This window comes from Gopherus evgoodei, chromosome 2 (genome assembly GCF_007399415.2).
Source record: "Gopherus evgoodei ecotype Sinaloan lineage chromosome 2, rGopEvg1_v1.p, whole genome shotgun sequence".
Lineage (NCBI taxonomy): Eukaryota > Metazoa > Chordata > Testudines > Testudinidae > Gopherus > Gopherus evgoodei.
In genome coordinates this window covers 90,619,352-90,691,440 of record NC_044323.1, presented here as the reverse complement: position 1 = coordinate 90,691,440, position 72,089 = coordinate 90,619,352, and the positions used below count along the sequence as shown (strand labels likewise).

The 72,089-nt window shown below is 42.4% G+C and overlaps 1 protein-coding gene across 1 annotated transcript; it reads left to right on the top strand.

The window, feature by feature from the left end:
• Window positions 1–27,975: 27,975 nt before the first annotated feature.
• TBX20 (T-box transcription factor 20) lies at window positions 27,976–71,304 on the top strand. The gene is made up of 8 exons (XM_030549355.1): window positions 27,976–28,102; window positions 31,793–32,027; window positions 34,591–34,755; window positions 40,503–40,611; window positions 46,851–47,009; window positions 51,704–51,780; window positions 65,808–65,920; window positions 70,964–71,304. The coding sequence occupies exons 1-8, from the start codon at window positions 27,976–27,978 to the stop codon at window positions 71,302–71,304; spliced, it is 1,326 nt and encodes a 441-aa protein (XP_030405215.1).
• The last annotated feature ends 785 nt before the right edge of the window (window positions 71,305–72,089 follow it).

Genomic DNA, 72,089 nt, shown 5'->3' with positions numbered 1-72,089 from the left:
GAGTGGCAAAAGCCAGTGGTGAGCTGGAGCCGGTTCACACCGTTTTGCAAGAACCGGTTGCTAAATTTAGAAGCCAGTGTAGAACCGGTTCCTAAAGGGACGGGAGGCTGGGCGGGCAAACTCCAGTCCATGGGACTGTCCTGTGTGGTCCACCTGAGCTCTCAGCTAGGGAGGCTGAGGCTCCCCCGGGCCCTCCTTCACTCCCCCTGCCCTCGCAGAGCCGCTGGAGCCCTGGGGAAAGTGGCAGGGCTTCAGTGGCTATTTAAAGGAGCAGGGTGGCTGAAGCCCCGGCCCTTTAAATAGCCCCTGGAGCCCCCTGCTACCCCAGGGCTCTGGGAGCTATTTAATGAGCATGGGGCTCCACCCCCTGCTGCATTGATCACAGCAGCATTGATTCCCTGTAAGCGCAGACAGCACTCTCTGTCGCATTCCCTTTCTGTTAGGATCAGGCATTGCACAAAGTGAGCCTTGTGGGAAATAGCCATCATGCACTGCCTTCCTCACATCTCACCCACTGTCTGGGGCCAGGAACCTGGGCTGGGAGAGAAGGGAGGGAGTGGGCCATTCTTCTATCATAACATGCAGTGGCAGTGTGTTGCTTCTCTAATCCACACATGCATACAGTGCATGCCTTGGTGGTTTGATCTTGGTGCTCTTGCTACAGCTGACACGACCTCATAATGACTTGTTTGATCAATGGGCCATTTGTTCAAGATCAGCTGTACCTTCCCTCTCACTCTCTGCTTGCTATATTGGCCATGTGTAGATCTCTAACTATGACTTTTTGGGGGAGATAAAGAACAGCATCAGCCATTGGTCCCCAAAAGCCCTGACCCGTGCCCTGGAAGTAACAGTAAGTTAGGCATTGGTATGTTTGCATAGGCAATATTCAGTAATAAGGCTTCAGCCTATATACAAACATATTTTTTAGCCCTTAAAACTCTTGTCCAGGGTCTGTTGGGTTGTTTTTCACTAATCTCCTACGGAATACTTTGGCCACACTTGTGATGTTGCTTTTACTCTGACTCACACAAGGCTTTCTTGACACACCACAGTGATCATGAGGAAAGCTCTTCTCTGTCTCGGCCATGCTGCCGCTCAACCTGGCTCTTGTTACGTACCTCCCTATCACTGTGCTTTTGCATAGATGTGGTACCCACCCAGCCGGGGTCAAGTCTGTTGCTAACCATCTGCTGACATATTAGACAAGTTGCATGGATTTCATCACTGCTGTCAAGGGAAAAATATTCCCACACGTACAAGTTCAGTGTCCAGTTTTTTCCTCAGCTGTTGGTGGAGTTGGCTGACTATGAGAAGCATGACAGACTATACCCTGGGCAGCTCCATTACCTCTGCTGCTTCCTGTGATCTTATCCCACAAGTACTATGGGCCTCTTCTTTCTCTCCCGAGGCGTAGATCTGATTAATTTTGAGACAATGGGAAAGTAACATGTCGGCATCCTATTACAGACAGCTTCTTCACCGACTTTCAGGTGTGTTAAGGTTCCTTCCCCACTCTGAACTTTAGGGTACAAATGTGAGGATCTGCACGGACACTTCTAAGCTTAATTATTAGCTTAGATCTGGTAACTCTGCCACTATCCAGAAAGTTCAGTGTCTGGAGCACTTCTTATCCCCCCCTAAACTTTCCCCTCCCTGGGCAGCCTTGAGAGGCTTCACCAATTCCCTGGTGAACACAGATCCAAACCCCTTGGATCTTATAACAAGGAGAAATTAACCATCCCCCATCTTTTTCCCCCACCAATCCCTGGTGAGTCCAGATCCAATCTCCTTGGATCTTAAAACAAGAAAAATCAATCAGGTTCTTAAAAAGAAAGCTTTTAATTAAAGAAGAAAGGTAAAAATCATCTCTGTAAAATCAGGATGGAAAATACTTTACAGGCTAATCAAATTCGTATAGCCCAGAGGAACTCCCTCTAGCCTTAGGTTCAAAGTTACAGCAAACAGAGGTAAAATCCTCTCAGCAAAAAAGGACATTTATAAGTTGAGAAAACAAAAATAAAACTAGTCTGCCTTGCCTGGCTGTTACTTACAATTTTGAAACATGAGAGACTGGTTTAGAAAGATTTGGAGAGCCTGGATGGACGTCTGGTCCCTCTTAGTCCCAAGAGCGAACAACCCCCAAAACAAAGAGCACAAACACAGACTTCTCTCCACCAAGATTTGAAAGTATCTTGTCCCCCTATTGGACCTCTGCTCAGGTGTCAGCCAGGTTTATTGAGCTTCTTAACCCTTTACAGGTAAAGGAGACATTAACCCTTAACTATCTGTTTATGACATGCCCCCCAAATCTCAGTGTGGAACCACACTGGTAGTGATTTCTTCCTAGAACTTTAGAATAAACAGATTAATAAAACACATGCAACTTAACATATACTACTAGTTATATAATACTACAAGATTTTTCACATTTCAAGGACAACTTTTAACTAGTTGATTCTGGGAAACTTTCACAGGAGAGTGCATCAGCTACTTTTGTTCGAAGCTCCTGAAATGTGTCGATTTCGAAATCAAAATCTTGGAGACCTAAACTCCGTCGAAGAAGGTTTTTGTTGTTTCCCTTGGCAGTATGAAGCCACTTTAGCGCAGCATGGTCAATTTGTAGCTGGAAACACCGTCCCCAAACGTATGGGCGCAGCTTTTCCAGGGCATACGCAATGGCTTGGCATTCTTTTTCACTGATTGACCAGTGGCTTTCCCTCTCAGACAGTTTCTTGCTGAGAAACATGACAGGATGAAATTCTTGATCCGGTCCTTCCTGCATTAAAACTGCTCTTACACCACGCTCAGATGCATTTGTGGTTACTGGGAATGGTTTGTCAAAGTTGGGGGCCCTTAGCACAGGGTCAGACATGAGTGTTGCCTTAAGCTGGCTAATGGCCTTCTGACACTCATCAGGCCACTTAACTGCATTTGGCTGTCTTTTTCTGGTCAGGTTGGTTAGCGGGGCAGCGATGTGGCTGTAGTGTGGTACAAATCGCCTGTAATATCCGGCCAAGCCTAAGAAGGATTGGACCTGTTTCTTTGACTTTGGGACAGGCCACTTTTGGATAGCGTCCACTTTGGCCTGTAGGGGGGTTATCGTTCCTTGACCCACCTGGTGTCCAAGGTAAGTCACTCTGTTTTGGCCTATTTGACACTTTTTAGCCTTAACAGTTAGTCCTGCCTGCCTGATGCACTCGAAGACTTTTTCCAAGTGTTCCAGGTGTTCTGCCCATGAAACAGAAAAAATGGCCACATCATCGAGGTAGGCAACTGCGGATTCTCCCAATCTACTAGGAGACCATCTACAAGTCTTTGGAAGGTGGAGGGTGCATTTTGCAGCCCGAAAGGAAGCACATTAAATTCATACACCCCTGCATAGGAGATGAAGGCTGACTTTCTTTGGTGGGTTCATCTAGCAGTACTTGCCAGTACCCCTTGGTTAAGTTTAATGTAGAAATGAACTGGTCACGTCCCAACTTCTCCAATAGCTCATTGGTGCGTGGCATTGGATAGTTGTTGGGACGAGTTACAGCATTTAGCTTACGGTAGTCCGGGCAAAAGCGTATTTCCCCATCTGGTTTGGGAACTAGAACCACAGGAGATGCCCATGCACTGTTAGAGGGGCGGATTATACCCATCTGTAGCTTGCTTTGGATCTCCTGTTCTATAGCAGCTTGGGCATGAGGAGACACCCGGTAGGGTGGGGTTCTAATTGGGTGAGCATTACCTGTGTCAATGGAGTGGTATGCCCGTTCAGTCCGTTCTGGGGTAGCTGAAAACATTGGGGCGAAGCTAGTGCACAGCTCCTTGATCTGTTGCCACTGCAGACATTCCACGGTTGTGGAAAGGTTCACCTCTTCCACGCCACCGTCATCTTTTCCTTCGTAGTATACACCTTCAGGCCACTCAGCGTCATCTTCTCCCTGGGCTGTAAACTGACAAACTCTTAATTCTCTGGAATAAAAGGGCTTTAGAGAATTAACATGGTACACTTTAGGGGTGAGGTGGGGAATGCTATGAGATAGTTAACAGCTCCTAGGCGCTCTTGGACCGTGAATGGCCCTTCCCAAGACGCTTCCATCTTATGGGCCTGTTGCGCCTTCAAGACCATAACCTGGTCCCCTATTTTGAAGGAACGCTCCCTGGTATGTTTATCATACCAGGCCTTTTGCTCTTCCTGAGCATCCTTTAGGTTTTCTTTAGCAAGGGCTGAAGAGTGTCAGAGGGTGCTTTGTAGGTTGCTTACAAAGTCTAGAATGTTAGTTCCTGGAGAAGGCGTAAACCCCTCCCATTGCTGCTTCACCAACTGTAATGGCCCCTTAACCTCGTGGCCATACACAAGTTCAAACGATGAAAACCCTAAACTGGGATGTGGTACAGCCCTGTAGGCAAAAAGCAACTGCTGCAACACTAGGTTGAGTGTTCATTTACGAATTTACATATCATAGCCCCCAAAGTTCCATTAAATCTCTCCACCAGGCCATTGGTTTGATGGTGGTAAGGAGTAGCAACCAAGTGATTCACCCCATGAGCTTCCCACAGATTTTTCACGGTCCCTGCCAGGAAATTAGTTCCCGAATCTGTAAGGATGTTAGAAGGCCAATGTACCCTGGCAAAAATGTCTGTTAAGGCCTGGCACACAGTTTTAGCCCTGGTGTTGCTTAGAGCTACTGCTTCCGGCCATCAGGTAGCAAAGTCCATGAAAGTCAGTATATACTTCTTTCCTCTGGGGGTCTTTTTTTGGGAAAGGACCCAGAATATCCACAGCTACTCGCTGAAATGGGACCTCAATTATGGGGAGTGGCTGGAGAGGGGCTTTGACCTGGTCTTGGGGCTTTCCCACTCATTGGCACACCTCACAAGACTGGACATAATTAGCAACGTCCTTGCCCATTCCCTCCCAGTGGAAGGACTTCCCCAATTGGTCTTTGGTTCTATTCACCCCAGAATGGCCCCTGGGATGATCATGAGCTAAACTCAAGAGCTTTACCCGGTACTTAGTTGGAACTACCAACTGTCTTTGAGGACGCCAGTCTTCCTGGTTTCCACCAGAAAGAGTCTCCTTGTATAGAAGTCCTTGTTCTACAACAATCCGGGATTGGTTAGAAGAGCGGAGAGGCAGTTGGGTGCTCCGTGCCACCCCCCAAGCTTCCTGAAGGCTGTCATCTGCTTCCTGCTCAGTCTGGAACTGTTCCCTTGAGGTTGGAGACATCAGTTCCTCCTTAGACTGTGAACTTGGGCTTGGTCCCTCTGGAAGCAATATAGGTGATGGGGTTGTTTTCACTGATTGTGAACCGCTTTCCGCTGGTGCACTATGTGATATTTCAGGCTCTGGCTGAGCCCCTTGGGTAGGGTTGTCTGCTGCTTCTGCCAGTTCAGGCCTGCTGGTGCCCTCTGGCACTGAAGTTGTAGATGGGTTTGCAAGCGCTAGAGTCGGTGTTGACAACAGTTCTGGTGCTGGTTGCTTTTCCAGCTCCGGTTCTGGGACTTGATGCACTATGGCTGTTGCAGTCCTTGGCAGGGGATCCAGTTCCACCACCTCTGTCTAGGTCTCTGGTAACACAGACGGGGCCCTTGTGGATGGCTCAGGAACAGGGATGGGTGTGGAAGCTTGTTTGGCCTGGCTGCGTGTGACCATTCTCACCCTTTTGGCCAGCTTCACATGATTGGCCAAGTCTTCCCCCAGTAGCACGGGGATGGGATAATTGTCATAGACTGCAAAAGTCTACATTCCTGACCAGCCCTTGTACTGGACAGGCAACTCAGCTCTAGGCAAGTTTACAGATTTTGACATGAATGGGTGAATTGTCACTTGGGCCTCTAGGTTGATAAATTTGGGGTCCACTAAGGATTGGTGGATAGCTGACACTTATGGCCCAGTGTCCCTCCATGCAATAACCTTCTTTCCGCCCACTCTCAAATTTTCCCTTTGCTCCGAGTGTATTTGAGAGGCATCTGTGCCTGGGGATCTTTGATGTGATTGTGGTGTAATGAACTGTAATCAGTTGGGGTTCTTGGGGCAGTGGGCCTTTATATGTCCCAGTTCATTACATTTAAAACATCGCCCAGCTGATTGGTCACTAGGTCAAGGTGGGTTGCTGGAGACTGCTGAGGTGGGACAATAGGGTGTCTGGGGCTTTCCTTGGGTTGTAGGTGGGGTCGTGGGTTGCCCCCTCTGATATTCGCTCGCCTTGCTAGTAGTTTTTTTTCTTTTCTGCTGCTTCCACCCATCTGGCTCCAATCTCCCCTGCCTCGGTTACAGTTTTGGGCTTCCCATCTAGGATGTACCTTTCTATTTCCTCAGGAACACCCTCTAAGAACTGCTCCATTTGCCTTAGGAAGGACAGTTCTTCCAGAGAGTTAGCACTTGCTCCTGATATCCAGGCCTCCCAATTCTTTCCAATGTGGTAGGCACGTCGGGTAAATGACACATCTGGTTTCCACCGTAGGGCTCTGAACCACCGATGGGCATGCTCAGGTGTTAGCCCCATTCTGATTCTGGCCTTGGTTTGAAAAAGTTTATAATCGTTCATGTGTTCCTTAGGCATTTCAGCCACCACCTCTGCTAAGGGTCCACTGAGCTGTGACCTCAGCTCTATCATGTTCTGGTCTGCAGAGATGCTGTACCCAAGGCATCAAAATTTTCTAAGAAGGCCTCAGTATCATCACTTGCCTTGTAGGTGAGGAATTTTCTGGGATGGGAAACAGTACCTGGAGAAGGGTTGTTAAGGTTGGCTGGTACATCCAGCTTAGCCCTTGCTAATTCAGAGCCTGCTGGTAGGCCTCCCTCTGAATTTCCATAGCCCTCCGGTGTTCAGCCTCTTTGGCTTTTTCTTCCTTTTTCTTTCATCTCCATCTCTTTTTCTTTCATCTCCATGGCTCTTTTGTGGGCAGCCTCTTCTCTGGCTATTTCTAATTGTTTTAGTTCCATTTCTCTTATGTTAGTTGTCTTTCTCTGTTGCTTCTAGCCTAGCCAGCTCTGGTTTATTAGTTGCTCCACTGGTACTCATTTTCCTGCTTTCTTGTGCTGGCCACACTCAGCTCAGGGCTGCTTGGTTAACAGAGACTTTCTAACTAGCTATACCCGAGAGGTAGAAAGAGAGAAAACAATTCAGCTTGTAAATTCCTTTTGCTGGCTGTTTGCTCACAGCTTGAAGCCTCCTCTTAACAAAGACCCTTGTTAAAAAACTGAACACCTCTGCCTTCAGGCTGCTTTCCAAGCAGCTAGAAAGAAGAGGAAAAAAAATCCTCCTGGCTTTTGGTTCTTAAAAAATCCCAAACGGCTGCTCACCATGTCAAAGTTCCTTCCCCACTCCTAACTTTAGGGTACAAATGTGGGGACCTGCATGGACACTTCTAAGCTTAATTATTAGCTTAGATCTGGTAACTCTGCCACCATCTGGAAATTTCAGTGTCTGGAGCACTTCTTGTCCCCCCCAAACCTTCCCCTCCCTGGGTGGCCTAGAGGGACTTCACCAATTCCCTGGTGAACACAGATCCAAACCCCTTGGATCTTATAACAAGGAGAAATTAACCATCCCCCATCTTTTTTCCCCCACCAGTCCCTGGTGAGTCCAGATCCAATCTCCTTGGATCTTAAAACAAGAAAAATCAATCAGGTTCTTAAAAAGAAAGCTTTTAATTAAAGAAGAAAGGTAAAAATCATCTCTGTAAAATCAGGATGGAAAATACTTTACAGGCTAATCAAATTTGTATAGCCCAGAGGAACCCCCTCTAGCCTTAGGTGCAAAGTTACAGCAAACAGAGGTAAAATCCTCTCAGCAAAAAAGGACATTTACAAGTTGAGAAAACAAAAATGAAACTAAGCCACCTTGCCTGGCTGTTACTTACAATTTTGAAACATGAGAGACTGGTTTAGAAAGATTTGGAGAGCCTGGATGGATGTCTGGTCCCTCTTAGTCCCAAGAGTGAACAACCCCCAAAACAAAGAGCACAAACAAAGACTTCTCTCCACCAAGATTTGAAAGTATCTTGTCCCCCTATTGGTCCTCTGCTCAGGTACCAGCCAGGTTTACTGAGCTTCTTAACCCTTTACAGGTAAAGGAGACATTAACCCTTAACTATCTGTTTATGACTAGGTGCTCTATAGAGAATTCCTCATCTTTATCCTGGCCCTCAGGACTCAACCAGCATAGCACAGTGTCAGTTATCAACATCCTCATCAGCAACTTTCTCTCTTGGGAGAAGCCTGCCACAAGGAGTCATTGACAGGGGGATCTTCCTCTTCAACACTGAATGCCCCTGCTAACTGCAGGTGCTGTGGATGGACAAGAACCTGTAACCCAACCCCTTTATTTGTATCCCTCCCACAGCCCCTGACTTCCTGCTTTTTCCGGTCAGTTTATGGAAACATAGACTGCTGTGTCTTTGCTACACATAATGCAAAGCACTAGCAGAGCGCTTGGTGGTTGTGATATTGCCATGCTGGTGGTATCCATTGCTGGACTGCCCCTGTATTCTCCGGTGAGTTTGGTTTTTTGGCACACCACTCCCTCCCTCTACAGGTGCTCTGAGTAGACTGTATGCATATGTGGGTGTGCCAGCCAGCAATGGCAGTTACACATAAGAATGGCACATCGCTAACTAAGCACGCAGGGGGAAGACTTCTGATGATTGTTCCCTAAATCCCTAAAGTGAGTTTAGTTCCCCAACACAAAGATTGTTCCTGAGATCTGACCTGCCTTTCCTAGCTCTTGCTGGGCATGATTATGTGACTGTGATATTGGTGATAGGCTGTTTCAAAAAGTGGGTTACCGGTAAATTCAAGCGATGCCCTAGGGAAATAAATTAAATTGTGCTGTGTGGATTGTCCTATCATCCTACATTCAATGCACCAATCCTTTCGCTCTTCCTCCAGTCCCTGGCACTCAGACAATTAAATAGGCCAGATATTGGACTGGCCACAACCTTTCAAACAGGACCACATATGTGTATGTATGCACTGTTATTTGGTATCAGTGTGGCAGAGAAGTGAATGTAAAGTCTGCTAACCAGCCAATAAGCCTGGCTTCTGTCTTTCTCTCATCTTCAGTGAGAAGAGAACATAGCTATTTTTAAATCTGGGGTCCATATGCAGAGTCCACTATGATGTTTTTTCTTTTGTACAAAAAGGGACAGAAAAAGCTTTTCGATGTCCTAAAGTTTCTCTAGTGTCGTAATCTCTCTCTTCTTCCCTTCCCCCCACCCCAGATCATTAGTGGTTTGGTCGGGCATGCCTCCTCTTTACAAGGAACAGACACAATAATATATGGCTTACATAACCTCCTAAACATTAACAAACGTACTCTCGGATATGACAGTGAGAGGCATGTTACAAGAAACTAAAAAGACAGAATAACTAATAATCAAACACCCAATACAGGGATAATACCAAGAATGTCATTTGTTCTGCCGCATCATTCATTAAATTAGTGGCTAAAGAACACATTTGGGGAAATTGTGAATGTCTTGTGACTAGCTTGCAAGCAGAAAAAACTGAACTGAGTAAATGGCTGGTTGCATGTATTTCTCCCAGCTCTATCTCTAATTTTTATAAGAGATATTATTTTATGACAGTTGGAAGGTAATTCAGAAAAATATTGAGTCACTTTTTAAAAGTGACACTTTCTTTGGTGCTGGATCCTACCTGTCCAAGCAACGTTCCATTGGAGAGCTCAGTTGAGAAGTTAAATTATCCATTAAAAATGTAATCTTAATTAGAAAACCTCTAACACAACCATCAGTTCAGTTGGTCCCACAACAGGGCAAATGTTGCAAAATGAGAGCTGTGTGAGTGCCACCGTCTCCACAACTGCTCTGGATCTGTGCTTGAAAGGGATCACGATTCAGCTGTATCTAAATGCCTATGTGGTTTGGGAGACACTGGTGCTTTTAAAAAGCAGACGTCAGCTTTTAGTTAGCAATGCAAAGTGAGTTACAGATGTTGAGGGCTGCAGCCCTGGAAGTGGCTGTGCTGCTGCAGCAACCCTCATGTGAGACCAAAAGTACTTGACTGAAAGAAAGGTCTTCTCAGTTTAAAAACATGCTTCTTGGAATGATCAGTCCTCCCCTTCTCTGGCCTTGCTTCTCTGCTACATTTTATTTATGCTTAATCTATAGCCACAAGCTTGTTCGTCTCACCCACTAATCCAGCTTCTAGCCCCTTCCTTAAGCCACTGTGCCTGGTCCACCAGCCTCTAGTGACTGCACAACCTGATATTAAGAACATATACTACAATCAACAAAGAGGTATGCCCAATTAGGACAAGCTGCAGGAATTTGCACTGACACTTCCACTACACATACACACAACCCCTCGGGTACAGGGTTTACTTCACATCTTTAAGGAATTCTAATGGATTCTCTTTTAAACTCAGATTTGGCCTACCCATCCTTGAGATTCTGCATCCCTGCCCACAGCTTTCTTCATGAGGAGTGACCAGGCCTCTGAGCAGAGACTGCTATAGCCACATCTTTAGGGATTCATCCTGCACCATTAAATCGAATAGTAGTTAGGCCATTATCTTCAGTGGGAACAGACTCAAGCCCTCAATTAGAAGGGGGCATGCTGCTGAGTAATGCATAGACCACTCCCATGATCCCATCCTCCCCAGCACTGAGCATGTCACTCTCATAGTGGACTTACTCCTGCTGGCCAACAAAGCAAGTAAACTAATCTGGGTCTAAGCCTAGTAGTAAAGGGACCGTTCTGTGATACATTTGATACTGTCTTCTCATGTCGTTCATGAGAAAGATCAGCAAAAGCAAGAACCAGTACTGTTGGTCTCACTGTTTTGATTTTAGCAGTCTGCATCCCTTCAATCCTCCAGTGTTTGGGTCAGACATTAGAGAGGAATAAGTCCCTAAAGTTTAATCTATGTGACCTAAGTTAATGGCAGCAGCACTAAAGAAATTCTCTCTCTCCTGCAGCAGTCAGTGGCTGTTCTAAATCCATTTCCAAATTCAATTGTTGCTTAGTTAATTCTCATTCTCTCGTGGCATACTGCAGTACCGGACTGCTGCCTCAGATGGTCTTAGAATCCTGTCGTGAAGAGGTCAGAAAAACTTTTTCAGTCTTCAGCAGAAATCTACTGAAAACATCAATTTGTAGAAAGCTGATGGCAAGTTGTTTGACAGATGCTAAGTAGTGAGCCATATTATACTACTGGGAATAGTTATTTGTTGGCATAATCTATATTGACAAATTGAAGAAAAGGATGCCATGGAGTTAGCAAATAAGTGACAGATTTCAGATGGCCTTGATTATTGTTGGAACTACCATGGGTATTCTTCTCTGGTGTACACGCAGCCTTACCGCTCACTCCTTAGAAACAACTGACAGTAAAGGGCTCAGGCCACTTTACAAACAGAGTTTAAGAAAAGGCTGACGGGGGGGCTGGGAGGTTTGATTAGACATATTTAAAAATTGGGTTAATCTTTTAAATTAGGCATAAATGAATGAGTTGGACTCTTCAGCCCTTAATGAATGGCAACAGCAGATTTAAGAATAGAAGTGTGGCTGTTTTGTTTACCATAAATCAGACAAAGTCTACAGCTTCAAATATTTTCTAAACTTCCAGTTTTGCAAGTCATCATAATAATAAATGCCTGGCTCTTATCATCAATAGATCTCAAAGTGCTTTACAAAGGAGGTCAATATCATTAGTTCCATTTTACAGACAGGAAATCTGAGGCACTGGAGAGTGAAATGTTTTGCCCAAGGTCACCCAGAGGCAGGAATAGAATCCAGCTTTCCTGAGTCCCAGTCTAGTGTTCTATTCACTACACCCTACTGACTCAAAGCAAATGTGGGGTACCTAGAGAAGGAATGACAATTCTGTAATTACAGTTATAATTTTTCATTTCACTGAAACTACTTTGCCCCGCTAACATGCAGTCCTATTGCTGAGATGTAGCATCAAATCCTGCTGGCTTTCTTACAATCCCTTTGTCTTCAGTGTTCAGCTTTTGTTCTCAATTTTCTTTCCAGTATTGGGGAAAGTGTCAAATATGCCTGTTTCTGTGGTCAAAAATAACCGTGTGTTTCTGTTTTTGCTATAAAATAGCTGCTGTAAAATGCTCGCTAATTGAGTCCATGCCTCCCCATCTTAAAGCCTGGTTAAAACTGTTATCTTTCTTTTAAAGTGCTAGCCTCACTTTTACTATGTCCTTAGTAAATCCACATAATTTATTCTAGTATGGCTAAACGGATTTTTATTTTCAATTCTCATTTACTCTGGGCCTTTTTAAGTTAGTGGTGCTAATAATGGGGAACATTTAGTATTTGGTGAAATATACAGACTAATGTCACTTCCCATAGGACTATTTATGCCCACCCACAATATTTTAGAGTAAAGGGTTATTTTGGAAAGCACTAGTACTATAGCATTAATTATAGTCTATAGAAAACTTCAGTATTAGAAAAATATCCCAGATATACATCAGTTGGCTTTAAAAAAAAAAGATGTGGGGTAAAAATTTGCTTTCTGTAGTCACAAAAGGAGTCCCAGTGAAAGTCAGAAGAGCAGGATTTGGCCATGTGTAATAAAGCGTCATGCTGTATCATGGATTTTTAAACAAGACTCCTATTATTTCAACACAATTGAATCCCACATTGATTTCAGCCAAGTCAATTGCTGGAATAAGTTAGGGCTGTTTTTGCTACTAGGAGTAAATGTTTATGTTATGATGGGTTGCCATTGTGTTGGGTGCTGTACAAACAGAAAAAAAGCCAATACCTGCCCTGAAGGACTTGCCATCTACTTTGCGCGAGGGTTGTCAGAGCACACTCATGGCTGTCCCTGTCACTCTGATGGGGAAAAGGCAGGAGTAGGTAGCACAGACCAAGTGCATGAATTTGTCACCTGGAGTTTGTCTTGCCCAGCAGGATTCCGCAGATGGCTGTTTTAAAAAATGTGCTACTGCAGCAGAGCAAAAGGAGAGAGCAGCTATCTGGATCTGGCCCCAGGAGTCTCTGCAGAGATCTGTTGTCTTTTGTGAAACACAATATTGTCAATCCCGAGTGTTTAAGAATCATGAGCCATGCCTCAAAAATCATGAGTTTGCCTTAAAAGTCATCAGATTTTAAATATAATAAATATAAAGTTCTCTTTCTTTGCTTCCTGGTGTTGGAGCTTCTGGGTGGATGGGGGTTGTCACACTTTTCAAGCTTTTTTCCTGTAACTATGAGGGCTAGAAAGGTTGGGGTTTTGGGGGGGGGTTGTTTTGGTTTTTAATAAAAGCTGAGATTAGCTAGTATGATTCCAATAGCTGGAGGCTTAAGGAAAACCCCAAATAGCATGACACTCATGATCAAATTTTGAGAATTGGCCACCCTGAAGAAACTGCTTCTGCCTGGGGGTGGGCAACACCTGAAGGCAGGTACGTCCTGGGGTGCTGCTTGGGAGTAAGAATACAGCTGGTCAAAATACTTTTGAAAAAACTGTTTCTGGTCTAACCCAAAATGTTTTGCCAAAACATAGCAGTCCCAGCAACAATTTCCTCAGGAAGTGTTCCTGAACTAGACTAAGAGTTAGACTGTAGCCTAGTGGTTCGGGTGCTCGCTTAGGAAGCAGACGATCCAGTTTGAAAGCCCTGATTTAGGCATATACTAGGGAAGTGCCCTAACCAACAGGCTATAGAGTCTTTGGGTATGTCTTCAGAGCAAAAAAAAATCCTCTGTATGCTTGTAGCTGACAGCAAGGTAACAAGTTAGCAGCTTGAGTTGGAGCCTGGGGTTGAACCTGAGCTGGTAACCTGACATAAAGCCCTAGTTGCCTTGTTTTCATTATGATTTAACCCGAGTTAAGAACAGGATTTAGGGTTTGGGGTTTGGTTTTTCCCAGTGAAGACCTCCACTCCCCATGTTGCAAAATCTTTCAAAGAGTCATTTTGGTTCCGCATCAGAACAAAAACATATTTCAAAACCTCAAAAGGTTTCATGAAATGGAACAGTTGCTTTCCTTTAGGTGGGAGACTCCTGGGAACTGCTGCTTTAAAAATTCTGCCCCAAAATGGAAGAGTTGGGGTGATTTTTCTGTCTCTGGATTTCATTCCCTCTTTGGGTACTTCCAACTCCTACTAAGGACTAATCCCTGTGGCTCATAAAAATATTTCTGACGAGCAAATATTTTTGCCCTTGGAATGGTTGAGCTTTATAGGTACATCATCTGTTTAATTGGCTTCATTGCCCAATGTATAAATATCAGAACTGACTTTTTATTATATGTTTTGATCCTTTGGAAATGAGCGTGAACAGGAAGTACACAGCATGTACAGTTGCCTTCACACCACTGAAATGAAAACACTGTTTCAGTGCCAATCTGCCTTATCCCAAATGTTATTTATGAGCAAGCTATTTAAAATAAGCCTTGTTTCCTCCTTAAGTGCTTAGAAATTTGCCAGATAAGTCAACGGTACATTGTATTACTGGTATTGAAACATGTTCCTATAGACCTAAGTCTGAACACTTTCAAAATTTTAAACCTTAATGCCATATATGGGGGGAAATCCTCTTCACGGCAGTAATCGCCAACCCTTTTCCTCATCCTGTTAAAATAAGCAAAAGCTGATTCCTCTCATTGTACCCTGGTGTGGGAATGCTGCTTATTGAGTGTCTATGCTGAGGGAACAAGCTGGGGATGTGTGGGATTCCCCCATGCCATGTCCGATTGGTCCTCCAACTCATCTCTGTATTGTGCTCGTCACTGTAACGCTTCAGACAGTGGAAGGCTGCTGGAGTAGTTTCTTGGTGACAGAAGCAGCAGCAGTGGCTTTCCTAGACCATATAACATACTTAATTACAAAGTGTTCTGTATGATCAGGGAAAGTTGTAAATCATGCTGCTTTTTTTCACTCTTTTGTCTCTAGGCAAGGACCTCCTTCATTCTGAGTTCATATAATGGTTCCATGGTTTTTAATTAATATATGTTCATCCTGGAAATCTATCGTTTTCCCCTCCCTCTATCAGGAGAGATTGTGGAAGGCAAGGGAGAGTGGGGGAGAGAGGTGTGAAAACAGAGCAGGGGAATACCTTTTCCCTCAATCCCTTAGGAAAAATTAAAAGATTAGATGCCACTGAAGCTCTTCGAAACTGGCTGGTTGTTTTATGTAATACTTTCTACAGCTGCCTTCAAAGCAAAATAAACTGCACTGTCTTTGGGACTTGTCCTGCTGCATCGTACTCATGAGGAGGGAGACATGGGCCAAGTAACTTTGGAACTTTCAAGGGATCTCTAATTTTAGGTGTTCAGTTTGAGACATTTGGGGACAGATTTTCAGAAGTGCTGAGCACCCAACATTCTATCACCACTATAAATCAGAGGCATCTTAAATTGGACACCCAAAATCAGAGGCCCCTTTTGAACATCTGTCTTAATGCCTGTCCAGGGATTATTTTTTAGCTTTCTGGCAGTTGCGGGCCCTTGTTTTAAAAAGGCTGTTGGTTGAATCATTGGGGATGGTCCTATTTCTAATACCCTCATCAATCCTCATTGTATCTTTTTTGCAGGGTCAGCACAAACTTCTATTGGGTTTGCTCCAAGGCCCGGTAAAGTCAACAGGAAGACCTCTGACATAAAATTCAGTGAGCACAAGCTTAGACCCTACACAAGTGTGCTAGCTGAAACTTTAAGAACAACTTTTTCATCAAAAATACCACTTGATTTTTTTAAAAGGTTTTCTAAACATAACTTTGAAAAATTTCTCAATTTGTGATTTGTCACTTATTTTTATATAAAGAATTGCAAACATCATTTTTTAAATTTTGAAATACTTTTTAAAAATCCCATCATGTGACCAAACTAACAAAACTGTACTTTGAAAATGGAAAATGATGAAAAATAAATAAGTGAATTTCAAGAAACCTTGAGGGGAAAATGCAACTGAAACAAATCCACACAAAAAAATCAAACATTTCTAATTAAAAAATATGAAAATCATTCCAAAATTGTTTACACATTTTCTAACCAGACCTACTGTGCAATCGCATGACCCAGTAGCAGATAGTCCACCCGATAGTCCCCGAGGCAGCTCATCTGGCAACTGCTTAAACAAACTCCCAGAAATGCTCAGGCATCTGATCGGAGAAGGAAAAAACATAACCCTGCAAAAAGGGATCTGCTTTTCTGACTTAATGTGTTAAAACACAATTGGGAGTCCAATCCTGAAAAACATGGTGAGAAGAGGCACACACACATTCCTGCCCCGACATGACAGCCTAAGCCCTCCAAAACTCATAAATAAGATGAGATTTTTAAGTCTCAATGAAATACTCGAGCAAACAGCTTCTGCACGGGAGACAGGTACTTTAAAATTTATCCAAACATAAATATGTATCCTTTTCTCAAAGGAATGAGATTTGGTAGAGCTGCAATCTAGACTGGAGGGGAAAAAACAGGAAAAAGAAAATATCTTAAGAAAGGGACAAAACATTTACAATTTGGCCCTTTGGTTTTAATAATTCTGTCCATATTTTTATAAATCTAAAGATATAAAATAGATGTGACAATACTGAGGTCCATTTCTAGCTGGGTACATACACATTTGAAGTTGAATTATTCTCTCACCTACACAGTAGTATATGACTGTATACCATTTTTCATCCAGGAGGATCCCAATGTGCCTTGTAAACTGCTGTATAAAGATTACATAGGGATCACTTTACCCATCACTGAAATGTAACCCCTTCTAGCTGTTCAACAGTATTCAAGAGTTTGGGATAGAGAGTGAAGAATACTGTATCCCGCTATTTTTGTAAGAAACTTGGAAAGGGACATAACATCCAGACCTACCTATTCCACCCAAACGCTAGCCCCTTCCTGAACAGTCCTTTAAATGTTTTTGTTTTGCACCCCAGGAGGAAGGGCTCCAGGAACCATTTGTCTGACAACCAGCCCTCTACCTGAGTGAAGGTGTGCGTGGGTGTGGGGGTAAAATGTAAAAAGTGGTGAGAACTGGTTCAGTTTTCCAAACTGGGATTACTTGACAAAATATTAGTGAAAAATACAGCTTTTATTTTTTCTCCCCATTTTTCTCTGTTGCACAATTTTCAACCAATTCTAGTGGTTACCTAACTGGGAATTTGACCAGGCCCCTAACTAGCATGCCACCAATTACAAAAAATGCCAGGGGATCTTTAATAACTCCCAGATGTCAGGTCCTTGATTCACAAGAGGCATCCTTTGGCCTAGGCCAGGGGTTCTCAAACTTTTTTTGCTGGGACCCCCTTTTAAAATATTTCAGGCTGAAATGACCCGTCATCCCCCTCAAAAGTGACAAACCAACCTCACACCACTCCACCCTTATTTCTGTGCTGCTGCTGGTAGCTGGGTGCCCAGCCAACAGCCACCGCTCTGGAGAACCCCCTATAATAGTCCTGTGCCCTCCTTTTGGATTGGGCCCCCCACTTCGAGAAACACAGTGTTAGGAACAGTCCAGTTTTGATCTCCAGCGCCCCCTGGATCCTTCGCTCGTGGGAGAGGCCCATGTGCCACAGAAACCCCACAGCTCCCGGCGCCCTGGCTCATTGCCCCCGCGTGCAGTGCGGGGTTGTCCTGCCAGGCCAGCAGGCAGGGCACAGGACACCTCCGCAGCGCTCCCAACCTGCTCGGGCAGCAGGGGGCGAGCGGTGGCTCCCCGCTGCTTGGCGGCCTGCGGCTGGGTTCGTCCTCCGCCCGCGAGCTCGGCTAACGGGGCTGGGAAGGGAGGTGCCTGCTGCCGCTTTCCTGCTGCAAGGGCAGCCGGCGGCCTGGGGTGGAGGGGGCCCGCCGCGGGGCACATCAAAGGCGGCGGGGCTGGGAGCAGGAGCTGCGGCAGCGTCTTCCCTCGCGCAAGCCGGGTGGTAGCCGCAGCGGCTCAGCTGCAGAGAGGGAAGCCAAGGCCGGTTCATGGCACATCCCTGGGCCGAAGGCGAAACAGGCGGCTGGGGAGGGGCCGGTGGGTCCTGGCACGGATTTGCTAATCCCGGGCCGGGTTTGCCTGGGGCCGAGGCGGCGCTCCTCCCCCCGGCAGCGCGCCAGGGACGCTTAGTTGTAACCAGGGGAATTAGGATCCTCCAACGGGGGCTACCTCCTGGTGACATCCCATCTGTGCTACAATGTAGCAGGCCCGATCCGTCGGCCTTCAGCCTGGCAAAACTCCCCGGGAAGTCAATGGGAATGTTGCTGGGGTGTAAAACAAAAACAGAAAACCTCTGCGGTATGGGGCCTTGTATTAGCATCCTCTGTCCTCCTGAAATCTTACCCAGCTCTGTTTACGTGCTCGTAGACCCTGGTTAATAAGTCCGGGGTTTCCTGGAGGTTGTAAATTACAAGGAGAGCAGGGAATTCAAACTACAGCCCATGTCAAACCAGTTTGGGTGGCTTTGTTTCTTCGCTTGTGGCTTGCTTTCTGCTGTATCCTCAATATATAAAGAGTTAGGCAGGGGAAAGTCAACAATAAAAACGGGCTTGGTAGTACATTTTGGTAATGCGTTTTTTCTACGAGTCTAATGGACACACCCCGGACACACTTTCTTTCCCACCACTTTGTAGCACACATAAAAGCAATGGGTTTAGTGCTGTGACTTTTTGACCGAAAGATAAACTGCTGGTGGGGATTTTAAAACGTGGCACGTAACCTGCCTTTCATTATGAGCGAGTTGACTGATGGGTGATATCCTAAATTGGTAGATGAACAGACAGATTATTAAACACCCGTCAAACGTAGTCTTACCACAAAATGGACACAAAGATACACAAGTCTCACTGTTAACTAACTTAAAAACATGATTATCAATCCTACAATATTACGAAGTCCAAAGTATCTAAAATGAAGAAAGATTTTGATTTAAATGTGTATTATGAAAAAGTCTTAAAACTCTCTATACTTCAAACAGTTAATATTAATTCATGGTCATATTCCTTTGAAGCTCACACTATTTTTAGGCACCTTATCCTACAGTCCTTGTTCAGGGGAATCTCCTCTTGAAGTACTCTAGAGTAAAATGTACTCTATTCAAGGTCTCGCATTTGTTCCTGACAAATTCATTAATCTTAGGAAAAATGCTCTATGACTTAATTAAGAACATTCTGTAGTTAATGGGACATTTCACGATGAATTTCAGATGCCTTTTTTGAACATGCAGTTCCTACCAAACCAAGTTAGCAAAACTCATATTTGAAGTTTAAATTATGTTAATGAATTTGTCTTATCAGTCAGCAATACCGTCCTCTAGTTGAAATAAGTACTAACGGGGTGGATGTGACGATATTTTAACTAAGATGTAAAAACGTATATTACGGTATGATCAGTTATTATTTGAATTGGCTTTTTAACCAGCAAATCTCCAAAGGTTTTAATTCTTAGTATGTGTGATTAATTCTTGGATTTTTCTTTATTGCTAGTGCTGTCTAACATAGCCCTTACAGACAGCAACACTGTAATCCTAATGCTATTTAGGTTGTATAGTGTGTATTCATTGATTGCATTATATAAAACACATATCACTGGCGATCGTACAGTTTACATTTTGCAGAACTGACACAATTCTTTCAAAAAAACATTTCAACTGATTAAAAATCTGTCTTGATAGAAAGGGAAAACAACTTCCTCTAGGTAAAAAACTGTACCTATAGTCTGTACTTAGCAAGATCATATTTTATAGGTCCCTCGCAGCCTTTCAAATAATTACTCTTAAACCAAAACAAAAATCCTAATATTTACATTAAACTTTCACTCAAAATCTTAGAACGTTTAATTAAATAGTGAAACAGAGAAATCCAAGTACACGGCTTTGATATATATTAGATCATCTGCAGTGACTGTTTCAAAACATTGCCGATTTTATAGTGGCAAAAGCTGGATTGTATTTAAATAGCTTTATAAAAATGTCATCACTTCAATGTTAGATGTAAACTTTGTATAAAATGTACAAACAATGGAGCTACACAAGGATCATTAAACCGTACATCACCCATTCTATCTCCATGTTTGTACACATATACTGTACGTGTTTGGGCACACATACGCATATACGTATTTATATATGTGTAGGTGTATAGATACAAATAATTATCAGTACATGCACAGCGTATGCATTCACCATATAAACATTTGCTTTATTGCTTTTTGCATATGTGTTTAATGAATTGTGAATGTGTGTGAGAGAGAGAGAAAGAAAGAGAGAGAAACTATGAGGGTTGCCTGTCCACTGTCTCTATAGACAAAGACGTCTCCTATGTAGGAGTGCAGTAGCCTGCAAAGTGTGAATAATTTTCAGTAAGGAGTTACACTAAGTGGGAAAGCTTTTAGCACATTATCCACTGGCAATTGGACTATAATCTAATTGTCAACCCTCGGGTCTTAATAGAGCCTTTCTCTTTCCACCATTGGATTTGCATCTGGGAGATACCTAATGGGTTTAAAACGCCTGGCATTTTGCTCCAATAAGACACCTTCTCGGTGTAGGTGACATTGAGGTGTTTTTGTTGTGAAATTGGATATAGGTTAGCTGGGTTTTTGATGAGCTGGCGCAGCCCGATGTGTGATCGGTGGACTTGAAATGCTGTATCAATTTCAGAACTAGATTTCAGCTTGGTTTTGTTTCGAAACCAAACAATCTAGTGGGATAATAAATCCGGAGGACAGAGCTGTATATGGAATTATGTACATCGAGGGGAAAAAGATGAAGCTTGAATCGAGCTCTAGCTGACGAGATTAGATTACTCCAGATACAGAAGAATAGAGTTGTAGCTGTTTGTGCTTTTTTCTGGTGACATTTTTATTCTAAAGTGGAAATGCATGTAGAAGACATGAAGGTGCTCTGTTGTGTCCGTGTCAGTACACATCAAAAGCAAGGTTTCGTTTATACCCCATTAAAAGATACATTATTTTGATCTTGACAAATATGCTTGTCTCCCCTCTCTGCATATAAACACCTCACAAAAAAAGCAGCAGGCACTGGATACCTTGCAGCTGATAATATAGACTGGACCTGAGAACCGGAAAAGTGTAATTCCAGTTCATGGGAAGATTTTGGGATTTGCGATTATGACCAGAAAGTTTAACAGACAAGACTTCACAAGTCAATGGCACCCGAATTCTGCAGCAGTAGTTTCGGCAGGCAGGCTATCACATTAACGGGTGATTATTCTGTCTGTAGGCACATGCGAATCGCTTAAAGGCGACTAGAAAACATAAGCAAAGCGGGGCGGGGGGATGGAATCAGACGCAAATCCCAAATTATCTCGGGGGTAGGTTGAGGGAGAATATCATGTTAGCACAAATGATTTCAAGGGAAATGACGGATGTTGCTTGTTTCGATATATGTCGTGCTGGAAACTCCTTCAGAAACTCATGGCCCGAGTAAGGACAGATTTGCCTCTGTGTAACTGACAGTGGCACCATTACTTTTAAACGTAAGAAGAAGAAAATATTTTGACTCTGTCTTATATTTTAAAATAATAAAACAGTTGTTTAAATGGCAAATGTCCCTAGCGTGCAGCTGAGAAGTCATCAACTAAGGGCCCGATCCTACAAACCCAGACGACTACTCACATCAGCGTTTGTAGGATCGGGCCCTAAATCTAAGAAAAGCAAAACTAACCCTTTTAAGAAGTATCCTTGTTGTATTGCAGAATTCCAATTTTCTTCCTAGATTTCATCGTACTGCAGAGCCCATTTAAATGTTCTAACATTCGCAGGTTAGGAGATCATTAATATTTTCCCCACTGGGATTATAACTAGTATAGAAAAGTATTGCGATACACTAAATAAAGTAAGAATATAAATTATTCAAAGTCAGAGGGTGGAATCCTGGCTTCATTGAAGTCAGAGGGAGTTTTGCCACTAACAGAAATCAGACCAGGGTTTCACCCCCAGTTTTCCCTAATGAGAATTTACCATTGGGAGCAAAGGCTTCTGATTTTAAATCGCGCAGGGAAAACTGGTCCCTGAATTAATGAAGGCTATGCGAACAGGTACATGGAGTATGCACCATATTGCAACTTCGCTTTTGCAATCGCAAAAGACACCTTGTAACTGCAGAGGAGAAAATGAAGCTGTATGGTAGTCAGAGAAAGCGCCGGGACAGCGGCATTGGGCACCGATCTGACTAAAATGTCAGTCCTAAAACTGTCGTTAGGAACAAACGTCTGCATGTGCTTGGATAGCCAGGAAAGCTTCGGGGGCAAATTGAGATCGAGGCCGGGGGGAACTTTCCACTCCGAATCCCTCCCCCTTCCCCCTGCGCAGATTGCTGGGAAATGCACATTCTGTGTGCAGGGCGCAGGGCAGCAGATGAAGGATTTGATTAAGCCGGGTAATAAAAAGGACACGCTCCTGCCCTCGGCCAGCACGGTTCTAACGTGACCATTGGAAAGAGGGACGTTGGGTTTTCATTCTGCACTAGTCCCAGATTGGCGGCGGTTAGGGTGTGTGTGTTGGGCTGGGGAGGTATTTTATATAAGAAATAGCAGAGAAAGCACGAAGGAGCAGTGCAGTGCCCAGGGTTTCCAATGAGCTGTCTGTCTGCAAAGTGACCAGCTCTGTAGTGATGGCTTGAGGAGGGGCGGGGGGGGGGAAGTGGATTCTTTCTTCTCGTGTTCCACCCTGGGAGAAGCTTCCACCAAAGCGGCGGCAGATTCTCCCTGGTTCACATTAGCAATTCAATGAAGCGCGCGCGCTCAGGTCATGGAAAAACTTCCTTGCAAATTCCACTCCAGGGGTGCAAACCCGTAATGTATGAATACTACGGGTCAAGTCCTGGAGTCCTTACTCCGGCAAAAGCCCGGCACTGGCTTCAGTGGGCCTCGTGCCTTGAGGACTGCAGCAAGAATTGGCCTGACGGTGGTTTCCTGGCTCTGGCTCTTCCTTTTGGGGGAGACCGATGTTCGGGGAAATCGGGGTTGGCTTTGAGAGATGGATTCCCCCAAGGGATAGGAGATAAACGATCGGATCGAGACGAGGATAAGGCACCCGTTTAAACGCTTTTCAGAGCACACGGTAGAGTTTACCCCGCCAGTTCAGACGGACAGCAGGCCCAACCCGTGTATTCTGCTGGAGGCTCGGCTGAGGAGGGACCGAAGCCTGATCAATTTCAGCTCCGCTCTCTTCCTTTGCTGCCCCCCTTGGCAGTTGGGTTCCCCGAATCGTGTGTCTCCTGGACCCTGCCTGTGTCTGGGAGCTAGCCGAAGGAAGTCAAAGTGAGAAATTGGCCGCTCGAGCCGAAACTCATTAATTACACAAGGCACAAGACTGGGGGTGGGGAGAGGGGTGCTCGAGGTGTCTAGACAAGACTCATTTCCTTATCGGAGGTGAAGCGAGCTGAAAAACTAAGAAAAATAAATATTCTGGTGGGATAAAACGAAAGCGCAGCTGATTTAATAGAGCAAACAAGCGTCGGTTTATCTCGCCTGTGTGCAGCTCTTTCTTTAATTTGGCCCTTGACTTCCCCTTGCTTCATTTCCAGCCTGATTTAGATGTTGGGTCCCATTTTTGTGTCCTACTCTTTACAAGGCCGGTTGGTAACTTGGCCATAGTTTCAATAGCCTCCAAAGTAACTGTACAACAATTTATAGTGTGAGGGGGCCACTCTAGTCTGCTTGGAAACACAGTCACTATTAGGCACACGAGCTACATGCCCTGTGGAATTAAGTCACTTTTCTTTTTAAAGCTTAGAAGCTAACACCTAGCACTGTTGAAGAAGGGAAATGCAATTAACATCTCTTCGTCACCTCCGAAAATATGCTTGGTTGTATCTCCCGGTAATCCGAACTCTTTCTCCATTCAAACCAGAAGGCGCATACAGAACAGCCCCGCCAGCCTCCCCTAGTCTGGAGATAGCTCACAACATTCCCAGCAATTCCTGATTAGTTTTTTTCCCCTGTAAAGAAGAGGACTGAAGTAAAAATTCCCACCTCTATAGAGTTTCATTTTGGGAACCCCAGTTTTACCGGAGTAGCACTAAACCGAAGCAAAACTTTAGCAATTGACAGTTAAAGTAGAAAGCGAGGAAAGGTTTGAGAGATGCAACAGCGTGCGTTGAAATCAGCTGTTTCAAGTGGACTGAGGGAAAGCCGCCGCACGATCCGGATTCTTCGAAAAGACACATTGACCAAAATAATACCCGCTGTCAGTCGTCCCCGTCCACCCGTCCGAGCCGCCTGCAATGAACGTCCCCCAAATCTAGTTCAAGAGTGTTACTTAGATTAAAGTACTGTATATGTCCTGGACTGGATACCCCGAACGAACCCCCCTTACAGACTGTGATAGCCACTAAGTCCTGTCCAAAGCAGGGAGTATCTGACCCCACCCCAAAGTCCGACCACTTCCTCCCAGTTCCCGAGACTGGCTGGACTCAGAGCGAATCCAGCAACACCACTGCTGAGTGAGGCTGGCTTGTCACCCCACCACAGCCCGAGTGAATTTCAGGCTACCAGGGCAGGTTTGTTACCGACCTGCTAGCTGCATGCTAGTCGATGGAAACACGCTGATTTTTAAAGCGCTTCGACGTTACTTCTACCAGTGGTTTCTGTTAAGAAATAAAAAACAACAACAAAGAGCAAGACATTTAGGGTGTGAGGCTAATTATTGTTCAGGTTGTCTTTATCCGCCTGTGTGTTTTAAATAGTCCAGATTTTAAATGTCAGAATATATATGTTTAAATGCAAAATTTTACAAGCACTGCAACTCATGTAGTGGTCCACCCTGAAAATGTCTTCGTTGCTCAACAAAGGCCCGGTTCTGTTTCCACTGAAGTCAGGGTGAGTTCAGGCACTGATTTCAGTGGGAAAAGGCTTGTCGCCTTTAATACTTTAGTTACAGTGTGGTCTAGTAAAGGTAAGAGGCATTTAAACACAATGTATTGCTTTCCTTCTGTCACCGAAGGAAGACATGTAAAGCCAAACCGTAGCAACGAGAGATATGCCAAAGGAAAACCGGAGTTGTAAAGCAGGGAGCTCGGACAGGAATTTTATACAATTCATGCTGTAAGATTTGCTTAGCTCATTGTGTACGTACTGAAAGAAAAATACTAATTAATGGACAGATCTTGCACCTGGCTCAGGCTAAACTCCCATTGGACAAGACTGGATCCCAAATTGTTGATTAATCACACTAAAATCCATAGTAAAGATTACTAAACTTTACGAGGGGCCTATTAAAATTAATTAATTAAAAGGGCATTTAATCTTAGAAGACTGTTTTAGGTGAATGTAACTGAAATGATGACAGGAAGAAATAAATGATGACACGAACAGCTCTCGCTAATTGCAAAGCAACAAGGCACTAGTTTTTGATAGTTTTATCGCATTATAAATGATACTACGATTGTTTCAATAGTGACGAGATGGTGCATAATTGTGGTGGGACCCAAGAAATATTAATGGATAATCCCACCAGCATCATCTCTCTAATTACACTATTGCATAGCCCCTGTATATTCACTTTTTATGTAGAAATTAGGCACATTTACCCATTTAGCTATAACTCTCTGTGTTTCTTAGTGTACAGATACGTATGGGGATAGATCATAGTTAAAAGACTAATATTTAACAGCTTTAGTTACCTATATTTAAACAATGTCTCTTACAAAAGTCTGTGGTTAGTTCATCAAGACGATAATAAAACCCAGCAGATGTTCTCTGCTTGATTCATCTGATGAACATCAACTTGTTTTAGTGGAGTGAATTAATCTAGGCTAGTTGAAATGAATGTAGGCAGGATTCTGTCATTCTTATTGGGGCAATGACCTCAATCGGAGTTTGTCTGAGTCAGAAATACAGCAGGAAGGGACTATGGTCCCTGCTCTCTGGGCCTCATGGAAGTGAGTACACCTGATTCTGATATCCTCCAATCAAATAATATCTTGGGTCTAGTGTAGAAAGACGGGACCAATAGCATGTCTGAAATGAACTAACCAATCCCATCCGAACATATAAACAATCAACAAAGAGGACAAAATGACAAAGCAGCTGCTCCATGCAGTTAAAATGAGAATGGACCAAAATCCTGCTCGCTTTACTCCCACAAATATTCTGTTCACTGCGGTTTATTGGGGCGTGGGTAGTAAAAAGAATACAGAAATAAGAAAATATTCTATATAATGCAACGTACACGAGGGTTTATGTGTGATAACTCGCAGCTGCACCACTCATGAAATACCTGTCTAAATGGCATATCAAACTCAAGCCATGTGTGTTTCCATATAGCTATAGATATAAAAACAAAGAGCTAAAGGGTAGTGTCAGTTCAGGAAATCCATTGTAAAGATTGTCACTCATTCCGTCCCTAGCTGGAGAGAAGACACCACAGAGCTCAGGATGGATGTCAGGCGAACACTGATTTTCTCTGCTTTTGTAAACGTAGGTCATAAATGTAACATTATCTGATCAATTCTTAGAGTATTTAATTTCTTACAAGGACTTCCAGTTGTTAGGGAAAGAAATAAAGCAAAAGAATGTACCAATTTGTGAAACATGTAGTATTTATGGAAACCACTATTCCAGTCTTTAAATACCCATTTAAAACGCATTACAAACCAAGACATCTAGGGAACCATTTTTCATGGTATTTAGGAAATGTTTAAAAATATTGTACATGTGCACTAAATCAAAAAGGCTCTTTTGAAACTTTTCAATGGAGTAAATATGTGCGCACACACACTGCAGTGCATTTACAGTAGCCTGGCACTCATTTTTATTCTCTAATGATCTGCCATGTAAAACATATATTTAATCTCTGTATCATAACACTATATGGAAAATATCTAATAAATAAGAATCTTATGAAAAGTAAATGTTGAGTTAGAAGAGCAACCTTTATTTTTACCACCTTTATTTCCAAAATGAAAAAGAAATTGGTATGGATTAGGTCCTCTCCAAATTAATGAATTAATTTTCAAGTAGGTGGATTTGTCAGCCTTTGGAGATGGTTGTGTATTGTATCTATTATTTTGCAACAGCCAAGCTCCTTGTCTTTTTGTATCTGGTACAGAAAAGTGTGTATTGCATTGAAATTGGGCGTGACAAGTTTCGGGTTGGAACCAGATTCCCCAGTAATTAATAAATCCCATCCGGGTATAAGAACGCCTTTCTTGTGTTTTCGGCTGGAGAGTGCAACGTAACGAAAGTAAAACTGGGCCAGAAGGCCACTACAACATATGCAGGGGCAGATTCGTGCTTCTGTAACATACAGTCTTCCACACACTAGTGAGCGACCATCCCAGCTGTGCAAAATGCATCTCTGCCCATGAGCAAAGCCTGGGCTGGACCACTCAGCAGTCCCCTAAAATCCAGCCTCCTTGGTAGTCCTTCCGAGCAGCGATTGCTCTGAATAGCTCGTGTGTGACCCGCTGCAGTCGGTCGGCTCTTCCTGCTCTGCTCCTTCCTTTCCTCTTGGCTGGAGACATAGGAAGGCAGGGAGCGGAGTTTAAAGAGCTCAGGGCTCCCTCCTCCCACGTCCTATCAAGAGGATCTGAAAGCCCTTGACGTGGCCCGGAGCCGATTGGCCAGCAGCCGATAGGATCTCTGCGGCCAGCAAATTAAGGCGGAGGAAAGTGTGCGACTGATCGCAGTGTCCACCCTTCTGCCCTCTGAGCCACTCCGGGCTCCGGCTCCCACCCGCAGAGAGCAGCCGCCGCAGTCTGAGCCAACTCGCTCCTCTCGCACTCAGCAAGCCATCTAATGCAGCGCCCGGGAGATGATGGTGACAGTTTAACCTAATCCTGGCCGGAGCCTTAGATCCGACCCCGCGGGCATTGTGAAATCCTAGGTATTCTCCATACACACCAAGTGTTGGGCCCCCGCAGTGTCTCCTTGTCTCTCCCGGTCCCCCAAGATCTCCTAAATTTGGTTCCCGGGCCGAGTAGCTGGCCCCGTGTTCTCTTGCTTGGCTCAGCTGCTTAGTTTTGTAGGATCTTATTTTTTTTGGCTGGAAGCTGGGGATCAATTTAGGACCTTCTTGCTTGGTTTGTGTAGGATTTACTCTGTGATCATGGAGTACACAGCATCCCCCAAACCTCAGCTCTCCTCCAGAGCCAACGCGTTCTCCATTGCTGCTCTCATGTCAAGTGGAAGCTCGAAAGAAAAGGAAAGCGCAGAGAACACCATCAAACCTCTGGGTAAGTTGTAATCTTGGGCTGTTCCTTTCTCAGCCGCAGGACAGGATCCTGTGTCGTTCCTGCCCAAATGGATCTCTGATCCGCTACAGGAAGCAGGTAGCTAGAGAGGAATGAAGTCAAACATCTATAGGGAGGGAGGGGCGTTGCGTGTCACTTAATTCTTTGAAAATCAGAATACAGTGTCGCGAAGCAAACAGATACGGAGCAAAGAAAGTAAAGGAAAATTGTTTAAATTATTCGCTGCAGATGTGTGAAGAATCCAGGCTGAGTTTGGTCCATGTTCTGGTTTTCCTTGTGTGTGCTTTTTAGTCTGGTCAAAGAAATACCAACGCATTTCAGTATTGTCTGTCCATTTTCCTATATTTTAAATTGGTTCCTTGTGGCATTGATTACTTTTTTAAGGTGAGGCTTTCCCTCAGAATAACACCAAACCCAGTGCAACCAGTACGGATATCGCTGAAAACTGAGCTTTGGAGGCAGCAATAGTTGCAAAGCTTATACATAAAAGGGCAAGTTAACCAATCTGGGATCCAGTTTCAGCAAATTATAAAACTAGATTGCATGATATACACTTTCATATTTTTATTTGCATACTTGCATTTAATTGGAGAACATGAGTAATTTTAATAAATAACTAGCAAGAGGTATTTATATTGCTGTATAACTGCGAAATTCTTTAGACTGCTGCACAAATCAAAGAATAACGTTTGTTTCTTCTGTTTTAAGTTCTAATATTTATTTTCCTTACAGAAGCTAAAACCTTATCACAAAGCCATCTTTTTTTTATTACTGCCGTCATTTTCAGTTGAGGTAGTTTAGAACATTAACCAGTAACCATTTTCTAAATTCCTCCACTTTTAGTTACACTGTTTATTTAACAACCGTTACCATTTATAGAAAACATCAGACTGTAAGGCAGAAGGCAGATACGTTTCTCTTCACTCACGTAAATGATGCAAGAGAGATTACTTTAAATTATATACATTACTTGTACTTTAAAAAGTACAACAAACAAAACCAGAAAACAATTATTACACTATAATAATAAAAATTATGTACACGGTTCTGAAAGTTTTTGTTTGTTATCCTTTGATTATTTAGCCTATGCACCTTGTAAGAAACAAAAATCAGATTATTTATTTTTAGTACATAATCATTTTGAATAGTAGGTCATTGTGAGTTTCAGTAAATGAATTCACTTAAAATTATTTAAACCCTTTAGTGAATCTGACTCAAGACGACCGAGTTGAACGTCCAGACTTTTTTATGGCTATACCCAGAAACTCGCAGGAAATTAAAAAAAAAAAGAAAAGAAAAAAAAAGACTTTCTCCAGAAATGTAGGGTCTACAGGAATAGTATTAAATCAAAAACTGGAGGGATTCAGCATTGCCAGATCGCTTGATATCTGCTACATCTAATAAAATTATACGCTGTCTGATCTACAAATCTTTCATGTGTTTTAAGTATACTTTTTGTTTTCTGATTTTTGGTTTATGGTGTGATGCAGGCCGGATACGTTATAAAATGTGTGCTTGACACAGCAAAGAATCCTGTGGCACCTTATAGACTAACAGACGTTTTGGAGCATGAGCTTTCGTGGGTGAATACCCACTTCCTCAGATGCATGTGGGAAGTGGGTATTCACCCACGAAAGCTCATGCTCCAAAACGTCTGTTAGTCTATAAGGTGCCACAGGATTCTTTGCTGCTTTTACAGATCCAGACTAACACGGCTACCCCTCTGATGCTTGACACAGAATCCCACATTTAACTTCGTCTTGGATAATTCACTGCTTTGTCTATGTCTACTGGAAACACTTCATCAAGTCATATTCGATTTCTATTCATGTTCCAAAACAGATTTAAAAAATCATCTAGTACACCAAATATCCTCATCCAATATTTGTATTTTGAGGATTTGGGGGAGAAATCGCTGCTTTGTGATTTTAATGGCGTATTTATTCAAGTAAAGTTCGTTTGAGTCTGGAGATTCAAATAGTATGAAAAGCATATTGCTGTATTTTTGATCCAAGATCATATAAAATGAAACCAGGACAGTGGCGTTCGTTAAACTCCTAACATAACATGGGAGAGATTATTGTTAGAATTGGTTTCCTTTCAGATGACAATTAAGTTAAACTATTAAATGTATTTTACAAAACGTGTACGTTTTTAATAGAAAATAATAGTTTGAATTGTTTGTACATACATTTATCCTAGACAAAACATCATAACTTACTGATGGGCAAAATATCCCAACGCCAGATATAGATTATTTTTAAAACCTCTTTTGAGGACGCCAGTTTCCAAACAACACATGTGCAGCGTTTGTTTAATAATCATGTATTCTGGCAAACGTACTGACTGGTTTCAGAATGTGTTAGCTGTATTTTTCTTCTCTTTTCTTTACTGTAAGCGCAGTCGTTTAAATTATTTAAGGCGAAGTGTTTGGTCAACCTTGTTAGGATACCTGCAAAGCTGTAATTATAACAAAGGGGAGGGAGGAAGAACAAGAATGAATCTCTGTAAAGACTTCAAAATCCCCTCTTACTATGTTGGCTTCGGTTTTATATTTATATCCAGGCCGCCCACAAAACACTTTCTATCCCCCAAATGTCTCCTGCATCACACTCAAGTAGTTTCTTTTTTAAGGGTTATGATAATAGGAACAATTAGAAAATCCTTCTGCATTCAATCACATTGACTCGCGCATTCTGTCCTTATCAAAACTGGAGCCGAATGCTCCTGTTTTAATGAGAATTGGTCATCTTGTGGCCAGTGGCAAAGTGACCTTTCCACTGAAATCCCCTATTAGCAGGAGATATTGGACAATCAGCTTTCCTGCGTGTATGAGGTGCCCTCCGCGCAAGGATCTCTGGTCGCACGAGGGTAGAAAACCAGTGAAAATAGACAGTCAAGTCGCTTCGCCTGTTTATTATTTTCTTTTGAAACTTTTAACTTAATCAATTTCTGCTGATTCCCTCGGAAGCACCAGGCACCAAGACAGGATACTGGGCTAAATGGACCATTGGTCTGACCCTGTGTGGCAGTTCTTATGTTTTTCTCTGAACACTCAGTTCTGGAAATGCTTTCTGGGCTCGGGAGGTTCTGGGCTCACTGTATATAAATGATCGACATTCTTGAGATCCAGATGTAGGGAAACCCGGGGTTTCTCTCTTCCGGTCCTTAGACTGAGGAAGAAATTTCTCTTCCTCTTGGGAGCTATGACTTACCCAGCTTCCTATTTTTGCGAACTCTGTCATTTGGGATGCGAGAATGTCCATGATACTGAACGGGCTGCATTTGTTTCGTCCATTGGAAATACTACCCCAGAAAGAAGTTCATATTCAGTGTCTTCAGTAGGTAATATTCCCAGGGACTAAGATCCCCTCCCCGCAAAGCTAGTTTGAGGGATTCAGTGTCCGGGTGACACCTGAATAGCTGTCCCTTTAAGAGAGACTCTGAGAATCAGGTCCATTTTAAGGCGTCTCAGATTACATACCCAAAAGTCTTTAGTGACTTTGAAGAGACCTGGCCCCATTCCGCCCTTTAGATTTAGACAGGAGCCCATTGTATTACTGGCTCCTGATGGAGTGCTTGTCTACCCGGCTCAGAACCTAAATGCCTTGTATTTCAAAGCAGTGGTCGTGTCTCCTCATTATCATCTCTCTTCCTCTCTCTTTCTCTCAGAACAATTTGTTGAGAAATCCTCCTGCGCTCAGCCGCTGAGTGACTTGTCCAGCCTGGATCCCCACGGGGAGTTCAGCGCCAGCCCTTCCGCCCTCTGCACCGAGCCCCTCATCCCCACCACCCCCATCATTCCCAGTGAGGAAATGGCCAAGATCTCCTGCAGCCTGGAGACCAAAGAGCTGTGGGACAAGTTCCACGAGCTGGGCACTGAGATGATCATCACCAAGTCTGGCAGGTAAGGCTGGAGAGCAGCATGGGGGACGAATGGGGGGCTGGTTTACTCGCCCCGTTTTCTGTGCTGCCGGCTTGTAAAGGGACTTGTAAAGAAAACCCCCAGGGAATTACCCCCCCCCCCAATGCGGCCAGCTTCTGTAGGGCTGGGAGGGACTCGCCCTACACCCGGCAAGGTGGAGCGGAGGCAGAGTAGCCTCCAGCGCTGGTTCATCAGTCAGCGGCAGGTTGGCCGGGCTCCCCGGGCCAGGCGATTGGGAGCAGCACTCACGCGCTCAAGGGCCCTGGGACTCGCTGGGGCTACCAGGCAGCGTCCTGTGTTAAGGGGGACGGGGGGAAACTGTGTTTGCAAAGCACAAACTTATTCTTGTCCTGGTGTGCGTCTGAGCTGGGAAGAGAGGACCCCAGCCCGCGGGGTGGGTCGCTCCCCCGGGCCTCTGAGCAATGCTCGCACCCGGGGTCATCCTCCCAATTTGCACGGTCTGCATCCAGTGCTAAACTATTGCATGCATTTCCCCCTCCCAACCCGCCACATTGTCTAAAATATTATTGTTTTTAGAATGACAAGTTTGACCCAGAACTCCTAAACGAAACAAGTATTTTTTCTAAATCCCATTTATTTTACAATTGTTTGCTCTGGATTTACTATAGTGTCCCTTAGCGCCCCCTGCAGGCCCTATGACAACACTATCCCTCTCATGCTCAGAGAGAGAAACAGGGCCTGGTGGTTCTTTGTCACACAGACACTATGGAGCTTCCTGGAGGGGAAGGCTCCTGGTGCAATCAGCTGACCGATCAACAGCTGGTCACCAGGTTGGTGTCACCAGGTTGTGCTGGGGAATGGTTGCTGCAAGTATCCTACCCAGAGCTACTGGGAAGAGGAGTAGCTGTTGGGAAGGGTGCATCATTCAGTTTCCTCCCACCCACTGATCCCCTTAATTCGTGTACCTGAGATTCCCGCCTTTTGCTTTGGAGAGGCATGTTCCCCAAGCCATTAGCATTGAGCACTTGTTGGTTCTGATCCTTTGAGTAAAGATTGCTCCCAAACTTTGGCCCAGATAGACAGGCTCAAAAGCACTGAGAGAGGTATAATGAATTAGATCTTAGTAGGCTATTTGTAAATGCAGGAAGGAACTTCAGATGGATTATTGTGGAGACCTTAAAAACCTGAGCTTCCAATGTCCCTTTTGCAGATTTCCACTTTGCTTTGTCTCCTTTCCTTTATAGTTTAAGATGCAACACCCTATAGCCCCATCAAAGGCTTCTAGTGATTTCATTGGGTTTTGGATTTGGGGCCCTACTGATTTAGGGGACATGTCTCTGCTTGAGAACGTGCCTGTAGACTATGCACATCATAGAGTCTGTTCCGTGGTCATGCTGATCCTGATGCCACGGAAATTAATTGCATGACTTCCCAATGATTCAGTGAGTAAGTTCAGCCCTTTGTTGACAGTTGGGCAGGATCTGGTGCAAAAGATGCTGAAATAACAAGAGATAAGCCATAATGGCCATAGACTTCAGTGGAAGCAGAATTGGGCCCGTAATTAGTTGTAAGCCAGAGCAACATTAGACAGGTAATCTTTGCGCATGTAGTGTTGTGATGTTATATAGTTTTTAAAAATTGTTACTTTGTGTTATAACTTTCGTTGATGCATATTTGTGCACACGCACTCACAGAGTCCTGGAGAAATAAATCATAATATAAATTTGACAAATGTCTCCTTTTTAGGTTCACAAATCAAGTGCAACTCCCCTATACTTTTTTTGAGTTACTCATACATTTCTCCAGTAATTGGTTTTTAGGTCAGTCAAAAACAGTTTTGAAAATTCACAGTTTGTGTTATGTTTGGTAGCAGTGTAAGTCACTTGGTAGTGGTTTAATTCTCTGATTATATGATTTTTGTAAGTATCAAATAGCAATGCATGTTTTGTGTTGCATCGTCAGGTGTAACATTTGCAATTTGAAGTGTCCGTTTTTATTGCTTAAGCAATTTAATATGACATTTTTGGTAAATATTGGAGCATTTAGTCTTAAAATTCATTTTTCACCAGGGTTCTTATAAGTAAAGCTCATTTTCTAGAATACTTCTGGAAAACATTAACAGAGTAAAAGAAAATAAGTTCAACATTTGCAGAAATACTAATGAAAATAGTTTTAGAAGTATTTTCCCAGCTCCAACATATATATATATATATATATATATATATATATATATATATATATATATATATATATTTAGAAAAAAATCACACTGTGTCTGTAGGAATGATACTCTGAAATTAGAATAATTATACTTTAACTCCCAGGCAGAAAATATATATCATATAGAAATTTATATTTCCTCCCGTCTCAAAAAAATACTCTAATTTCAGAGTATCAGTTCTATGTGTATTTTATAGGGGCACAGATGATTTAAATGCCCAGTCAAACTGAAATATAAATATTTTGACATTTTTCTTTCTTAGTGATTTGAATGCAATTTTTTTTTAAAATTTGGAGCAACATTTCAAAAGCTCCTTTTTCTGCTGCCTCTTCATGTTTATTTTCTAATTTCTTTCTATTTCAGGAGAATGTTTCCTACTATTAGAGTTTCCTTTTCGGGAGTGGATCCTGAGGCCAGGTACATAGTGCTAATGGATATAGTTCCAGTGGACAATAAGAGATATAGATACGCTTACCACAGATCTTCCTGGTTGGTAGCTGGAAAAGCTGATCCTCCGCTTCCTGCAAGGTTTGTTCATTTCAAAGGTGATCTCTTTTTAAAAAAAAAATGCTGAAAAAGTACCTTTGCAAACAGTGCTCTAAGAGCCTGAGTCTGTGCCCACTGGAGCTGATGGCAACACTCCCATTAATTTCAGTGGTGCACTGTCAGGTCCTGTATCCATACATGAGCCAAATATTTGACTTATGCTAGAGGTTCCAAAGGCAAGCAGGATTTGGCCTGAGGATCAGTTACATAAAATGGTTCTGACCATCGAAGGAGAAGGAAACTTTTAAAAAGATGTTTATTTTCCTCGTTATGAGTTTTTTCCTTAGGGCCTCCTTTTTAAAGCAATCCAGGTGCCTTCAGTTCAATGCCAGTAGAAATATTAAATTATAGCTTTGATACCAAGTAGAAATGCCAGATTATTTTCTAACCATTGACCAATGTTTTCTAATTAATGAGTTTACTATTATACTATACTAATCTCTGATGCCATCTGGTGTACATGTATCCAATATAAAATCATACACACATGGATCATTTTTTCAGGAAAGTTAGGATTTCTGAAACTCTGGAATAATAAATAAAGTTAAACAAGTTAACCCCTTTTTCACAATGAACAAAACACAATTCGCTTCTAAAACGATTGCCTCACAGCAAGTGATACAACATGGTTATGAATTCATTGTGGAACATGTATGCAGGCAGGTTGCCACAGCTTTAGTACAGAACTAGCTGGGCTTCAACACTTAGGTCTCAATTTATCAAAACATTTAAGCATGTCCTTAAGTCTGTGCTGAATAGGGTTGGAGTTAAGGACGTACTTAAGCCCCATTAACTTAAATAAGACTTAAGCAGATGCCTTGGTGATTTTATGAATTGGAGCATTAGACATCTGTTGCATTTTGGGCTGCAACCCAGGCCAGTGAGAGGTTGTGTTATTGCTTGTCCTGTAACCCTGAGTGTCTTAAAAGGAGCTGCAGATGTAGTTTCCTGTCTGGATGTTCTCCCCTAGCATACAAGCATGCACTGAGTATTTGTGTGATAAGCCCTAGTTCAACAACTGTGACTCCAGCAGCCTGCTTGTTACACCACAGCCACACTCTGGTCTCCACCAGTTTTGGTTACCTCTAAGCCAAGTGACCCCAACATAACTCCAGTCCCGAATTTCCCCCAAACCATCTGCCCTGAAATGTCCAGCCCTCTCCTGTCCCACTCAGAGACATAATAAGGTTTGTTTGCTCCCTTAAAGAGTCAATATCCAGCAGCTTGCCACATTAATTGGATTAAGCAGGTACTTCACTTCAAACACAGTACTTGATTAGTTTAGATTAAAATAAAACAAGTTTATTAACAACTTGACATAGGTTAAATGATCCCAAGTAAAAGAAGTAAAGGTAGAGATGGTGCAAGCAAATAAAAGTGAAAATGCATCTAAAAGTCTAAAACTTAATCTAGCAAGGTACAATCTTTGTTTAAGATGGTTTCTCTCACCAATTATTTGTTGTTATGCATGGCTGACTGTCCCTCTGTCAGGACCTTTCTCAGAAATATGAGATGCTGATTTCTCTTGTCTTTTTAGGTGAAAGATAAAGATGGAGTCTCTCTCTCTTTCCCTTACATTCCCAAAGAATTGTCTTTGTTCTCAAAGTCAGGAAGGCCTTCTGGGGATTCAGTCTCCTGTGTCTGCCTAGGGGTAGGAGTCATGTCAGTTCTCTGTCTCTTGAGTTCAGGCTCAAGACAACCCCACTGGTTTAGCTTGATAGCTTTGTTTATGGTTATTATGTAAATTGAGGTAAACCAATGTTCCTTCTAGGACAAACCCGTTTGTTACCTTTACTTAGGCTAGACTGTCTTTGTCTTAAACATTCTCTAGTAACATTATACAGAGGGACAATATATCTTCACATGTAAGATTAACACATGCATTTTACCATGGCTATAGGTTGTTCTTTTATCCGTTCTGTTAACATATTAATTTGCTGCTTACCCACAGTTTGATTTGATATTGAAAAATATCATCTTTCCTTGTGGGAGAGGGAACATAATATCTGTAAAGTAGGGCAGGATTTGGGGAGCTCTGGTGTATTTGTGTTACGCTGCTCTGTTGCTAGATTTGGAGTCTCAATGCTAACGTTTTATCAAATAAGGTCTGTTTAAATTTATTGCTGCAAGTAAGTAATTGATAATTATTGTTTTTTTAAGTGGTGTTTACCCATCTATATCTTTTTTTGATTTCTTGCAGCCTTCTCTTTGCTCTCTTAAATCTGAATAATCTAACTGCAGTATTGTGAGCTTAAAACTGCTGAATCCCTCGGGTACTTTCTGAGATGCTATGGGGTCTTATGGGATATTATGGGGTTTCTAGATAACTGTATAAAAACTTCACACAATGCTTTGTAGCTGTGTAGTGGGAATTCCCACAATTTACATAAGTTTGTCATAAATCTCAGCTGCTGACAAGAGGTAAACAAATGACCTTTCTTTTTTATACTTTTGTGCCTGGTGCACATGATATGAAATTATTTTTAAAATCAGATTTTTATACTGTATTGACACCTAAGAAAGTTTTAGGGCCTGATCCTGCTCAAATTGAAATTAAAGGTTAAACTTCTATTGACTTACATTGGAGTTCAGTTCTGCTCCCACTATCTGGAGTCAGTGATTACATTTTCACCTAAATGATTTCTAAGATCCTAAGACAGCAAACACACCTGGGCTTTAACTTTAGTAACATGAGACATATAATTGGGGCTACTCTGTGTGCTTAAATGTTTGCAGGATAAGACATTAAGATGCTGATCCCTCAAAGACATACATACACACATAACTCTACCAACATGAATAGTCTCAGTGACGTCAATGAGATTATTCACGGGAATACAGTTATGCACATGTGTAAATTGCTTCAGGATTAGGGCCTTAAGGCTTTTCTTTATTTTACTATAAAAATAACTTTCAACACTAGATCAACAACTGTACTTAAAATTAATAAGTACTATATGATGCCACTGGGAAGATTATCCCTTCATGGATCTTCACTACAAATAACAATTATATCCTTTTCTTCCTGCTGTCAACATTTAAATCAAGTTATGTGGCTTGAATAAAAACACTTTTCAGAAAATCCTTGTAAAGCTTTTGAAGTGCTTCCAGGGATAGATTTCTTTTTCTTTCTGTTTTACAAGCTACAGAGAACATTTGAAAGAAATACCAGTCCTAAACATTCCTTCATGTACCTTTACACTGTACCCTCCCTCTTTCCTCTCCCTTTTTTGCATTGAAAAATGTTTTGACTTTGGTGACGTGGCTAGCCTAACAAACCCATAATGGTCTGGGGATTGAATATGTAATATTTATGCATCTGTAGCAGACAGTAGCAAAGAAACTTTTTTTATTACATTTTCAAACTTGCAATTTGAGCCCGATTCTGCCAACTTTCTGTCTGTACAAAGTACAAATTAAGTTAGTTAAAAGTCACATGGCTGGAGGGCTTCCAGGATCAGGCCCAATATTAACAAACAGAACAAAAGGAAAATGTAATGAAAGCTCAATATGCTATAAGGAACCTAAAGTATTCATCTTAAATCTTGACTGCTGTTGCAGGCAATATAAAATAACTTACAATAAATTGTAAATTTATATCAAAACGTGGTTCCTAAAATCTTTGTAAATGGAACTGAACAACCTCTCATAACAAAGTGCTCACTAACTTCAGAGGGAGTACTGTGTATTCCAATGGAATGTCTGTGTTTATTTCTCTAATCTATTTGTTCATGTGTATGCACGTTATCATCAGTTCTCTGTGCACCAGTAGGCCACTATATCTAATTTTGAATCATCCTGTGTCTGGTGTACCAGATCTGGTTATGGGAGAAGTCTGTAGATCGGTACAGTAGGGCCATAAATTTCTGTGCGATGCAAGGCACATGCAAATGTGTAAAGAGAAAATTACCAGTGAGTTAAAATACAAAAAAGTGTCTGAGATCTATGGTGCCACAGGCAAAATCTCTGACAAAAAATCCCCATGGCCAGCAGTGCACATTGATATGTGCAAGCAACCATGTGTTGGACACGGAGGATGATCTCGACTTTCCCATCAGGGTGACTGTTAGTATTCAACCAATGTATAGCCCCCATAGCTGTGGCAAGAGTTAACTGTGTGCGTTTGGTTTAAGGTAACTGTGCCTAGCAGATAAACACAGAATGATCTCTATTCACTCTCCAAACATACATCTGAAACAGTTTGGGTCTTTGGTCCTAGTCAGTCATATCTTGATAAGACTGATTCTCTGTGATAATGGTTTGCAGTATTGCCAAACCCAACCATTCAGAATCATGAGTCAGGCTCCCAAAAATTACAAGACTGGCTTACAAATCATGAAATTTAAAACTATACATTTTGGGTTCCTTTTTATTTACCTTCTGGCTTTTGAGCCAGTAGGGTTCACATTTTTTTATCACTTCTCTACAACTATGATTTTTTAAAATGAAAACTGAGATTCTCATGAAATAACATGACTCCAAGAGCTGGGGCTTTAAGATAAACACCATTTATCACAAGTCTCATGATAAAATCACAAGAGTCAACAACACTGAGTATTGTGCATGGTTTTTGCCATCTCACAACCACTTTCAGATACCAGGGACCTACCACTCAGTGGTGTACAACCAGCACTCTTTTGGGGGCAAAGAACCATCTAGAGAAGCAATCATGCATTGAAAGAGATAAGCTGTAATTTTTATCCTGGGTCTCAGACCTGGCCCACAGGCGTAATGGGAGCATTCCAAGATTGTGCCAAATAAGTTAATTGAAGAGAATGGGCCAGATCCTCAGATAGTGTTAGTCGACATTGTCTTAAATGGAATCACTCCAGTTTATACCAGCTGAAGATCTGGGACAACTTCCTTTAATTAAAAGTCACAAACAAATAATAGCATTAAATCATTTTCAGTTATATGCAAGTTATACATGCTAGCTGCATTTAAAGAGCCCAGCACTTGTAATTGTTATGGTCACAACATAAGCCTCTCACACATCCTCTGTGCTTCCTTTCATCCTGCCAGCTTTCCCAAGTAGTAACTTGTTAACTACATAGAGACAATGATTTCTTTTTCCATGTCAAACCACTGTATCTGACTGCAGCCTTTATCTTTTTATTAAAGTCATCACAACTAATATGATCCAGTGCAGGTGAAAATAATTACCGAGGTTAATGTTAATACTAAGAAAAAATACAACTTATCTGGGTTCCCTGGCTAATTCTCTAACTGCAGTATGTCTTTTTCTTTGAACTGGAGTCATTGTTATTTTAAGTGCTTATTAGTACAGCTGCTGGAAGACCTAATCAATTTTTCATTTGGAAAAAAGACATAACAGTGAAATAATGTCTCCATTTTAGATTATTTTTATCCGCTGCTTGGATATAATTAGTTATGCTTATAAAAGAATAATATGCTTAACGAATGATAAAGTCTTAAAAAAGATGAATTCTTCATTATATTCCAGTGGGTGAAAAACTCAGTTATGTCTTCTATAACTTTTCATTAGTAGTTATGGTATTTCATGGATGCCGCTTAAGGGAATCCTATAACTCTTGCTTTGCTAGGAGAACAGTATGGTCCTAAGATTTGAGAAAATACCTCTTGGTGAGGCCATTGGATATCGTGAAGGCATAAGATTTATTTTAATTTTGTGTGGATACATGTTTATAAAGTCAGTACCATTTACACAAATCTGATTGCAAGACTTCTGTGTTTGTTTGTTTGTTTAGGTTGTATGTGCACCCTGATTCTCCATTTACAGGAGAACAATTATTAAAGCAGATGGTGTCCTTTGAAAAAGTGAAACTGACGAACAATGAACTGGATCAACATGGGCATGTGAGTAACCTACTCTGTGGTAAGGAGTAAAAAGACAACACAAATTAGCTATGAGTCTGTTATGGTATGACATTAATTGTCACATGTCTTGACACTCTGATCCTAATGGCAAAAGTGCAAATGGGCTTTGAGACTGACCTACCCTTCCACCTTTACAGGTGGTCCCTTCATGTCAGTGGCAGTGCAATGGCAGAGGCTTGTGGGAAAGTTTGTACTCATTGGTTTGCCCTCTTCTGTAGATAATGAGATGACTTCAGACTCCCTGGCTTGTGAATTCAACATCTTTCATCAGTGTCACATTTACCTTGTGTGGGAAATATGTGGCATTACCCATTGCAGTCGAAGGCCATAGACAGCCGGTAAAAAAAGAACTTATCTTTAGCTTCCATGATTTATCATTTGTATATTAATTTATCAACAGGATGGATGGAGTAATGCCCAGATCATCATAGTGTTCTGATCCCGCTTCTACTGCTATCAAAGGGCAGAATTCAGACTTAAATGAGGGGCAAATGTCCAGTGTCAAAGAGAAGAGAAAAGGGACACACATGGTTTTGCCTAATATGCTTCCATCTCTCTTTTAATATGGAGATATACCTATCTCATAGAGCTAGAAGGGACCCTGAAAGGTCATTGAGTCCAGCCCCCTGACTTCACTAGCAGGACCAAGTACTGATTTTGCCCCCAAGCCCTAAGTGGTCCCCTCAAGGACTGAATTCACAACCCTGGGTTTAGCAGGCCAATGCTCAAACCACTTGCTTTGACTTGCCCCACTGGATAGTGCTCTGATCTCTTAGATGCTACCCAGTGCCTTGTCATGTATACTTGAAAATCCCGCTCTGCTGAATTTGTTGTCAGTACCCTAAGCAATCTACATGGGAGGGGTTCAATAGGGGCATGTCTTTTACTTGGTGACCCAAAGTGGACTGGTCTTGGTGTCAGTACTGTAGTCCTGACACACCAGGAAGGGTTAATCCAACACTGAAACAAAGAATGTAACATTAAAAAAGACAAAATTGCTCCAAAGTCAATTGTGTTGGATACACTCAACCTTTACATAAATTAAACACAGAACGTCACAGGGTGAATCTGGGACTTTAAGGGGATTAAGTCCCAACTCTGACCTGTGCCAGGTTTTCCTCCTAAGTTAAGGGGCCTGGAAAAGTGAAAGCATGTGGCTGGCAGCAGGTGGCTGGGAGCCTGACCTGGCTGTGGGAGGATCAGCAGTGACTCTCTGGTGGGGAGCCTTTTCATGGGAAGGCTTAAGACCTTGTGAATTGTCTAACTTGGTGGGAAGAAGTCCTGAGGGAACCCAAGCCTGAAGAGTAGGCTCAGAATGGGAGGGTTTCCTGTACAAGAATTAGACTATGTAAATTAGTGTTAATAAGTGAGACCTCAGGAAGGGAGAGCTGGTTTTGAACATTAAAACATGGAGGGAGGGGACATGTGAGCGATGGACTAAGGAAACTGAGGCATGGGGATACCAGACATTGGAAACCCCCTCCTCCTACAGTGGGTTATTTACTGCTTTTGCACAGTGTTTGATAAAGCAGGTCGCTGTCTGAATTGTCCAGTAGGAATATTTCCAATATGAATGAGAGTTTTAAGGACAGCAGGCTTGAGTCAAAGCATTTTCATGGGAAATACCTCCTGACAACAAAAAAAGAAAAGAACGGATGCCAACACACTATTCTTTTCTAAAGAGCTGTAGGTATATTTTTCTTTAATCCTCCCTCCTGCCCCATTTTCTGGCTAACATGTTTTTGTTTTGTTTTTTGCTCATGTTCCACAAGAGATCTCTAGAAGCAAAGACTTTTTTTGTTTTTGTTTTGCCATTGACTTCAACGAGTGTAGGATCATGCCCTAAAGTCTTGATCCTGCAACGAGATCTGTGGGGCTCAATGTTGTGCAAGCATAGAGCACTGACATCAGTGAGGCTCCAGGAGGGTGAAGGAATGCCCATGTGTGGAATTCATTGTAAGAGTGAGGCATTTATTTTCTTAAATGATCTCTCTCTCTCTCTCTCTCTCTCAAATCTGACAATCTACGTGCTGTAACAAATATATTTTTTGTAAATACAAGGCAGTTCATTAAAAAAAAATCACTTTCCTGAGCTAATGCTGCAAATGATCACCTTATAGTGAAACCCGCTTCTGTGAATACCAGACAAGGGGACAATCCTGCACAAAGAGTGCACACTGATATAGCAAATAATCTGATAGAATATCTGCGATAGCTGTTAATGTCTTCACCTTGTGAAATTAAGGGCCAGATTGTGACTTTCAAAGCAACAGCAACATGTTTGGGAGGGGCGTGGATGTGCCCTGAATTTGGCTTTGTCTCCACTAGCACTTTTGTTGGTAAAACTTTTGTCGGTCAGGTGTGTGAGAAAAACCCCACAACACTGACTGACAGAAGTTTCACTACTGCCGCTTGTTGAGGGTGGTTTAATAATGCCACCAGGAGAGCTCTCTCCCATTGGCATAGAGAAGCTATATGGGAGACTTTACAGCAGTACAGCTGTGCTGCTGTAAGGTCTGTAGTGGAAGTGGCTGCAGCCACGCTACCTGACGAGAGTGAGGCAGTGAGAATGCCTCTGGTGGTGCTGGAGGCGGCACCTCTGCCTCCTTTTTGAAGGTACAGTCTGTGCTCTCCCTCTCATTTGGTTAACTAGAGCATGCAGCAGGATGATCCTGTCCGCACCCTCACCCATGCATACCCTTTTTTGCAGTGTATAGTAACATGGCCAGTACTAGGACTCCTTCAAATCTGCATCAAGGAATACAATCACTGGGATCATGGCTACCCCCTGCACAAGTGGGTAATCAGAGAAACAAGGCAGAGAACTTTCCTCCTTTCTTACACATCTGTGCAGGGAACCACTAGAGTGTGATCCTAAATCTGCTAAGCACCAATGTATCACAAGATGATGGCATTCCCATAAAGGAAGATTTGACCAAAGACAAAGGACCTGACAATGCATTCCTGTTGCATGCAATACTCCTGTTTACATCCAATGCCACACAAAGACTGTAGTACCAGGTCCAAATGTTATTGGGAAGAACATAAAGCAAGTCGCTGTCTGAATTGTCCAGTTTATGTATTTATTTTAGAACACTCTCCATTTAATTTTTGTGTCCTTTCATATTAGAGTAATTGTCAATATGTGAATACCATCACCAGATACTGTATAGACCAGGAGAGGGCAAACTTTTTGGCCTGAGGGCCGCATTGGATTTTGTTAATTGTACGGAAGGCCAGTTAGGGGAGGTGGTGATGGCCTGGCCCCCACCTCCTATCTTCCCCCCCTGGGACTCCTGCCCCATCCAATCTCCCCTGTTCCCTGACAGCCCCTCTGGGACCCCTGCCCCATCCCCCACCCCCACTCCCTGTCCCCTGACTGTCCCTGGACCTCTGCTGCCCCATCCAACCCCTCCTCTAATTCCTGATGCCCCCCCCAGGACCCCTGCCCCATCCAACCACCCCTGGAACCCCTTCCCCTGGATGCCCCCTGCCATCCCATCCAACCCTTCCTCCTTTCTGACTGTCCCCTGGGACCTCTGTCCCCATTCAACCCCTTCGACCACCATCCATAGCCCCTCCCCAACCACCACCCCAAACACCCCTGCCCTCTATCCAACCCACCCTGCTCCCTGACCTCTACCCTCTTACCACACTGCCTGGAGCACTGGTGGCTGGTGGCACTACAGCTATGCCGCCTGACTGGAGCCAGGCCACACTGCTGCTGCCACCACCACACAACACAGAGACCGGGTCAGGCTTGGCTCTGCAGCTGCGCTACCCCGGGAGCTCACAGCCCCACCCCCCAAAATATTTCACCAGTGGTGGAGCGAGTGAACTGAGACGCTGGGGGCTAGCCTCCCGGGCAAGGAGCTCAGGGGCCGGGCAGGACGATCCCACGGGCCGGATGTGGTCCATGAGCCATAGTTTGCCCATCCCTGGTATAGACCTATGAAACAAATTCATTCTACGAAGCCTTTGAAACAGATGGCTCTTTGAATTATGGCAATGATATTTTGGAGTTAGCAGGTTTGATTTTTAAGCCTTCTGAAATGGCACCTTTGGATTTAAAAAGCTCATTTTCTCTGGCTGGTTCTCTTATTTGGCCTTTTAAAATGTTCATTGCATTTGACAAGCCATGTTGACTCATAAGGGAGTCTTAATGTCCTTAAAATGCCTTAATATTTCAGGTTTTTAGATATAAAAGTTGATTGCCTGCATGTTCACAGAAAATGCACACACAGGGTGTCAATGTGGCTTAACAGTGAAAATCCCAGCTGTAATGATTAAAGTAGCCTATGGGAGTTAGACACTAACTCTCTTCAGTGGACAATGGGTGCCTAACTCACTGAAGCTACTTTGAAAATCTCAACCTATAATTGTGAATAAATAGTAGTGGACGCTTACTTGCAGTATGCCCCCAGCTCTAATATCTACAAGCCTTGCCACATTGACTGTTCAACTAGTACATACATGAGTTGACTTGTTTCTGTCTGGCATACACAGAGTAGTATACATGTGTGCCTAAGGTATATGTACTTGTGTGGTGGTGGCAGTGGGGGGGGAGGGAGGTGCAAACAACTACAGACCCCAAAAAGGGGGGATGCTATCAAATACATTTGAGAAGTACTGACTTACACTATCATTCACATCTCTTTTGAACTGGGCACAGAGTACAGTGTTTCTTTATGGCTGATACACTTCATGAACCAGGTTGATTATGAAAGTTTTGTATGCAAGAAGAGAGAGGGGCACTGAAGTGCACTCACTGGAGGGCTAAGAGTGACACACAGTTGGGAGTGGACAAAGAAGACAAAAGAGCAGTGAGGTGAGAAACTTTGGAGCAGCATAGGGGATGGAAGGGAAGGTGAGAGAAGGGCAGAGAAGTAGATGAGGTAATGTATTGTGCAGTGTCTTGAAGGTGAGAGCAAGGAGCTTGAAATCAGTGCAGAAATAGAGTGCAAGCCAATAAGGTGAGTCAGGAAGAATATTGAAATGGTCAACGTTTGCATACTATACCGAGCACTAAAATGATGTCTCATTCTTGTGATGATTGTAATGCACTAAATTCTGCTCTCCATTGTACATGTGCAACCCCACTGAAATTAGAGTATAAGTCAGAACAGTACTTGGCCCAATGGGAGAAGAAAACGGTACAATAGGAATCTACTGATGTAACAAAGCTGATGCAATATGTAATGCTGTAATGCAATATGTAACCTGCATTATTTACCGAGTTATCAACAAAGACTGCATTTTTCCTGTTGACTTTCAGTTTAACATTTGTCTTTGAATATAGATTAGCTATTCCAGATGATGTATGGAATTTCCTGTGACCTCCTTGCAGCCCTGTGAAATGGAACTACCCAATCCCACTGCCAGTTTAGTCTCAAAACTGTGATTTTATCTAGAACGAAAAATGGTGCAAACCTAACTCTCCATTTCATTTTTATATTCTAGTTTTGTGATTAGTGCTGGTCAAATGGAACTCAGTCCGGTGCCAACTGAAGTGAATGGGTGTCTTTCCTATGGTTTCAGTGGGCACTGACATCAGTTAGTTGGAGGGTTAGACAAGAATGGCTTTTTTTCCCACAAGGAAATATTAATGAAGAAAAATGGCAAAATTTGCAACAAATATTGCTTTTGATGCATTACTCATGGTCCTCCTCTGCTTTTTCATTCCTGTTAGTTTAGCAGTCAGATTTGAGTATATAGGATAAGCTGTGTTAAAAGCCAGGATTGCACCATAAGGACCTCATTTATTTTTCCAAAGGGGCCACAGCCTAGCATCATTTTGTGTGCGCACAACTTAGCAGTTGCCTATTCCTGTGCGCACACTCAGACTTGCACAGGCAGTTAATAACTTCAAACACCCTTGCACATAAGTGGTAGAATGTGAACGTATCAAACCTAGCTCCTGGATGAATGAGAGTTGATTCTTGGAGAGAGTGTGCTCAGGAGTTTTGTACATGCATAAAGGGAGGCCATTTTCTGAAATTTACACTCTAATGGTCTGGTTATCAGAAGTGAGCACTCACTGAAGTCAAAAGAAGCGAGGGCTGCTCAGCACCTCTGATAATCAGCCCTTACATATCTACATTTCCACTGCCATGGTGTAGTCCTGCAACTTTAATGTGCACTGTCTTTTTACGGTCATGTTCTGTTCAATTTGTCTTAATCTTAAACTCAGGACAATCTTTTGTAACTCTTTGCTTTAGATCATTTTGAACTCCATGCACAAGTACCAGCCCAGGGTGCACATCATTAAGAAGAAAGACCACACTGCCTCCTTGCTAAATCTGAAATCTGAAGAGTTCAGGACGTTTATCTTTCCAGAGACAGTTTTTACAGCAGTCACTGCCTACCAGAATCAGTTGGTGAGTGAGATGCTAGATCATTTTTAGAACTCTCATTAACTTGTCTAAAGTTCTCTGTGCTAATAAATTCCCCGTTTTAATTCAGCATAGAAGTCCCTCTCACGTAGGAGAGCTCTCAAGGACTTTTTTCCTCTCTTTGTGCCTGATCCTGCTCGCTTTCCATTCAAGAGTAAGCTGTATATACATGTGTAGTTCTAGTAACCATAGTTGCTGTAACTTGGGGTGTGGGAGGTACTGCAGCACCCCCTGGCTTGAAGTGGTTTCCACTATATCCAGGGTTTACAGTTTGGTTCAATGGCTCTCAGCACCCCCGCTATACAAACTGGTCCAGCGCCCCTGCTAATAATGTCAATGTATTCATAGAACAACAGCAACTTATAGAACAATAAGGATTATTCACGAGTAAAGGTTATAGAAACAAGCCTTTTAGTTATCTTTATTTCTATGTGTATAAAGCTGTGGTCCATTATTCTTTAGCACTTTTCAAATTAACCATTTCAGTTCACCTTGGGGCTGTTCCAACTACCAATGATCCAATGAACTCAGGTTTATAACAATGCAAAAAAAAATTAGTCATGCAGTAATCTTGATGGTACACCAGTAAGAAATTTGTTTAGAAAAGGGCGTTCCATTGACTTTCTGTAGAAATCAGCCAAATTTTAAAAATCCAATTTAAAACTGGAATTTACTTCTGTACAATAGATTGGTGCTTATTGCTGACATTCAGATTATGGCCATTTTTAAATAAAACTTCCCTAAGTACATACAACGAATACTGCAAAATTTCTCAATGGAACATCTTTGGAACCCCTAGAGATTGATGCTGTCATTCTATTTATGACTAATGAAAATGGAACATTTTTTCATTTCTGCCATTTCTTTCCTTGCTATTTTAAGAGGGGTTGATTAAATTTCTGCAGGTTATTAGATAAAAGCTAAATACATTACACTTTCAACAAACTATCTCATATTTTAAGATTTAAAGGGCATCCATTTGTTTAACAGTCAAACCACTGCTACAGAGTTGAATTGTAGGTCAAATTTCATTTTTAAATGCTGTCTAGCGGAAGTTTTTTTGATTGTTTGTGAGACAGTCTCTTTGTCTGTGAGATCGGAAATGGTTGTGAGTCTCATGCGGAATGGGTAGATAGGACAAGTTTCACTCAGGGGATCTCGTATCAAGTCATTAGTATTAGAGAAATGGCAATTTGATTGGCACAATAATAGGTTTAAGTAGGTTTCCCTCAAGATTCCTGGATTCATAGATTCCAAAGTCAGAAGGGACCACTGTGATGATCAATCTTCCCTTCTGTAGAACACAGGCCATAGAACTTCCCCCAGATACTACCTTGAGCAGATCTTTTAGAAAAACATGCAATCTTGGAGAAGCCACCGTGATCCTGAGGAAGTTGTTCCTCTGGTTGACTTGATTTGACCAAACCTACACCATGTCTCAGTGTAAGAACTAGCATTTAAGGAAGGGTCCTGTCCCAAATCGGGATGAAAAATCTAAATCTCAAAAATTTTCATGAGCCTGGTTTGGGTTAATTAAAACATTTTGTTTTGATTTTGACCTTTTAAAAAAAATATGACCTTCCCTAAAATTTCCAAACAAAAAGTAGCTTTGAACTCAATTATGAAACTTTTCATCTCAGAAATGTCAAAACAGGACATTTTGACAAATTTGAACTTTATTGCAAACCTCTTTTGAATTGGGAGATTTTATCGAGATCAACCCTTTTCTATGCACAGTTTCAGTTTAAAAATCAGCAATTTCCAAAGGGAGGAAAAAAGTTTCATCAGCACAGTCCCAATCAGCGAGAGTTATTATAATTTATTTGCATTATGAGAATGCCTAATGGCCCCAACTGGGATTGGGGCCCCATTGTGCTTGAATAACCCATACTAACACACTGTAACTCTTTGTCCTCATAAATACACATAGTCAGCCCCTGCCCCCAAAAGCTTGAACTCTAAATAGACAAGGCAAGGAGTAACAGAGGAAACAACAGCACAGAGAGGTGAAGTGACTTGCTCAAGGTCACACATCAGGTCAGTGACAGAAGGCAAAATCCAGACCATGCTGATGTCAATGGGACTTTTGCCATTGCCATCCATGGAGCCAGGATTTCACCTCAGGTCTTCTGACTGCAGTTTGGTGCATCTACTAGACTAGGCTGCCTATATATTTGTATTCCTAGTTCCCAGACTTGTTGTAGTCAGACCACTACACTCAATGGCGGCTCCAGGCACCAGCACGCCAAGCGCGTGCCTGGGCGGCAAGCCACGGGGGGCGCTTTGCCGGTCATCACGAGGGCAGCAGGCAGGTTGCCTTCGGCGGCTTACCTGCGGAGGGTCTGCTGGTCCCGCGGCTTCGGCGGACCTCCCGCAGGCGTGCCACCAAATCCAAGGGACCGGGGACCTCCCGCAGGCAAGTCGCTGAAGGCAGCCTGCCTGCTGTGCTTGGGGCGGCAAAATACCTAGAGCCACCCCTGACTAGACCACACCTTGCATTTGTATAATGTAGATAGCAACCTGAAAAAAAATCAGTCCTCCTTTGCTTCCCCTAGTTTTCATAAGCCTTCCCTCCCATTCTTCTGACTTTCTGCCTAGAAGAGTGGTCTCTCAGAATGAAGAGTCATATTTGGCTGTAATCTTCTCTGGTTTTAGATGAGTCACCCAGCACTAAAATATCCTTGCTCTGTGAAAGCATGTGAACATTCAGGGAGTTGGAATTGCTTGTTTTAATTTCTGAACTTTCAAGGCCCATTTTTATAAGCAAAATGGTGACCAGTATACCACAGGCCTTTTACGATGGAGGCCAGGATGAAATTGGTGATGATTCTGCAGTGGTGCTAATCTCTGTTTTCATAGGAGATTCTGTGTGCCCTGGACTCTCATCGGCTTCAACTCGAGCTGATGGCACTCATAGCTTTGTGAAAGATGCTCAACATTTCCCAGGATCAGGCTTCAAATCCTTACTTCCAGTAGCTTTTAATTCCACCAGGACAAAGTATATTTGGCAAATCTGAATTTTGTTGCATCCTTCCAAATTTTAAGCACTAAATCAGCCTATTGAAAACAAAAATACAGGTTTGATCAGTTTTATCACAAAACCAGTTGAAACCAACAATGGCAATTTTGGGTAGATGGTACACACAGAATTCTTTACAATGAGTCAGCAGGCAGTACGACAGCGAGGGACAAAATTTACTGGACAGTATAACTCAAATAGTTATACTTGAAGGCAAATCCATCCCTGGGGTAAGCCAAAGAAACTCTGTTGGTTTCTCAGGATGACTGCAGATTTTCCTTTAAAGTCTTGAAGAGCTGGGGATACCTTGGCCAAAAGAGCATCTCTCCTTAACCTGTTCCTACCCCTTACCACACTCTTACACCCATATTTTACATGACTATATAAATATACATGGATTTTCATGAATCATTGTTGGCAGAAAATAGCATCTGCATCTGCCTGCATAACATCATTTTGCTATAAGAGCAATACATATTTAAAGAGCTCCTAGACAAGTTTTAATCACATTAAATGGCAACAAATTCTACTTCTTTTCCCCACAGTTGCTTCCCTATTATCTTCTGTTCTTTGCATTTTCTGTTTTCTCTGTCTTCTCTAACAATGCCTGTAAGGACCATAGGGGTGTTTATGTTCTATACATATACAGGGTCCAATCCTGAGAGGTGTGGAAGACATTCAGCAGCTCTGAGGATTAAGCCAGGAAGGTTGGGGTTCTCAAAGGAAGCTTTCTTGCACATTTCTTTTGAAAATGAGAGGCTGTCACTGTTTAAGCCAGTAGTTGAATTTGAAGAAGGGGAGAGAGTTTTTGGTTGTAAGATGTCCGATCCCTTAAGACAGTAATTGTTTTAGTAAGGTCACTCTTTTAACTCAACCCTTCCAGGTCTGGTTTTAACTGTGACGTTTTCCCCCTTCTCTGTACAAAACAGTGCCAGTGTCTCTGTGTGTGGTTTATTAGGCTCGGCTTGGACCAGTTGTAGTAAAGTCAAAATTGTCGGAGCTGCTTGAGACAATGCTTTAAAATCAGCAGGCCCAGCAGGTTGTGGGACCCTCCCCCCAAAAGTACGAGGCAATGCTAATATGGTGTTTACTGCTTATGTATGACCTGCTTTGTGCTGATGGAGATTGTTTTGGAGACAATAGCGTGAGACTCTGGTAGAATCAAAATATTTCCTTCTTTACTATAGCCACATATGGGACACCTCACAGGCTCCCCGTGCTCCTGTTTAAATCTACTATTCCCCTAATTCCCTCCGTTAACACACACAACCCTTTTGGACCCATGAACTGGCCCTGCCTGAGTCCCCATGACACAGGACTTTGGGACAGATGCCAGAAAGGAAGCCTGATTTATCCTCTCACTTCCATCAGTTTTACACCAGTGTAATTCCATTGACTTCAGTGGAGCGACTCCTTATTTATCCTGGTATGAGAGAAGAATCAAACTTTGAATCCTGAGCTTTGATGCTGATGGTGCCAATTCAGTGGCTTCACAGAAGCTCTCAAATTTGCTCGATCCAGCCCAGAGAGTAGTCATAAAAGAAAGGGGAATGTGGATACACGTAGCTGTAAGGTCATGAGGATGGATTGGTTAACACTTTGTACACTGCAAAACCTTCGTGCCACAGTTATGTTGTGTTGCTCTTTTCTGTGTTTCCAGATAACCAAGCTGAAAATTGACAGCAACCCTTTTGCTAAAGGATTTCGGGACTCTTCCAGACTCACTGATATCGAGAGGTAATGGGGACTTTCTGTTTACTTTCCATGCAGATAAGATAAAGGGAAGAGAGAGTTTGTAGGAAAAAGCATCCTTTCAACTCCTGAGAAGCTGTGCATTTTAACGTTATCTTGTTGCATATAGTAAGTCTCCTCCACCTCCTTTAAAAATACTTATAAACCTTATGAAGACAGAGCTGTTCTGAGCCTTGACAGCTGCTCCAGTTGAGCCTGATCTATTCCTCTCTCTGATGCTGCTTTTTGAAGGGGTCATTTTTATGGCTTCCATTTTTCTTAAGCTGCAGAATGTAAAGTGTCCTTCTTATCATGCCATTCAGTCCTATTGAAGGTGATGAGCTGGGCCTCTGGGAAATGTGATCTATGGTACTGTTGTTTTTTTTTAAAAAAGCCCTTGTATTATCCATTGTTCCCCAAACGGAAAAAGAAAACAAGCGCTTCCCAAAATATACTGTTAAAACTGCATTAACAGTTCTGCCCCTTTGGCTCCTAGCACTTTGTCTGCCTTGCATGTGGCCTGTTTTAAAAGTCCCAGATACGGAAGTCAGCAAGTGCTGCTGTCAGTACAAATCCCTAACCCCTACTTTGATGGCAGAGATACCACTTTTGTTTAATTGCGACAGTACTGCAAGCTTCATTCGGGGGGGAGAATGTGTCTGGAGACTGCTATGAAGTTTGTGTCTTTGAGTTGCCTCTGTCCTCACTGGATACTTAGCCCTGTCATGTGATGAAGGCACTAACCCAGACCCATGTTGGGTGCGAAGGATTAGGAAATAAAGATCAGTTTCTTACCAATGCTCCTTTAGATCATTCCTTTATTAGCTAGAGACATATATAGACTAACATTTTGGCAGAAATGGATCAAATAAAGCCACCAGACTCCTTCAGTCTGGAAGAGGATCTTACTGAGAATGGAAGGAGATGGTTACCGCATTTTCAAAATTTCCTAGAAGCAAGTGATACTGGAAAATTAACTGAGAAAATAAAACCCTCTAGTGTCTACACACCTATGTGCGGCTGTCCCAAAAGCATGATGATCTACAGCAGTGTTTCTCAATGACCGGTCCATGGACCGGCGTCAGTCCCTAAGATCTCCCTGACACAGTTTAGGAAGTCAGCAAGCTGGTCCCTGATATCAAAAAGGTAGAGAAACATTGATCTATAGTTCATCCCTTTGTGACCATGAAGAGGATTGCAAACTGCTATATGAAATCATTACAAAATGTCGGGAATGCTTTGTTCCCAGCAAGAATATTACTTAGGGAAAGGCACATTTTTTTGCGTAAGAAACTGGCTGTCAGGCAAGACCATTGACTATTAGCTTTATTACATAGGTATGTAACATAAGTCATGTAACTTTAAACAGTTAGACAGATGAATCAGAGGCTGAATTACAGGTGGTATAATGGATAATTAGGGCAAAGAACAGTTACTGTGACAAATGGTGCTTGCATAACACAGGAAATATTTGCAGGGCTAGTGAAAACTGCTTCCCAAATGAAAGTCTTAGTAAGCAGTGAAAAAACTGAAGTGCATCTAATTAAAAAAGCATACCATGTCATAAAAACAGCGCACTAAGGCAAACAAATTGAGTGACCAGATTTGTTTGAAAAGTGAAAGTAGGAAGAGAAAAGGACTACCACATGATCTCTTTCCAACACTAAATGTGATCATCTTAAATAGAGAACACAAAAGGACCCAGCAAGAGCATGAGAGAGTAATTCTGAATAGGCAGCCAATAGAAAACACTTAAGCACCTCCAAGCATATAAAGTGGCTGGGACTACAGAAATGAAACTGCTGGCTGTGAATGGAGTTTTCACAAAGGACATCCAAAAATAACAGCACATGGCATGAAGTCAGAGAAGTGAAGCATAATCCACAGTGCCATTTTGATTATTTAGAAGTATGCAAACAGAGCCTGAGACGGCCTATCCTTATCAGGTATGAATGCTGCCATCAAAGATAAGGTATCCAAGTGTAATACCTTGAATACAAGAAATGGAATGTGAAAACCATGAAGCCACAGGAGATTCCTGATTTTCCTTTAGTCCATGGCTGGCTCACATCTATTTTCAATTAAATGGGAAAGATTCCCTCTTATTAGTGGCCTACTGCATTTTAAAAATTACACTGTTACACAACACATCAAGTAGCAAGGTAGTAAAAATGTGACACACAAGAGTGTTGATAAGAGACTGGCTGGGGATTTTTATTTATTCCCTATCCTTAGTCTAATGGATCAGAACTGTAAAGGTTTTTTTCTGTTCATAGACATTAAAATATACAAGCTTGTTAAAATAGGAAATGTAATGTCTATAAGTGTTACTTTTGTAAGCTGCACATCTGCAATCATAGTAGAATATGTTTTTATAATAGCCAATGATAGCACCACCCAAGGCACGGGTAATCTATTTTTTGTCAAGGTCCAACTTTCTTAGTCAATGTATAGTCAATGTCCAGACTCCAGGGAAAATAATAATAAAAAAATACTAAGCAAAATAAAAGATTTTGGGGTCTGTTCAAAAGCACCTGGCGGTCTGGATTTGGCCTGCCTATTGTCTACCCCAGACCTAAGGTGACAGCTAAATAAGGCAGACAGAAAAAAAAATAAAAAGAAATAGGAAAAATAAGATCTAGTGATCCTATGCAATGGATAATAAGGCAGTATAAATATTTTCATATTTGACACTCATTAAAAGTCATGCATTACCATATTTTAGGTAATATATTGAATGATGCAATTTGAGTTTTATCTGGCTATAATAATAAATAGCTTCAACATGACCACCACTTGAAATAAACAATATTGTTATTCTATATCCATGTCCTAGAGAAGAATATGCAAGGCAAATACACATTCATACATCTCTTTCTAGTTGAAAATTTGACTAGATGTTGCAAGTAGATTTTCCATTCAATGCATGGGCTTCCCAAAGCAGATATGCATACAGTGCATGCATGAATAATTTGAAATGTTGCACAGTGATCTTAATTATCTCCAATCTGTGAAGCATCCCATGATGTAAGGGCCAAGAGACCACTCATTCATCATCAGCTGCAAGTTTTCAGGATGACCTAAGTAGTGTGAAATTGGACAAAGCTTTGGATTCGTTTCCAGGTATTTAAGTCTGCTTTTTCCTAAACAGCCTGTGGGGAGGGAAACAAATCAGATCAATTGATCTTTAGAGACCTAAAGAAATTAAATTAGTCTGGAGTCAGTTACTGCACTAAACCATCTTGTAATTGGATTGTTCCTTGTTAGTGATTGAAAACAGCCCCTATCTATAACAATATTGGGAGCTTTTCTTTATAGTAGATCTGAGAGAAAAACACATCTTTTTATGACATGATGACAGAAATTGCACTTTTCTAACCTAATTGAATATGATTTTATAAATATGTGACTTTAACGATTTGAAGTTTCCTGTTCCAGATTTACGATCGCTATGTAGGAAATCCAAACTGAAAATGCCTTTAGGATTGAATCTGTGTGCATTGTACATATTGAAGTGACAACAGTATAAATAAGGACAATGGAGTGTGCAAAATGAAATAGACTTTGAGCGCCTCTAACTATTGGAGTTAGTATACTTGCTTTCATTTCTATTCAAATACCTGAGCATAGTCTTCTTCTCCTGATAGCTTTCCATTCGCAACTTTTATCTATTAAAAATGTGAAGTGGCTGGGGGTATATTTCAAATTTACATTAGGATGTGTGCTTCCTTTGTAATCATTAGAAGTGAAGATAGAGACTCTGTTCTCTTTCCACAAGTTACTTTTTGTGGCAATCTATTTATGCTTTCTGTGGGCAGAATTTACCCAGAGGCACTGTGCCTTCGAAAAGTCACTGACTCACCCACTGAGAGTGGCCTTTTTTATTTATTTTTTTTGTCTTCTGTACATTCACTCTGTTGTAGGTTGGCTCCTACAGCAGGTGCCTTAAAAACATTAAATTTAACAACAATTATCACACTGTGGCATATGATGTACCATGGTGTCCCACATAATATATCAGACACTGTGGTAGGGTCACTGTTGCTGCATGCCAGGGGTGAAAGTAACTTAACAGACTTACCAGTATGCAGGGCGGCCAGGGTCCTAGGCAAGGTGTATGTGGCGGGGGGGATGCTCTCGGTGCCTGGAAGGGGTGGGGCCTTGGGGGGGCCTTGATTCCCCCAGACACCCCTTCAGCACTGCCTAGCTTGTGCTGCCCGGGGCTCTGGCAGCGATTTAAAGGGCCCTGGGCTCCGTCGGCTGATGCGGTAGCAGTAGCAGTGGCTGGGTGTCTCAGGCCCTTTAAATCACCGTCGGAGCCCTGAGCCCTTTCAATCACCACTGGAGCCCCAGGATAGCAGCAGCAGCCTGGAGCCCTGGGACTTCAGCAGCAAATTAAAGGTCCCAGGGCTCTGGCGCAGTAGCAGTAGGGGCGTCGGCGTCCGGGAGCCCCTCCTGTCAGGGGCTTTGGCTGCTGACAGGAGCTCCAGGCCCTTTTAAATCACCGGGCCGTAGGACATCTGCCCCTTTTGCTCCCCCCATCAGCGGCCTTCCCGGTACAGTCAGCTGTGTACTGGCTTTCTTACTGGTATGCCAGACCAGACCAGCTTATTTTCACTTCTGGGGAATGCTGATTTTTTTAAATAACTATCGTTAAGAAGGCCATAAAATAGCTTGAGAATAAGAAAACATTATTGGCAACGTGTATTAAGTGAGCCTTTTTATACTTCTGCTGAACAAGAGCCCCAAGTCTATAGGAACTGTCAAATTGCAAGGTCAGTAGGTTCACTTTTTGCTATGCATCTGAAGGCATCCTTTGGGCTTGTGGTGAAGAATTAGCCTTGGGAATAATATCATGCACACCAGCCAGCAAGAAATTCAATCAGTTTAAAGTATGGGAGTCAACAGAACCACTGAACCATAAACTAATGTTCAGAGTGTGATCGATGGATCATACTCTTATTCTGAACATTTTTTTTTGTTTTAGTGCATGTGAGGAAAGCTCGGGAATGGACTGTTGACTGTATTAAAGATAATTGAGAGGGTGTCGTCACTTGCATACCTCCAATAAACACTCTTAATGCAGAAGTGTGGCCTGAACACCAAAAGAATACTTAGCATCAGAGAGAGAGAGAGAGAGAAAAGTAGATGTGTGGGGAAGCCCCAACTCAACATTTCATATTGGTTTTCTTGGTAATCAGGGTCAACATTTTCCTACATCAGGCAGTTCATGCCTAAAGTACAGAAATATATTGTATAAAGGCATAAACCGAATGTGAAATGTGCTTCAACACTCAAATACGAGCATAGCCCCATCTACATTGCAATCAAACTTTGTGGTTAGTTAGGTGATATCGGTGGTAAACTTGACTGGGGTCGGTACCTTTCTTGCTCTCCAACCCAATGCCGGACCCCTTCCTCTTACCTAACATCTATCAAAAGAGGCCTCTTCCTATCCCCTTTTAGCCCCCTCCAGGGGCCAGAAAGCATGCATGCCCTCTAAACTGGCAGAGAGGCATATGCTGCTTGATAGTGCCACTGGCCCCCATAGGCACCAACTCTGTGGGTGCTATGGGGCTGGAGCACCCGTGGGGGAAAAATGGTGGGTGCTGAGCACTCACTGGCAGCCCCCTTATCAGCTCCCCTTCCCCAGTGCCTCCCACCTGCCTGCAGGCCCCACAGATCAGCACCTCTCCCTCCCTCCCTGCACCTCCCACCCACTGCGATCAGCTGTTTTGCGGCATGCAGGAGGCTCAGGGGGAAGGTGGGAGGAGTGAGAACGCGGCGCGCTTGGAGGAGGGGGTGGAACTGGGCAGGAAGAGGTGGAGTGGGGGCAGGGAGAGGCAGGTGGGGGTGGGGCCTTGGGGGAAGGGGTGGAATGGGGGTAGGGCCTGGGGCAGAGCTGGGGGTCCAGCACCCCACGGCACTTTGGAAAATTGGCACCTTTGCTGGCTCCACCCCCATTTCCAAAGCAATTTACAACTCTGTGCTAATTCTTCTCCAATATGGATCAAAGACTCACCTCCCCTGCTTGTTCCTCCTCTGGAGGAGTTGTCAGGAACCAGCGCTGGGAAGAGACAGGTGTTATCAGAAGCACAGGTTGGGGGCTGAACAAGGGTGCTGGGCATAGGGGAGCCCCCAGTCTAGTTTCTTCCAAGCTTTCCTACCCATCCCTGCCTCTTGGTGGTCAGGAGCCAAGCTTTCTTTCTTTCCAGCCCAGCACGGTCAACAGCCCAGCTGAAACCTTGGAATCTGTCCACTTCCCAATATTGTAAACACCTGGAACCCAGATTAGTCTCCTGTTGGGCCTGATTTGCTGTTGCCCTGCCCCATGTGTAGTCATTTACACCAGTGGAAAGTGGGTGCAAAACAGTAACATTCTGATTTGGTAGCATCTTTTTCACTTTTCCACTCATGGTGCACTGGTGTGAAGGACTACGCAAGGGGCAGAGTAATATAGAATCAAGCACGTCATTTCCACTGCCAAGGAGATTCTCCATGTGGATTTCTCTTATCCTGCATGAGAGGAAGCATTAGTCACCTCCAGGACTGACACTGCTGTCATCCCACTTTCCTGACCTTCAAAAATAGAGCTCTCTGCATCCCTGGGGTTAGATCTGACCCAGTGGAGTAATACCATGGATGAGCGTGACCTCATATGTCATTAGTTTAAGAAACAAATCATGTAAATACCTCTAGTGAAATTTCGTATGAGTTTGCAGTTTGGCAAATCAGGGGAGAGGAATATAAAGGAAACATTTTACTTTTCTGATTTGCTGCATATCACTATTTTCCTTTTTTGGTGAGGTGTGGGCTGGTGTATACGAGGTGGAAGGGGGAAGGGATATTTAATATCCTCATGCTTTCTACTGTTTTTCCATATGGTGGTCTAAATCTTGCTACTTTACCTTATGTAAAGTACAAGGCTTATCACCGGTCTTCCAAAGCTAAAACTAATGGCTGGTATGTGCATTGTGATGATGCCATCATCTCAGGAAGTGTCATTTCTGAGTACACCCTGCCTGTACCCCACTGTTTTCCAAACCCAGGTTTTTCCAAATACCAGCACAGATTTTACTTTGATTTGTCTTCTTTTAAAAGTTGTGACTCTTTGCTTTTTGTGTGTTGTATTTATCCAGTCCTAGCATGTTAGCTTTGATTTTCTGTGGCTAATTTTGGCTCCCTAGCATACCTTGGGCCAGATTCTATTTTCACTTTAACCCATACTACACCATTTAATTAATTGAGCCAAAACCTCAGCTAGTGTCGACTGGCCTAACTCTGCCAAACTGTCAATTTACACCAGATGAGGATTTGGCTTGATGGGTGTAACTAAGAGCTGGATTATGGTCATAAAGCCAGCGTACAATATCAGGGTATCAGCATAATTTGTTTAAAGTGCTGTACATATTGCTGATTGTGTGCTGTGGGTATACAGTAAGCATCATGGCTGAACGATTTCTTAGCAGGGTTTCAGATAATTGTTTGTTATTCACTTCACTCTGTTCCCCCTTCAGTAAAAGGGCACTTGTTCCTCCCCCTGCACCTTTCTTTAAAGGACTCCTTTTCACCACTTGAGTCCTGGACAAATTAGTCATCTTTTCCTTTAAAAAAAAAGTTCTACTACAGTGAGACTTCCAGCAAGTTTATTTTTTTTTCCTTCCAAGCTCATTTATTCTGTCTGTCTTCACATCACCTCACTTCTGATGTCTTCTGTTATCTGGGCTCTCTTCCAAATGTACTAACCGGCAGCTACAAAAAAGGGAAACCTTTGAAATCCAGAGCTAAAGAAGTTATTCAAGCTGTAAACTGATAATTCATACACTCTGTATCCTGTTCGGTATTTTTCTTTGTGTTGCACTGAATGGCCAAGCAAAACACAGTTGTCAGCTTTATTATTTTCCTCCTATTAATCTATTGTACGTTGCATTTTCTTAAAAAAGGAAAGCATCAAAAGACAGTGGGGCATGGATTAGGGTGGGATCCTTATTGTTTTGCTTATCGCCCAGATTGACAGTGAGGGAGCTCCTGTAAAATGGAGAAAACATGGATAGGTTGGTCAGCGTGGCTCATAATGTCTATAGCTATTTTAGGTCTTCCTGACTGACAGCATCTCAAGGAACTACAGGTGCAGAGGGCTCTTCTCTGTCGCCACCTGAAGCAAAAGGTGGTGACATAGTGGAATTTCTCTCTGCACTTTGACTTCGATAGACATCGGACCAGGCCCATAGTGGAATGGCTGGATGAGCAGTATGTAGGAATCCCTGATTTTTGTATGTGTCTAAGATGGTTCCTAACCTGCACCTAGCACTGCCAGGATGGTCCAGTTATGTATTAGCTTTGTCTGTTGCTTTGGGCTAAGGCAAAAAATGTTGTCTAAAGCCTGCTTCATCCAAAGCCTGTTCTCATCCCATGTACACTCGCTCTCTAGCACTGATACCAACTGCAGAAAAAGACACAACTTCAAGTATATGCAAGAATACAGTGGACTTAATGTCCATGGTCCTGACCATACACTGTATTGTGCACAGATAGGCCCCATGGACTTGATGGTGACTCCATGGGAATGGGATGTGCCCATGCATAATACATTGCAGCAGCAAAGCCCAGGTGATCAGAACACACTATACTGTGGGATGTAGTGAGAGCACCACAAACAGCAAATGAGAGATTTGATGAAAAGTCATCAAAGGAATGCCTTTTTTTGCCTACAAGGAAGCATAGCCCCTTTCATCTTGATTGAGGATCTGGCCATAGTGATCCTTGCCTTTATCTCTCCAGAGTGAATTTCTATAATTCACATGGGTTTGCTGATGGAAGGAAACAGATGTTCCAGCTTATGCAAGATATTGCCCTGCTCCTCAGTTGCAAAGAACACTTAAGAGAGCTTTGTATTTTTTACTGGCTCCCAGGTCACTGGCAGTGGCAATTTAAATCCTTGGTCTGAATCTGCTAGTGGATCAGATCCCAGCTACATCAGAGACTGCCTGTCAATTCATGGTCCTGTGAGATAGCTCTGCTGTTCCAGGACAGTGCCGCTAACAAGGCCTAAGATTGTGCCTGTGAAAACTGGAGGTGAACCATTGTCAGTCAAGAGACCTCAGCTTTGGAATGAGTTGCCATAGGAGGTAAGACTGAGCCATCCAACCCACAGGTTAATACAACAGTAGAATTGGTGGCTTAATGTTGCAGCCAAGGTGTAGAAGCTCTGATGATCCTCTGAAAGAAAAAATATTTTCCACCAGCCATCGTTAGGTGTTACTAACCTTGATATGCAGCATGTAATGGGTTCTGCAGTCACCCATGCATCACAGAAATGCTGACCTGTTCACATTATTGGTTTCATGGTTCAAAACCAAAATGGCTTCTTTCTGATGTGGAGAAGAGAGGGACTTTATTCAATATAAATGAAGGTTGATTGACCAGTCTTGTCTCACCATGTGCTTCTGTCACTGTACAGTTCTTTGAAATCCTCGTAATTTCCTTCTCACACTACCATTTATCCTGTTCATTCTGTCTCCTGTCATCAGGATGTCCTCCTGTTCCTTGCTGACCAGCAGCAACTCAGTTTCTTCTTGCCATCAGTTTCCTTCTGCTACACAGTTACTCCCCTGTTCAGACAGCTTCAGCTTCTATCTTCTATGACCTCTTCCTAGTCTTCAGCCCATTCCATACTATTATTGTACAGTTGTATACTTAGCACAATTTGATCATAATATTTTACAGTACCAATGTGTGTATTTCATTCATTTTTACAACAGAACTAAGTTTAAAAGTGGAGCTTGAAGGGTGAAAAAATGTTGAGAGAGCATGAAATTGGCAATAAGATAGCATCTTCACCTCTACTTCTCTTACAGCTCTAAACCCCCCAATATTCCGTTACCTAAATTTACTGGTAAATCAAAGGTGCTGTAGAAATCTAAGTAACTGCATAAAGTAAAAATCAGTTGAGTTAAGCATTAGGCAATAACTTTCTGCAAACTGAAGTCCAAAAGCTTTTCTTGGATTAAACTGAAATTACTTCATTTTTCACAAGATGGTCACCTGATTATAGATCAACTCTGAACATTTTCAAGGAATGCATCTAAAAACACCAACAATCTGATTTTCAGTCTACAGTTTTCATTTATTAAGTATTTTTATTGAACAGAATCATAATATGGCAAATATTGATGTCCCTTTCAGTGATTTATAAAATTATCTGCATATATCTTTTGAGAAATGTTGTGACATGATCAGCCAAGTTATTAATCCCTTTTATTTGCTTAAGACCTTTTGCACACATAAATATAAAACTATAAGTTTTAAATAAATGAGCATTGTTCCCATTAAGCTCATTTCTATGTTTGGGGTGGGGTTTTTTTTGAGTATTTCTCTCCCCTACCCCCAATCTCCATATATATAGATTGTCATGCTATAGGTATCCTAGATAGTGCACTTTTGTCTAATCCAAAATTCCAGGTAATCTGTGTAGGCGGTTCTTGGTTGCAGGTCTTACTCTTTTACTCCACCACACAGACACATTGTGTGACTTAAAATCTAGACCTTTAAAATTAAAAATCATTTTTTTTTGTAATAAAACCACAAACCAGCAATGCAGTCAGACTAGATTATCTTATGTAAGATTTTGAATGTTAAACCTCAGCTGCAGAGAGCAGGGCCTTGTCTGCACTAGAAAGGGTTTGCCATTACAACTCTAACTGCAAATCGTCCTAGTACAGATGCAGCTTACACCAGCAAAAGAGTTCTTTTGTCTGTACTACTCATTCCATTTCCCCAATGAAATAAACAATACCAGCAAAGGAACTTTTTTTTGCTAGTATAACAGTATCTACACTAGGGTTTTTGCTGGTATAAAAATGTCATAAAAAAAAATCACAACCCTAAGCGACATTACAGTACAGGCAAAAAATTTTGTGTAGACCTGGCCCAAGGTTGTAGCTCAGAACTAACACTTTTGTGTCATGAGCTGCTTTTTCTAATCTCAGTTTCCTCATTCTGAATTTTTTCCTGTTTTTAAAATACTTTTTCTTTTCACAATGAATCTGATGATTTGTGGCACAATATCTGCGAAATAACAGTAATAATAATTTTTTTAAAAATCTAATATACTGTGCCCCACTTTCAAACTTTTCACATTCAGGGTTCACTTAAAAGTCAGACCTCTTTTCCCTTTGAAAAAAGACAACCACATAAGATAATACAGTTCTCTGTCTAGCAAAGTGACCCATCTGGAAAGAATTTAGTCTGCAATAATTGTGGGTATTTGATTTAGTTTTAAATTCCCATAGGGAAATTCAAAGGTAAATTTATTGGGCCAAATTTATCTGTAATGTACCTCCATTGAACCTCATAAGGTTACAGATGAATTTGGCCCATTGAACTAGAACTGGAGCCTGCATTGTTTCTGCCGTTTCACAACATTATTACATACCGTACATCAGAGTATATCATTACAAGCAGACATTTACTACTAATAAAGTCAATACAGACATATCACCTGAAAGTGATTTATTTTTTTCAGAGCTTTTAAGGTTAGTTGCTGTATATCTGGCCTTCAAATGTGAAAGTGCGTGCCGCCTGGTATCTACCCCACTTTGCCAGGGCAATCCCAATTCATTATTCTATGCTGGTCTCCTATTCTCCATGTTTATTTATTTATTTCTTGGTAAGTAACATTTTCCAGTCTGTTTGAGAAAGAAAAGACTTAGAGGCATTAAATACATAACATAAACAATGCTGTCTGTCTTTTTCTTTGTAAAATCTTCTTGGAGATAGGCCTGATATGCCCACTGTTTTCAATCACTTAAAAGGCAATAATTCAATTATATCATCCTCTATGTAGGAACTGCCATTGCTTTCAGTCCACTTCCAATCCTGACACAAGTAAATCACTTAGATAAGATCCCCTTTTTATTTTTTTTCCAGAGGACTAGCATAAGTAATGATACCAGCAATAGACCAAGGACAAAATGACTATAATAGCCTTTTTGTAGAAAAGGAAAACATGTGGCACCGTGATTTATTGTGCTATTTGGAAAATGTTTTTCCTTGGAATTTTTGCAACAGCTGAATTGCCATAATAAAATACATGTAGCAAAATTATCAAATGGTAAGGCTGAAAGAAACCTGCGCCAAACGGATGTATTGAAGGTATAAGGGATACCATGCCTCTGGGGTCAGAGGCCTGCAGCTGGCTGGCTAGCTAATGAGCCCTGCCCTCTGTACCTGAGAAAAGAGCTGGACCTTAATGACTGATCCGTATAAAAGAGGGCAACAGGAAATGGAGAAGGGAGACTGTAACACCCATCAGAAGGTTGAGGGGTCAGGGGCTGAGCTCCCAATGAACTACTACTGGAGCTACTGCAGAGAGGAATTGCTCCAGAAATCAAAATGGACTGAAATAAGATTGTGTGAAGTCCTTTATTTCTGAGGTAGGAGCCAGGAATTTTTGTGTTGCTGAAGTTGCTGGTGTGAGAGGCAGAGTTGGGGAAGGGACTACTTGGCCTGCACTGGCTTTGAGGGAGGAGTCTGTGAGGTTTGGATTTGTTTTTGTTAAGAAACCTTAAACTAAAAACATCTACAGTTGCTGGGAAGTGCTTGCTTGGATTCTGTAAGAGAGCTCAGCCAGAATTACCCCAGGGAGTGAGCTGGCTCAGCAAGAGCAATACCTGGTTTGGTAGGAGGAAAGTGCTGTAAGATAGGCCCCAATCCTTTATAGACTGGATTTCCTGGATGAGAACAGGAATATAAAGCCACACTGGACATGTATTTGATTCAGTCTTGGTGTAATGGCTCTGATTTAAATGGAAATATACCAGGGATTAATTTGGTCCTCTCCATAAATTGGCTTACTAATCATGTAGCTATGACTTTCTCCTATTTGTGTGAATTCAGTGCTTGTTCATGGTGCCAGGCTGAGAGGTCTAGGCCTACCAGACCTCTGCTAGTCCACACAATATGTACCACATGAGAAGGAGCACAGCAGATTTCCCGTACTGTATTGTTAATATGCCTACAACCTGACTGTGGGGGACTGTCCTTGTAGGTGAGCTGTGTCCAGAGCTGGCTTTAGGAAGTGCGGGGCCCAATTCGAACAGTTTCGTTGGGGCCCCGGCAAGGATGACTAAAAGAAACCCCAAAACACGTGGGGCTTGTACTCACCGGGCAGTGCTCCGAGTCTTCAGCAGCGGGTCCTTCACTCACTCCAGGTCTTCGGCAGCACTGAAGGACACGCCGTCAAAGTGCCACCGAGGACCCAGAGCGCCGCCAGGGGAGTAAGAATTAAAAAGGCACCTCTAGCCAGGGAAGGGATTCTCACTGGGCTCGAGGCCCTCTTAGGCGCGGGTCCTGATTCAGGGGAATTGGTGGAACAGGCCTAAAGCCGGCCCCGGCTGTGTCCATGCCTATGCCCTGATTTGCTGATAGTCCCTGCAAGAATGGGGGAGTGCCAGTTGTGATGGTAGTATCTGTGAAGTGGACACTTGTTCATTGTGAATTGGATTGTGACCATCACTCCTGACCCAGACCTAGTTTTACTAGCTCAAACATTCACAGAATGTGAATTTTAAGCTTGCATCTTCAAATACTTGCCTAGGCTGGTTTTATATTGACTGTTTGTGAAAACACACACGAGAAACTTGGTAGTAAATTTGCTCTCATTCATTCCAGGACCAGACACAATACAATGTAAGATGTGGCCAACAATGAGTAAACAATATTGATTGCAGTTGGGATTTTTAACACAAGCCACAGAATAACTGCAATGCATGAAACATCTTGTTTTAATGATTTTGAGAATTTGAGAAAATATGATCTGTTGGTGCACACTTCATGAGCAGAGACAATCTGTTCATCATTTTCCCCTCCTAATTTAATTATTCATTCAGCTATAGTGTCTGAGCTGATGTCATCCATATGCATCAGACACATCTGGCTTAGTTACAGCATGCAATGGGTTACGGGGTTTATATGCTAAAAGAGGAGGTAATGCTCAGGATGCTACTGATGCACAATATTTCTTTCTTCCATAGAGAGAGTGTGGAGAGCCTTATTCAAAAGCACTCCTATGCACGCTCCCCCATCAGAACCTATGGAGGAGAAGATGATGTTCTGGGAGATGAGAGCCAGGCAACACAAAGCAGAGGTAGGAAAATACATTGAAGAGCACACACTAAGGGCTAAGTTCTCCACTGCATCTCAACTCTTCGCAGTGCCGGGGGGGGGGGGCACAACCACTGCTGCCCAGCTCTGCAGAGTTGCTTTAACTTATGCCACAGAGATAAGGCCCAAAATCGATCCTACACCAGTGGAGTTTAGCCCCCAGCTGTATTTGGCATGCTTTGTAAGCTGGTGGTGAGTTAGGAGGTGGTTGGTGCAGGACAGAGCTGTTCTGCTTTCACCACTTGATGCCAGTGAACGTTCCTTTACCCAAGAAAAACTCTCTGCTGGCCATCTCTAGCCAGAATATGGCTATGCTGCATTGCCTGAGCAGTGCCAAGGAACATGCAGGCTGGAAAATTGGCCTTGAACTTGTAACAACCTGGCTGACTAAAGCCCCAATCTTTCCTGTCATTTCACTCCCAAATGACTTAGTTTTGCTTGTTTTACCAATTGCAAAACCAATTGCTACCCTGAGTTGCCTTCCAAATGGATGCTTGCTGGACAAGTTACATGTGCAGTCACTATGCTAGTTAAAATAGACCTGTAGTGCTATGGGTATCCCTTACTGTCCTTAATGTGTTATTCCCTGCCTGGTGACTTCATGACCTGCTTCATCTGCAAACTATTTCAGGATCTCCAAAAGTTTATTTTGGGTTTAATTCTTGCAACAGGCAATGGTCTGCAAGGGTCCTCTCCTCATTTGTTTGATCATTCTGTTTAGGCAGTCTTGTGGGGAGGGATAGCTCAGTGGTTTGGCCTGTTAAACCCAGAGTTGTGAGTTCAATCCTTGAGGCGGGCATTTAGGGCAAAAATAAATCTGTCTGGGACAGTACTTGGTCCTGCTGAGAAGGCAGGGGACTGGACAGGACTCAATGACCTTTCAGGGTCCCTTCCAGTTCTATGAGATAGGTATATCCCATATAATACAACAATCAAATCTGAAAATATGATCACACAGGCTAGTAGTTTATGCTAGTGTCTCTGAGAATCCCAGAGAAGCTGTCACTGTTTCTAGAACACAAAATGTCAAGTTCAAAGTAACATGAAGTCTGGTTACTAAAGCTATTAACAAAGAGGAGATATGTATCTGTACACAAAACATAACCCTCTACAGTTAAAAATGTACTGTATGTGTACCTATGGGTGCATATATACATAGAATCATAGAATATCAGGGTTGGAAGGGACCTCAGGAGGTCATCTAGTCCAACCCTCTGCTCAAAGCAGGACCAATTCCCAACTAAATCATCCCAGCCAGGGCTTTGTCAAGCCTGATCTTAAAAACCTCTAAGGAAGGAGATTCCACCACCTCCCTAGGTAACCCATGCCAGTGCTCCACCCTCCTAGTGAAAAAGTTTTTCCTAATCTCCAACCTACACATACACACAAACTCATACATGACACAGCTCAGGGTTACTACTAGAGATAGGGCCAAGTGTAAAATTCAGATTCTAATCCAGGTTTGGATACACACAACTCAGAGATATTCAGATTCAGGGTTTATACAAGATTTTGTTTTGGTCTATAGTGCAGAGAAGCTATCTTTGCAGTTTGGGTCTAGATCCAAATATCCCCCATGTTCAGGGATGTTCGGATTTGGTTTAGAATTTGGTTCAAGACCACCTCTGTTTTGGATTTGACATAACTTTAATTCTAGAGCAATTCACTTTTACTGGACTGGTTTTCCTATCTAGTTATACAGGGGAAGCATTTATCATGAATAATTTATGCAATGAATTTTGCTGTTTTTCTGCTTTGAGGATTTGTCCGTGATCAGACTGATCTTTATTTATTTATTTATTTATTTTCAAATGTGTGAGCGGTTGTGACCCCCAGGGTTCAGTCTGGGAGCTGTTGGAACTGCTGTGCCCCCTAACAATTCAGCTGGCCTGGCCTCTCTCACACTGCTTTGCTGGTGACTCAGCTACTCTCTCCAGGTCCTGTCACCACCCAACATGACAGCAAGTGGTGCCACACCCAGCTGATTTACCTCAGTGCTTTACCTAAGCCTCTTATGGACAAACATGAGGCCCCCAGCCTTGCATCCCTACTAGAGTATAAACCCAGAATTATACCATCTTGCATTGGACAGGGATCTGTACAATGCAAGCTCATTAATTAATTCAGTCCCCCTTCCTGATGTGGGGAAGATATACAAATAGCCTTTGTTTACAGAGCTAGGATTCCCAAACACTTCACTCAAAAATTCACTGGTTAAGATAAAACATAAAACAAGTTTATTAACTACAGAAAGATTTTAAGTGATTAGAAGTAGTAATAAACAGATAAAAGCAGATTACCTAGCAAATAAACAAAAACACAAACTGAGCCCAATATACTAGATAGATTTGAATTAGCAATATCTCACCTTGACTGAGGATACAAGCAGTCCACCAAGTTTCCATATACAGACTAGAAATCTCTTTAGCCTGAGACCAGCACTTCTCCCCTGTTCAGTCTTTTTTTCCTCAGGTTTTCCAGGTTTTCCTCTTGTGTGTGGAGTGAGGTCCAGTCATGTCACTTCCTCCTTTATATTTTCTTCCAGCTTCCTGGGAAGCTCTTTTGCTGTGACTTGGGTCAAACATTTCCCATTGCGTAGTGCTATCTCTGAGAGGTTTCTGTTGTACACAGTTCCTAGGGTAATCCTTGTGCTTGTGTGCATTTCCTCAATAAGCCTTGAACATTGTTTGGCCTTTTTACTGTTGTACCTGAAAGGCTGCTTGTGGGCATTCTCAGCTTCACAACATGTTTCAGTAGCACATACATAGCCAAGCTTCATAACTCCACATACAATGATAGCACATACCATTCAACAGGATATTAAATGTTTAACAGAACAAGACTTCTAGAATGATACCTCACAAGGCATGCTTTGTACAAAACATATCATAATTGTATGACAGTGGTGAGTATGGGGTGCAGAGTGTCACAAAACGTATTTGTCGTTTGACGTTCTTCAAAAATTGTTTGCCTACATGTTGCTCATGAGCTGTTTGTTCTGAATAGTCAGAATTTGACATTCAAACTGTTTTTTTCTTTGTCATATAGGCGTTTTCATATTATTTCTCTTTCATGACTGGCTAAGCATATCTCTTCCAGTCAGATTTCTGAAGCAAATGCCACCTATTGTAAATATAAATTCTTTCCCCATGAATATTCTGCAATATTGGCTTAAGATTGTGCATTGCCAAACATTCTTGCCAGTGAACTTATTTCCTAAAATGGGTGAAATTCTGGCATCATTAAAGCCAATGTGAGTCTCAGCACTGATTTCAAAAGGACGGGATTTGGACAAAAAAGCAAACACAAAAAGGACATGAACAAAGAAATAATAATAAAAACTAATATTTTTGCAGTGTTTATGCAGCTCTAAAACCCAGACAGGTGACACTCAGATGTGTATGAATAACAGTGACTGAGTGCACAGTTTGCATCAAACTTGGAGAATGATTGACTTTCAAAAGTGAAAAACCTCTTCTGTAGTTGTAGTCCTCGTCTGCATGACATTGTTAGAGAGGCATATCTATGTCTTTGTAGCTATCCTTCTATAGTGTCTGTAGTGTAGACATGGCCTTAGTGTAATTATCAAAGCAAATTATCCACAGGCATGCCAAAAAGATTGCTGTCAAGTGGGCTAATTAAAACATTTTTTTAATATGTAATTTAAACAAGTTTGTCTTTTTTCTAATTCTGAAATCCTCAAAGGAGAGGAATAGCAAAGAAATGCTATAGGGTGTGAGGTTTCAGAAAACAGCAGTTTTTGGAAGTTAACAAATAAACCCTGATTAGGTTAGAAAATTCTGCCTTAGAGCACATTTTTGTGCATCCAATGCACAATATATCCAATATTCCAATATATTTGGAGAGATTTCAGTAGCCAGGCACTGTTGATCCTACCACTTATGGTTACTATCTGACCACTAGAGCTCGCTGAAAACTGATTAAAAAAATAGGATCTTTTTGCAAATGTTTTCTTTTCTTTCCTGACCCCAAACACCGCCCCCCAAATTTTGAGAAAATTTCACTGGAAAAAAATCCTTTTTAAAATCAATTTTTGATTAAATTTTTATCAAACTCAAATTTTGGAAAATTTTAACCAGCCCTGGTGACCAGCTGATATAACATGTTAGGAGCATGTTTCTTAACACAGTGCTGCACTGAAATGAGACTTTACCTCTGCTAGCCAGATGTTTCCATTTTTGGCACCAGTATTAACAGTGGATGTCATTCTGATATCCATCTACAGACTGACAAACTGCAGAATAAAATTCTATTTTAAAGTGGTGTATTCCTTGAGGTGCTATGTAAAATAAATGAGCAATGCTGATTTTGCTCTCCAAACAACTTCAACCAGTTTCTTAAAATGAAACCTAAGGTATAGGTATAAAAGGGAGCAATCCTGGAATAATCTAAAAAGTTAAGGAATTCTTTTAGAGTATTTAATTTCCAATGGCATCCTCTCAACATAAGAATGGCCATACTGAGTCAGATCAGTGGTCCGTCCAGTCTAATATTCTGTCTTGTGACAGCAGCCAATGCCAGGTGCTTCAAAGTGAATGAACAGAACAGGGCAATTATCAAAGGATCCATCCCCTGTGGGCCAGTCTTAATATCTAGCAGTCAGAGCCTGAGGGACACCCAGAGCTGCATCCCTGCCCATTTTGGCTTATAGCCATTGATGGACCTATCCGCCATAAGTGCCTGAGCTAAAGATGCTGGGGGTGTTACTGCACCCTCTGGCTTGAAGTGGTTTCCATCATATGCAGGGTTTACAGTTTGGTTCAATGGCTCTTAGCACCCCCCTATAAAAATTGTTCCAGCGCCCCTGCTATCTTCCATGAACTTCTCTAATTATTTTTTTAACCCAGTTATAGTTTTGGCCTTCACAACATCCCCTGGCAATGAAGTGCACAGTCAATCTGTGGAATGTCTTCCATATCAACTTTGCTGTGAAAGATTCCCTTTCCTTTTATATCTTTTTGCTATTTTAGCTATCTTAGGCTTCAGCCATTTATTTTCTTTGCAGGATCAGCTTTTACAACATCCGATAACTTATCCCTCAGCTCCTGGGTATCCTCTTCAACCAGTTTTCCTGGATTTCAGCACCCACAGTCCTTGACTGCCCTTGGTACCAGCACTGCATCCATAGCTACACCCATACCTCATCCAATCCAAGGATCTCTGCCTCCATACAGCCGCCTGGGAATGCCTCTTACACCTTCTGCCATAGCCAGCTCAATGCAAGGTAGTGGCCCAACATTCCCATCATTCCACATGCCCAGATACCACCATTACTTTCAGCAGGGGCCTTATGCAGCTATTCAAGGACTGCGTCATTCCTCTACAGTGATGACACCATTTGTATGACTGACATAAAACAAGGGAAATCGAGATTTTTAAATGTGCAAATTTGGTATGAAAATACAGGGGACCTCCCCAAAAATCTTATGGAGAAAGAGCTGAACTATAACAGACTGGCTAACATAATGCATTACGGATACAGATTCCTCCATCAAGGGGTCACAGCAAGAGAGAGTGAAGCTTGGAGTTGCAAAAGGATCTATGTGCTACAGCCAAATGGATCACAAAGTTCACAGGACTTTTAGCGAAGTGCTGGTTGATCCAAAGGCACATTATGCCTAGCCAAGTAAGAAGATGTGTTTATGCAGCAATGTACAAATTAATTGTATATAGTTTTTTTTCCACGTACTAAAAGAATCCTGAAAGAGGCAATACTCTTACTTGACTCCATCCTTCCTTCTGAATGAGAGCCAATATCGAAAGATTTATTGCTATAGCTTTGAGCATGTTTAGGCTATCTCAGCATTAGTTTGCTGGGAGAAAAGGAGGGGGAAAGATTGTCCTTCTTTTAAAGACTGGCTTATCTTCAATAAGAACAGGTTCTTAGTTCCTAAGAGGAAATACCAAGAAAATATGATCACAAAACAAGCCTTGAATTCTTTATTTTCTTTGAGTTCACAAAGTTATCAGTTCAGAAAAAAAAAGACTGTTTGAGAACTATATAAAAATGTTATATTCTGTGCTTTGTCTAAAAATGAGCTCCTCACATATCCCAGAAGGGGGCAATTTAAGCATCTGTCAGGAATGATGGAAGGAAATATTTATTCTGAAGGATCTGATACTTTTAATCT

Bases quoted from the DNA above. Each gene is read 5' to 3' on its own strand.
- TBX20 (XM_030549355.1), top strand. From the start codon at position 27,976: ATGGAGTACACAGCATCCCCCAAACCTCAGCTCTCCTCCAGAGCCAAC. The intron at 28,103-31,792 runs GTAAGTTGTAAT...TCTTTCTCTCAG, and splicing joins GAACACCATCAAACCTCTGG to AACAATTTGTTGAGAAATCC. The intron at 47,010-51,703 runs GTGAGTGAGATG...CTGTGTTTCCAG, and splicing joins CTGCCTACCAGAATCAGTTG to ATAACCAAGCTGAAAATTGA.